Source organism: Hibiscus syriacus, unplaced genomic scaffold (genome assembly GCF_006381635.1).
Source record: "Hibiscus syriacus cultivar Baekdansim isolate YM2019G1 unplaced genomic scaffold, ASM638163v2 tig00009023_pilon, whole genome shotgun sequence".
In the NCBI taxonomy this organism is placed as follows: domain Eukaryota; kingdom Viridiplantae; phylum Streptophyta; class Magnoliopsida; order Malvales; family Malvaceae; genus Hibiscus; species Hibiscus syriacus.
Genome location: NW_024062184.1, coordinates 1,120,162 through 1,192,250, shown reverse-complemented (window position 1 = coordinate 1,192,250; position 72,089 = coordinate 1,120,162). Strand labels below are relative to the sequence as shown.

The window sequence follows — 72,089 nt, the reverse complement described above, 5'->3', positions numbered from 1 at the left end:
GAAAATAAACAAGTTTCTTATATCGAAAATAAATAAAAAGGAAAAGAATTACTTGGCTAGAGAAGAGAGGAGATGAATATATAAGAAGAGAAGCGATCAAGATAGGGACGACGAATTTTTATTAAGGATAGACAGATCAGAAGCAATTAAAAATGGGATTTCCTTTGAAAAGGTAGTGTATATCAGAAGTTTCTTCCATTGACAGATAATGAATTTTTCAATAGAAATATTTTTTAATATATATCTGTGTAATCTCCTTATTTTGGAATAAATTACCTAAATTTAGGCGCCGTTCAAGGGACTAGGATTTCTTCTCTTAAGTGACTTTTTAGCCATTTAATGGGATAAAATTTTAGTTTTTTATTTTTTGAAAATATTTTTATTTTTTAACTCTGGAATTAAATGGTGATTGATAAATATTATATATTAAATATACATACATTATTCCATAAAAAATAGATTATTATTTATGAACATATTTGTAGTAAATATAATTCTTTAGTGAAATTCATTTTTATATATATAGTTTTAGATTATAGTTTCGTAATATAAAAAAAAAAGAATAAAATAATATTTTTATTAAAAACAGTATAGGAGGGATGGAATCAACTTATTTTTCTTAAGAGGTTTAGGTTCAAACAATATTATTAATATGATATGTAAAAGTTTATTTAAGAAAGAAACATGCAAAATATTATTAAAAATGCTAAACAATATATATATTGGCATGGCACGAACTAACATATCTCAATGGTTAAAATAATCGGTGTTGTTTATAGAGGTCGTGGGTTCAAGCACTAGCAACTACAAGGATTTAAATTTAGCAGTTTAAGTTTTGATAAATTAAAAAGTTCAAGGTCTGATTTGAAATTTTTTGTCAAGGACCTATTATCAAAGATTGAAGGATTGAAGGGAAAAGTGGTCTTTTGACATGAAATGAATTTAAAATTCATTTTGAGGCTATATATCATGTGATGAAATGAAGAAAGAAAGAAATAAAGAAAAAGAATAGTCTAAAAACTCTTCTCTTCTTCCTTTCTACACCGTGAACCTACATGCTAAGGTAAGTGATTTAAAAGTTGGTTGTTTTTTTAATTTGAATTGGTTTTTAATCTTTGGGAGGTATAGAGGATTAAGAAAGCTTAAAGGTGACTAAAAACTATGAGATTGATGAGTTAATGATAATTTGGTAAAATGAGTTTCTAAGAGAGTTGATGAAATTTGGTTAGTATTTGGATTTTAAAGGTGTATTTGACTTGTCAAAGGTCTGAATAAGATGTTTGAAGTATTAGAATGGATTAGAAACAAGTTTGAAGAATGGGGTTTATTTTTAGTTTTAAGTATTCTATGAAGAATTTTAGATGTTAAAGAGGATTTAATTGATGTAAGTTTGTTGGAATAAGTGTAAATGAGTTTAAGGGCATGAATGGAGTTAGAATTATGAGATTTAGGTGAATTTTGGGGTAAATTCAAAGTAAAATAAGTGAATTCTAGGCAATGATATCGGTACTGGAAGAACAGTACCGATACAATATGAATTGGATGAACATCATCGATACTGAAGGGGTAGTATCGATACTTGGGGTATCGATACCAATTGTAGGGTATCGATACTATAATGGAAAAGAAAAATTCCAGAATGCAAATTGAGTATCAATACTGAGGTAGGTATCGGTACCATAGAAGGGAAGTATCGGTACTGGGTATAGAGTACCGATAATGTTCAGTATGAAATTGTGAATTAGGTGTTTTATTTAGTTATGTAAATGCTTATTGGTTAACAATTAATTGAGCTCCGATATTCATCGTGGTCATGTTAACATGTAGATTAGATTGAAAGTAAGTGTTGAACGAATTGACGTATAAAGATAGAGTGAAAGTGAAAAGGAGATGTTTAGGGCTTAAGTGAGGCAAAGGTGAGTGCTACTTATTTATTTTATATACGATTGGCGGACGCCTTGCAATGAGCCAACCTTAAATGTTTTTGAACAAAATGAATTGTATTATGTTTTGATTTTAGCTAAATTGTATTTATAAAGCAATGTTTTGATTTCATTGCTATGAGTATATATATATTCTATGTGAAATATTATGAGTATATGTTCTATGTGAATAAATGCTAAGTTGAGTAATGCTATATGAAATGCTATGAGTAATTGTTTTATGTGAATAAATATAAATTTGGGTAATGCTATGGGAAATATTATGAGTATATGTTTTATGAGAAATAATAATTTGAATAATACTATGTGAAATAATTAAATGGTTAAAGCCCAAAATATGTGTTATGAGAATTAGAGGTATAATTGGCATGCCAAGAGTGAGGGTTCTACGCGGTCCTTTAGGAAAATTCTATGTGGTCATTCAGGAAAATTCTACGCGGTCATTTGGAAAAATTCTACGCTGTCCTTCGAGACAAATCTATATGGCACTTCGGTGCATATTCTATGCGGTAGTTTTGACTGTAATTATAGTGCACAACCTCAAAGTACTCACATACCTTGAGTTCTCAGTGATATACGTTGGGCTATTTAAACAAATTAATATGGATTGAATTGCGCATAATAGAGTATGTAATCTTTATGAAATATATATTGTTTTCTGTATTCAATGTTTCTTTTTCCAAAATGTTTAATCCAGTGTTTTATGATTTCATTTTACTCATTTATGCCCCACTAAGTCAAAGACTTAGCGTGTGAGTGTTTTCACATGTAGGTTCAGAGGAGTCAACAGAGTAAGCAAGGGCAGGACATCATATCTTTGAAGAATATCATATCAGAATGATTTGAATAGTATGTGATTTTGTTATTTGAAATTTTGTTGACATGTACTATAAATGTGTAAATAACAAATGCTCTGATATGTCTTGTAACTATGTTTTATTAAAGTTATGTACAAATATTCAGTATTTGATGCATTGTCAAATTTTAGTCAAATTTGCAAAGAGTCAAAGTGTTAAAAAGTCAATGTGACACCTCATATTCGTATCCGGGTCGGGTACATGTCGGGGTGTTACATTGGGTGTTCATTGGTAAATGGTTGAGAATATTTAGAATAGATATTTCTTTGTAATCACCTTTAGCTTAATCAATATATATATATATATATATATATATTGGTGTGAAAATCATGGGAAGTTTGAAATCTCTGAACATAATGAATAGTTAAGTGGTCGTTTTATAACTTTTAATAGTAGATGGACACAACAAAGCAACACCCTATAGTTAGGGGACCATTTTGTAACTTTTAATAGTCAATGACTCAACAATGTAGTATTCTGTAGTCATGGAGCCATTTGTGTACTTTATCATTTTTTATTTGATAAAAATTATAATGTAAAAAGGTAAATACTTTAAATTTCACAAGCTTTTTACTATTTTTATATAGTTGCTATAATATTTTAAAAAACATATATATAATGTAACAAGATACTCAAGCAATAAGTTTAAAATGTTGATTAGTGACACTTCAATTAAATTTTTGAAATCTATTTAAAAAATTAAAATTAAATTTTTAATGTATTTTAAGAAATTCATGTAATTGTTGTATGTGTTTTAAAAATTAAATTTTAAATTGCTTTATAGATCCGATAGGATCTATAATTAAATTTAAATTAATATATATTAAAAAGAAAATGGAACAATTTCTACTTAGGGAAGGAGAAAGGATAATTTTTATTCCTAATATGTATTGAACCCACAACCTATGAGAGAGATAATGTGTCAACTGACAAATTTGTAATATGCTCTAGAGATTGTTAACAATATATATTAAACTTAAAATAACTAAGTAAACATCAATTAGAGAGTCGAAGATAAATACAATCATGAAAAAGATGTATTATAGGATACTACAATAAATTTATCAATTTATTATAATTTTTATATGACAATGCATATAATGTCATAAAATATAGTACAAATGTTACGTGTTTTTGTTTTTGTCACATTTAGTGATTTTGTGATTGATGGTATATTTTTATGATAATTTAAAAAAAATCATTGATTTTTAATATTAATGTTTTGAGTTAAAATTTGCCTTTAAAAATTGATGACAAACATATCAATGACATTTAGATAAAATAGTGATATTACAAAATTGTTTTCAATGAAATTGAAGTATTAGTGATAATTTATTATCTGTTGCAAATATTGAAAAATAGTGTTGTAGTATTATAATCTAAAATTTCCATTTCAATATTAAAGTTAAAAAAATTGTGAAATTAAAATAAAACATGTAATCGGATGGAACTGAATAAATAGAAGAAGTGTAACACCCTTAACCCATACAGGTCTCAGTATACGAGTCAAAGATGTCACATCAACTTAAAAATATTCACTGAATTGAAATTGCCTAAAAATTTGTTCCATTTTGAAACATTTCTATTTTAACTTTAAAATATATTTTATGAAAATCTCAACTTTTAAAAATTTCTTTGTCGTAGGAAAATAAGTCCAATTATTAATCAGTAATTGTACTAAACCATGTATTTTCGTGAAATCTTTTAAAAACATAATACTATAATATATTCTTTTCATGCATAAATAATGATAAAACTAAACTAAGTAAAATAAACTAAAATAGTTCTAGTTTACTATTACAGACTCTTTAAAATAAATACGATAAATAAAAACTACTGACATAATTATACATGACACTACAAAGTCAAAAGTAACATCATAGATGTCTTACTGATACTGATGATATGCATGTCTTTCCAAAAAGATGCTCTGGTGGCTCCTTACTATTCGTACTTATCCTTATTCGAACCTACGCATGAAAAACATCATGCGCTAAGTATAACTTAGTGAGGCAGTAATAATCTAAGGTGAGAAGAATTTGAAAACATCATAAACATAAATAAAATAATTTGAATTAAAACATTAAACTTGCAAACCAACTTATCCAAGTTGATTTCTTCACTGAGACCTGAAATTTCTTTTAAGTATGAACTCATGAATATTCTGATAAATAATATCTGATAAAATAAGCATATCATGCTTTCTGTCAACTAGAAATCATTCACAACTTGCATATTCATTTTCATATCCCAATGCATATTTATGAGAACATAAGATATGTGAGTAAGGTGCGCCTTATGCACAACACGGTGCAAATCGTAACTGATACTGAGATATGATGCACTTCAATGCCATCATAACCTGAATAAGCACCAACTGTGTTGGACATTAGTACACGAATGTACCAAAGCTGATATGATAACATTGATACACGAATGTATCAAAGCTGATAATGGATAAGTAGTCAACTAATGGCATGCCAAGTGTACCAACAATTCTCAATATAACACACAATGGGCTAATGTATCATAATAAATCCATCATAAAATTATCATGCTTGGCCAGTTCATACCCTAAATCATTCATAAAACTGATAAATAATATTATAAAAATATTATTTATAAACTTTATAAATCATACTATAAATTGAAATAAGGTTGACTTATCGCAAGTCATCCTCGATCAAAATAATTAAATAAATAACTGCACTCACCTTTGCCTCACTACATTATCCTTTACGTGATATTTCGAATCACGTGCTTTTTCTTTTCCTTTCGAATCGTCCCGATTGCTAGATTTATCGCGGTCTGACAATACCAAATAATAATACAAAGTGTTCGAACTACATATTAGTATCATACTAATATAAGCTGATTTTAACATTCGGAAATTTATAAAATAAAATTCAGAATTAAAATGATATCACACTAAATCATATCTCCACTATAATTTTTAACTTCTCAAAATACTCATACCAATCTATGAATATTTATTTTCATCCTTAACCCTTTGTCTATGGCTAATTTACTTAAATAAACCACAAGTTGTGAATTCTTTTTAAAATTCACCTTAACCTTTCCATTTAGTTCATAATGATCCTTCACCATTAAGATCATTGCACATTAATTATAAAAATTCCAGCACTTTAATAAAATACTCAAATCAATACCTCAACATTTCAAACATTTATAATATCAACTCAAACTTTCCTAACTTTCAATTTTCAACCACCAAACTTAATAAATTTGTAATTCAACCCCAACTCAATATTTAATTCAAAATTCAACATACTAATAAATTTTCTAGCATTCAATAATTTACTCAAACAATACTTCTACATTTAAGAACTTTCAAACAAGTCCCCCAAGGTTTTGGGACCTTTCAAATTCCACCCTAAGGTTTTGGGACCTTTCAAATTCCACCTCAAGATTGACCAAATTTGCAATTTGGTTTTCAAACAACTTTCCAACCAAAATTCCAGCATTATAAATATCAAAATCAACATTAAATCCTTAAAGTATTTCAATCTTACAATAATATCCCACAATTCCAAAAACTTGTAAACTAACCCTTTTTCACTTTTAAGGTTCCAATTTGATCCAAATCAATCTCCAAACAACATAGAATACTTCTAAGATAATTTCTAATCCATTGGAAAATTTTCAAAATTTTCCCCCAAATTTATTCCCTATGGTCGAATACCTCTGAATCATTTAGGGGAAATTTTTGTTCATTTTCAAGCATGAATTCAACCTCCTATGATTAAATTCATGCATTTCCAAATCATCACAACATCAAATTGAATCAAAATCTCATCATTCCCACAAACCCTAACATGGCCAAATCTAATTTACACATGTAAAATTAATTCTAACTATTGTATATGCTTTAAAAATAATCACTAACATTAAAAACATAAAATCTTTCAACAACTCTTTAAGATCACCAAACTCTTTAAAACCCTAATCATCAAATCTTATCACACAATCATCTTCACCATGAAATTTTGGTACCAAGTGATAAAGAATTTCATGTAGATTAATTCTCCATCTAATAGCTAAACTCAAAAATCAAGTAAATAACTTCAAAAATGAAAATAAAATTCCTTACCTTGAAGAACCTCAAGTTTCAGCCTTGGAGAGAACTTGCTGCTGAAAAATATTCAACATTCTTGATTATTCTAATGATAATTAACTTAATACATGTGTCGAGACGTTTCTCTGCCCAACGACGGAGAGTGTAAATAGTACACCCTAAGTGTAACTAGTCTCGAAAAAGTGAGTGTTCATCTTCCTTGAATCAGATAAAACACTAAATTGTAAAGTCGCCACCAATCTTTAATATGGTGAGATTGGTCACCAAAATGTTATATCATTCTAATAAAATTCATGAGAATAATATTAAAATAATACAACAAAGGGTTTGATTACTAGAAAAATGAGTTCGGGAGTCGGTTACGTATGAGGAAGGATTAGCACCCCCATAACGCCCAAAATTGGTACTAGTGTTTATTAATTAATGTCTTTGCAATAAATTTATAAATTTGTTTTTAATTTAAATTTAAATTATACAAATAAAAATACTACTTAATATATTATTTATTATAAGTATAAAATATCCTATTATAATATTGAATATTATAATCACATAAATTAAATTATAAATTATGTAGGTTAATAATCCTAAAATATAAATACTAATAGTGTAGTTAATCCTATAATAATAAATAGTGATTAAAATATAAAATACTAAAATTAATTACATAATTCAAAATATTACTAAAACTATGTACTAATAATGTAATTTACCCTAAATTATTAATAAGCCAATATATAAATTACTAAAATAATAGGGACTAAACATGTTATTTTACCCTAAGTGTAACATCCCAAACTACGGGTTAATGACTAAATTGTAAAAATTTCAGAATATGGTGATTAAAGTAGAATAGTTGAATAGTTTAATGATTTATGTGGAGATATTTCCTTAAAGTTATTAGTAAATATTAAAGGAGTTAAAGGGCAAATAAGTAATTGAACAAGGAAAATAATTAAATAATAATTAATGGGTATTATAATACCCATGTGGAGAATGATTGAAGAGATAAGCTTCAAAGCAATTCTCTTCTTCATCTTCTTCTCTTCTCCACGTGAAAACTCAAAGCAAAGGTGAGTTCTCTAATTTCTTGATTGTTTGTTGATTTTAAGCATGAGTTTTGATCCTTAGAGGATAACTAAGCTTAAGGAAAGCTTAAGTTATCTTAAAATCAAAAGATGAAGAAGTTATAAGAGATTTAAGAAAACGAGTTTTTATATGAAATCATGGAATAGAGTTGATAAGTTGAATTTGACTTGTCATCTATGAGAATAAGAAGATAGAAGTGTTAGAATTGTATTTAGAACATATTGAAATTTGAGTATGATTCTTGAATTACATATGAAGGATAGGATTTTGAAGTTATAGATGATTTTCATGGATATAAGTTGGTTTAAGTAATGGTAGTTGAGTTTAATGACATGATAGGGGTTTAAAATAGAAGAATTAAGTGAAGAATTGATGATTTTCGGGGTTAAAATACAATTTCTGGGTAGAGGGAACCGATACCCTATGAAGGGCATTGATTCCCCCTCTTGGACGAAAATTCCAGTATGTACAAGGGGAACAGTTTCCCCCTTGGGGGGGTATCGATTCCCCGGGAACAAATTCCCCCTGGGGTGGTATCGATTCCCCCTAAATGAAAAAATAGAATTTGATTCATTAAACCGGTTTAAGTTATTAACATCAAGTTTAAAGTTTAGGCTTCTGATAGTTGTTTTGAAATGATATATTTATGTAGATATTGAGCCTAAACAAGTTTCAGAATAATCAAAGGATTATAATAGAATCAAAGCAAGGCTAAGGTGAGTGCAATTTTAATTGTACTTATGTTATTGAACGAACATTGGCTTGCGATGAGCCAGTATTGGAGTTATTATGGTAAGAAGTGACTCCTAAAATGTTATTTGATTTATGATTCTGATATGTGCATGGATACATGAAATGGATATAGGTTATTATATATGTTACATGATTATATGCATGTGTGATATATACTATGAGACATGCCCAATGTGAAATGAAATAAGCTAAGTGACTATATGAAATATGTGATTATAAGATCAATGATTACACGTACATGTGGTATGTGACAGAAAGGAAATGATATGAATAAGTGATGTGAACTGTTATAAATTATAATGCCCATGTTATGTGATATGAGAGCTAGGGTATAGTTGGCATGCCAAGGGTCGAGGGTTTACTTATGTTCTTTGGGACATATGGAATGTTTACCTATGTTCTTCGGGACATATGGACTGTTTACCTATGTTCTTCGGGACATATGGACTGATTACATAGGTTCTTCGGAATCTATGGACTGGTCCTTCGGGACATTTATATGAGCTGTTGTGACAGCATAGTGGTGCACAACCTCAATGTACTCACATACCTTAAGTTCTCAAAAGTATACATGGGCTAATACACGGTCTTTACAGAAAGTAAATAAATAAATTGATTTGGTACTATGTATGTTTTGTTGTGAAGTAGTATATGTGTTCCATGGTATGTAGAGAAATGTTCGTTATATATACTTATACGATAAAAAGGTATTAAAAGCACTTGCATTATCATATGTTATCATGTATACTGAATTATATGCGACACGATTTGTTGAGTTAATCGATCGACGGAATCGACCAAGAGGGGGGTGAATTGGCAATTAAAAATTTCGTGGAAGCTTTTGCAGAAAATTGAAAGTAATTGCACAGTGATTTACAGTGGTTCGACTTTCTCAAACAAAGTCTACGTCCACTACCTTAGCTATCCACACTAAGGATTTTCCAACAAATTCACTAATTTGTTCTTTCTTTTGAGGCCAAAGAGATAACCTTACAAAATCCCTCAAGAGTATACCCCAACTCTTGAGAACACTCTTTTTCCCAAAGAGAAGATTACAAATTTGCAAACTTACAAGAAAACCTCACAAGGTAAGATGTTTGCACAATTCTAGAACAAAGAAAAGAACACTTAAAGATAAATACAATTGAGTACAAAAGTGTTCTTGAAAGTAAATGAATATTGGATGAAAAATAGGCTTGAAATGCTCAAACTTGAGGTTTGATGCTTTCTCTTTGATTCTTTATGATTTCTTGTTGATCAAGGGCTTCAGAACTTGTTTAAATACACCTTGAATCACTTCTGAACGTTGGGGATGATTAGTGAAGATCATATAGCCGTTTAAGTGTGAAAGCAATTAAATTTTCTAGGTGGAGCGTCTCATGCATCGATACATGATCAAGGATGCATCGGTGCATTTGTGTAAAATTAAAATATTTTGACCGTTGGGACACTTAGTGCATCGGTGCACTAAGGATGCATCGATGCATAAAATGCATTCGATGTTTGAAAAATAGCCTGGTGCATCGATGCATGGCTTGTGCATCGATGCATCAAATGCATTCGATGTTTTGAAAATATTCAGAGTGCATCGATGCATGGAGAGTGCATCGATGCATGGAGAGTGCATCGGTGCATGGAATGCATTCGATGTTCAATTAATTCATCGATGCATCGATGCATGGACTGATGCATCGATGCATGCCTTTGAATAATTAATTTAAGGCTTGTTTTTGGTTCAAAATACTTTGTGAAAATTGTTTCAAAAATAGTTTAAGTACAAATCAAAATTTTACACATTTAGTAAGGATTAAAATTGATCTTGAAAAACTTGGAGTAATAATTTGATATTCGGTTAATTGAATCGAATATAAATTTGTAAAATCATTTGTAAAATCTTAAAATTCATTTAACTTAATTTGTTATATCGAAATATCAAAAATATTTTCAACAATCTCCCCCTTTTTGATATAACAAAACATTTAAGTAATTTTAAGATTTGTTTAAGAAATTATTTTTGAAATTGATTTTGAAAAACTTACTCCCCCTTACTATTGCACATCAAAACTTACTCCCCTTACTATAGCACATCTTAAATTTTCTCCCCTTTTTGTTAAATCAAAAAAGACTCTATAAAACGTTAGCCAATGATTTATTAATATAAGCTGCTAAGATCACAATCAAAAGAGAGATAGCCATTAGTTTTCATAAACATATTCATAATAAAATGTGAAATTGCATAATTTGGTCATAAATTTCTAATGATGCAAATTAATAAACAGAAAGCGTTAAAATGTCAAAACCAAATATATATAATAAGTTCAGCATCCTCAAACAAACATCCAACAACTAATCAAGTTCAAAGTACCAAACAAAGCACAAAATCAAATCAATCCAAGTTTTAAAAACAAGAAAACATGACAAGCAAGTCTACTCCATCGGAGGATCGGGAGGAGGAGGATAATGAGCTCGAACTTCAAGAGTCAGAGCATCCATACGATCACGCATCTCCATCTGAAACTCAGAATCGTAGACTCAAGGGAGGCAAAACGTAGATCAAACGACTCTAGAAAAGATCGGAAATAAGGTGGTGTTTGATCATCTTGCCGAGCTGGTACTTCCTCGTCAATATCTCTCATAAGCCTTTGAAGCTCTGGATCATCATCAGCGTCAGGAGCTGGAGGAGGAGGAGGAGCACGAGAAGAACTAGGAGCAGCTCGTGAAGAACTAGCTCCGGGGTTTGCTTACCGGGTCGAAAAGACCATAGTCCGATGTTCTCATCCAATTTCTAATCCGATTTCTTTAAGGATGTGATATTGATTGGGTTTTGGAGCGGGTAGGATTGTCAAGGGAGACATCTAGGCCGAGTTTGATAAACGGGTCGAAAAGACCATAGTCCGATTCTCATCCAATTTCTAATCCGATTTCTTTAAGGATGTGATATTGATTGGGTTTTGGAGCGGGATAGGATTGTCAAGGGAGACATCTAGGCCGAGTTTGATAAACAAATTGCTAGTAGACACCATAGGTAGGGTTTCTACATGCTTTGAGGGAATGATGTTTATGATATCGACAAGCGCGCTAAAGACAATATGTGGAAAATTGATTTTATTTTTGTTCTTTATACATTGCATCCACCATAAGTCTGTAGTACGTAGTGTGGAGTACCGACCTGCGGATGGTCTAAACCACCAAGAGATCATTAAGTGAGAAATCGATCATGGTGAGACCTAAAGGTACTGACACTAGCATTAGGGAGATATGGATATTCCATCTTCATTCTCATTAAATAAACCCTCGTCATCTAAACCAAAATAAGATGCGATAGATTCAGAAGTAATAGTGATATATTGTCCTAAAAGATAGGATCTAATCGCTATAGTATCGCACTGAGTTGTGTTCTGAATACAAACCGCATTGGAATAAAAGATGCGGACAAGTTGGTGAAAGATGATAGGTTGAAAAGAAAAGAGTTTATCAAACTTCCATCGGTGAAGAATTGAGAGGTATTAAAATTCAAGTTTTATCATAGCTGTAGAGAAGGAATACGCTCTTCCCTAATACGATAGGATTGGAAGGAGTTCATGTACCTAGAGTACAATTCATCCCTACGGTTTCAGGCATGTTAAAACAAGTACTAATGAGGGATGAAGGAATATGGATGGATTTGAGGTCTAGGAGCGGGAGGACAGTTTTGGTGAGACCGACTTGAGGATGACTAGGGCGTTTAGGATTAGACATGGTTAGGGAAATCGAAAAGAAATATCACCTGCAATTTAAAAACACATGTATGCACAAAAATCAATCCCAAAACTGAAATGAGTCCTCAATAATTCAAGGTTCTCTAACATAATCCTAATGGGCAAAGTTTTGAAAACTATTTTAAAATAATATCATAATATGTATAGTTTTCATGAAAACAACACAATTAAATCCAAACTATCACTTAATTTTTTTTTTAAATTCGAAATTTTAATTTTTGAAAAATTATGTGTTTTTGATTAAATTCGTTGTAGAAACTAGTTTATAATAATCATATAACCAATGCCCGATAATTATTTCAAACTAGAACTAATCTAAATGAGTCCTAAGTTCAAAAATTAATAAAATAGAGTTTTTGAAAAATTACCTTGAAAAATTCGAATTGAGGGGAATGTGGAGATGTTTTGAGCGATTTAATGATTGTAGCAGGTTTGTAGGATAAAAATCTTGAAGAATCCGATGTTTTCCCGAAGATTTTGAGCAAAAATAGAGATTTTGGGGAGAGAGGGGTCGAATGGCCATATGTTTTAGTGTTTAGGGTTTGAGAAAAATAAAGAAGATGAGGATTTTAAACCTAAAACCTGACGGATGCATCGGTGCATGGTCTTATGCATCGATGCATATTCAAGGGGATGCATCGATGCATTGTTAAATGCATCGGTGCATAAAGCACAAAAATGTCAAAAATTCGTTTTAAACACTTAAAATGCTAAATAATTTGGCTCTAATGGTATTGACAACTCATATATCACAAATTAATTATGTTCAATCAATCAAATTAATCTTCAAACTTTATTTGAACATAAAATTAATTTTAACAGAGAATCACTAACTCCCCCTAACTAATAGCAAGAATGCAATCAAAAATTTATTATAAGCATTTTTCAATATTATTTAAAAGTGCTAAAATTTTAAACACTAGTGAAGATAGGTCAGTTAAACCTAATTCTCTCCTAAGTGTCCAAAATCTTTCTTTTTAGGGTTTTGTAAAAATATCCGCTAATTGGTGCAAAGTATCAACAAATCTAGAACTACATCTTCATAGTGACATGGTCCCTAATGAAGTGATGTCTTATTTCAATATGCTTAGTTCTAGGTGTTGGATGGGATTTTTAGTGAGACAAATAGCACTATTGTTACACTTGATAGGAATGGTACCTACTTCAATTCCATAATCAAAAAGTTGTTGTTTCATCCATAAAACTTGTGCACAACAACTACCGGCTGAAATGTATTCTGCTTCAGTGGTAGATAATGCAACACAATTTTGTTTCTTTGAAAACCAAGAAATCATCATATTTCCAAGGAATTGGCAAGTACCGGAGGTGCTTTTCCTATCTAATTTGCATCCTCCATAATCCGCATCAGAGAAGGCATGCAAGCTAAAACTAGAGTCTCTAGGATACCAAAGACCTATAGTAGGAGAGTCCTTAAGGTATCTAAAGATCCTCTTAACGGCTAGTAAATGTGATTCTTTAGGACATGATTGAAACCTATCACACAAGCAAACACTAAACATAATATCCGGTATACTTGCGGTTAGATAAAGCAATGAGCCAATCATGGATCTATATAATTTAACATCCACACATTTACCTCCTTCATCTAAGTCAAGCTTGTAGAAGAGCTCATTGGAGTGGCATAAGGCTTCCCATTTTCCAATCCAAATTTCTTGAGCATATCTTTGACATACTTAGCTTAATTAATGAAGATGCCATCTTTCCTTTGCTTGATTTGGAGTCCCAAGAAATATGAGAGCTCCCCCATCATGCTCATCTCGAACTCATTTTGCATTAGCTTAGAAAATTCTTGGCAAAGAACATCATTAGTAGAACCAAATATTATATCATCAAAATAAATTTGAACTACTAATAAATCTTTACCTTTTCTCTTTAAAATAATGTAGTGTCAACCTTTCCTTTTGAAAAACCTTTTTCAATTAAAAAAATTTGACAATCTTTCATACCAAGCTAGGAGCTTGTTTTAAACCATAAAGAGCTTTTGTCAATTTTAAAACATGATCCGAAAAATTTGAATCTTCAAAACCTGGAGGTTGTTCCACGTACACTTCTTCCTTTATAAAACCATTTAAAAATGCACTTTTAACATCCATTTGATATAATTTAAATTCATTGAAACATGCAAATGCTAATAACATTCTAATTGCTTCCATCCTAGTTACGGGAGCGTATGTTTCATCGTCTATGCCTTCTTCTTGAGTATAGCCTTGAGCAACAAGTCTAGCCTTGTTCCTCACTATATTACCACTTTCATCAAGTTTATTTCTAAAAACCCATCTAGTACCTACAGTAGATTTATTACTAGGCCTTTCAACTAATGTCCATACTTTACTTCTCTCAAATTGATTTAATTCTTCTTGCATAGCCATAATCCAATGTTCATCTTTTAATGCTTCTTTGATGTTCTTAGGCTCTATGCATGAAATAAATGCAACATAATTACAGATATTCTAAGAGAAGATCGAGTAGTTACCCCTTTTGATGGATCACCTATAATTTCAACATCCTTGACATAGTTGTACTCTCTTGGAAAAGATACTTTCCTTTCTTCATGATTCTCCAACATCATGTCTAACGTCATTTGTTTGTACAATACTACATCATCATTACACAAGAATCCTTCCTCGGAAGGAGATTATCATCGAAAACAACATGTATAGACTCTTCTACAACTAAAGTTCTTTTATTAAATACACGATAAGCTTTAGAATTTAAGGAATAACCCAGAAAAATTCCTTCATCACTTTTAGCATCAAATTTGCCAAGGTTTCTTTACCATTATTTAAACAAAACATTTACATCCAAAAGGATGAAAATAGTAATGTTAGGCTTTTTATTTTTGAGAATTTCATATGGAGTTTTCTTTAAAATTGGCCTAATCATACTCGATTTAAACATAACAAGCGATATTTGTGGCTTCCGCCCAAAATATTTTGGCAAATTATTTTCACAAAGCATGGTTCTAGCCATTTCTTCTAAAGTTCGATTTTTCCTCTCAACAACTCCATTTTGTTGAGGGGTTCTAGGTGCTGAAAATTAGGGCTAATACCATTAGATTACAAAACTCAATAAATCCAAGATTTTCAAATTCAGTTCCATGATCACCTAACACTAGTTATAAAGTAACCTTTTTCATTTTGGATTATTTTTGAAAATGTGATGAAATGTTCTAATGCTTCATCTTTAGTACTTAAGAATAGAACCCAATATATCTAGAATAGTCATCTACCAAGACAATGCATATTGTTCCACCCAAGCTAGTAGTTCTAGTTGGCCCAAAAAGATCTAAATGGATCAATTGTAATACTCTACTAGTTGATACATCATTATAGATTTAAAAGAACTCGTTTTTGTTTTCCTTTAGCACAAGCATCACAGATTTTATCATTATCAAATTTAAGCTTAGGCAACCCTCTTACTAAGTCTCTTGAATTAACCGTTGCAACACTCATACTAGCATGACCTAGTTCTCCTATGCCATAACCAACTATCAGCTCATCCTTAGCACTAGGCATAAATTAGTCATATCAATATTATCTAAATGCACCATGTAAATGTTTCCTATTCTATGACCAACAAGCATAATCCGATTAGATGCAATGTCAATGACTTTACAACCATTAATTTCAAATAAGACATTGAATCCTTTATCACACAATTGACTAATACTCAAAAGATTATGCTTTTCCCATTCACGTACAAAACATTTTAATTTGTATGGAAGAGGTATTACCTATAGTACCAATACCTTCAATATGACCTTTTGAATTATCTCCAAAAGTCACTTCTCCTCCATTTTTGGCGTTAAGCTCTATGAACCGGCTTTTGTCCCCGGTCATGTGTCTCGAGCATCCACTATCAAGGTACCATGAGTTTGAATTTATTTCCCGTTCCTTGTAGCAATGCTCCTTTCCCTACAAACATAGATTAATTTTGATTTTTGGTACCCAAATTCTTTGGGTCCATATTCATTAGTTTCCAAAATCCTAGTCCCCTTAGGTATCCATTGTGTAGGATATCTTTATCTTTAGTAGTAATGAGTTCTTTAGGAACCCACATGCTTCTAATGATTTTCCATTTGAGGTTCTTTGGGGACCTCTATGATTGTAGTTTTTAAAAACTTTTTTTAACAAAGTTGGATTTTGAATTTTCTCCTTTTTTCAAAATGCTTTGTACCAACTTTATCAAAAGAAGTTTTAAGATCATCAATTTCTTTTGATGATCATCATTGACCTTTGAAAGTAAATTTTGCAAATCTAAATTTTTCTTTTCAAATTCTTCTAGTTTGATTTGCAAATCTTTGATTTTACTTTCAAGATCATTGTTGGTTTTGGATATGAGTTTGTTTCATTTTTCAATTTTGAAACATCATTTTTATATTTTAAAAACAGTTTCTCATAATCGAAGCCAACCCATTGTATTCCTCAAATAACTCTCATAAGATAAATCATCAAAATCGGATGAGTTAGAGGTTACCTTAGAATCTTCCCCGAATGCCATCAAGCATAAGTTTGCTACTCTTGTTCCTCTTCATCGGAACTTTCTTCATCGCTCCATGTAGCCACATGAGCCTTGTGCTTATTCTTTGATTGACCATTTTTCTTCAATTTGGGCAATCATATTTGACATGCCCCGCTTTTTACATTTATAGCAAATGATTGGGTCCTTCTCTTTTGGTTCATTTTTTAGGCCTTCGTTTCGTTTAAATTTTCTTCCTCGTAAGGTCTCATCATTTTTTCTGAACCGTTTTGCAAATAGCCATTCATCATCATCATTATTAGAATCACTCTCATCTTTGTGGATTTGAGAGCAACTCCAATGTTTTTCTTCTTCTCCTTCTCCTTTGGTGTCTCTTCAACTTTATCAAGGTCCACCTCATCTTCAAGCATCATCTCATGAGTGAGGATGAACGATAAGTTCTTCAAGAGTTAAGGACGATAGGTCCTTAGACTCGATGATTACCGTCTTCTTTGATTGCCATGATTTTGGGAGGGAGTAGACTAACTTCCTCACAAGCTTTTCATTTGAGATGATCTCTCCATACGATTTAAGACCATTGACAATCGTTGAAAATCTATCCATCATAGCTTTGATGTCTTCATTTGGTTTCATCCTGAAATTTTCATAGCTATGCGTTAGAATACTAATTTTTGATTTCTTTACTTCATCTGTACCTTCATGTGGACTTGAAGCTTATCCCCTATTTCTTTGGTGGTTGTACACGATGAAACTCTTCCGTATTCATCTGGTCCAAGAGCACAGAAAATAATATGGATGGCTTTGGAGTTGAGCTGGAACATTCTTGTGTCTCCTTCACTCCACAACCTTGGATGAGTGAGAGGCTTGATGTATCCTTCTTCTACGGCATTCCATGCTCCCATTTCACTTGCTTGAATGAAGTACATCATTCTATTCTTCTAATAGGCATAATTAGCCCCATTGAAGAAAGGAGGCTTGTTGACGGGCATCGAATCGAGACCGGAGTCGAAGTTTGAAGCGGAGGCCATTGATGACTTTGATAATCGATATAACTCTTCCCGAATCGACTCAAGAGGCGATTAAACCTTTAAATGAGTTAGGCTCTGATACCAATTGTTGAGTTAATCGATCGACGGAATCGGCCAATAGGGGGGTGAATTGGCAATTAAAAATTTCGTGGAAGCTTTTGCAGAAAATTGAAAGTAATTGCACAGTGATTTACAGTGGTTCGACTTTCTCAAACAAAGTCTACGTCCACTACCTTAGCTATCCACACTAAGGATTTTCCAACAAATTCGACTTTCTCAAACAAAGTCTACGTCCCTACCTAGCTATCCACACTAAGGATTTTCCAACAAATTCCTAATTTGTTCTTTCTTTGAGGCCAAAGAGATAACCTTACAAAATCTCTCAAGAGTATACCCCAACTCTTGAGAACACTTTTTTCCCAAAGAGAAGATTACAAATTTGCAACTTACAAGAAAACCTCACAAGGTAAGATGTTTACACAATTCTAGAACAAAAGAACACTCAAAGATAAATACAATTGAGTACAAAAGTGTTCTTGAAAGCAAATGAATATTGAATGAAAAATAGGCTTGAAATGCTCAAACTTGAGGTTTGATGCTTTCTCTTTGATTCTCTATGATTTCTTGTTGATCAAGGGCTTCAGAACTTGTTTAAATACACCTTGAATCACTTCTGAACGTTGGGGATGATTAGTGAAGATCATATAGTCGTTTAAGTGTGAAAGCAATTAATTTTTCTAGGTGGAGCGTCTCATGCATCGATGCATGATCAAGGATGCATCGGTGCACTAATGATGCATCGATGCATAAAATGCATTCGATGTTTGAAAAATAGCCTGGTGCATCGATGCATGGCTTGTGCATCGATGCATCAAATGCATTCGATGTTTTGAAAATATTCAGAGTGCATCGATGCATGGAGAGTGCATCGGTGCATGGAATGCATTCGATGTTCAATTAATTCATAGATGCATCGATGCATGGACTGATGCATCGGTGCATGCCTTTGAATAATTGATTTAAGGCTTGTTTTTGGTTCAAAATACTTTGTGAAAATTGTTTCAAAAATAGTTTAAGTACAAATCACAATTTTACACATTTAGTAAGGATTAAAATTGATCTTGAAAAACTTGGAGTAATAATTTGATATTCGGTTAATTGAATCGAATATAAATTTGTAAAATCATTTGTAAAATCTTAAAATTCATTTAACTTAATTTGTTATATCGAAATATCAAAAATATTTTCAACACGATTGAATTCATAGATTGAATGTTTATATTTATGAGAAATGCATTATTATTATGTTTTTGCTTCACTAAGTCATGTATTATTATGTGATAACTAGGTTGGCATGTAAATAAAGTAGGTAAATTAAGTATTTATGCTCTGATCGAGTTTTGTAATATTTTAAACGTATTTATATAAGTATAAATGCGAAGAAATGAACGGTTAATTTTTTACGAGTGTTATGTACAATTTACGAAAATCATTGTAGCAGGTTACTGTAGTACTGTTCATACCGCATTTCACTGTTCATAAACACGTTTTTATCTCAAAATTTTATACCAAACACAATTGAATAATATATGATTGTAGTTTCTTAATATAAATTCAAATGTTCAGTTATTTTACAAGAATAAAGGTTTTGAAAATGTCAAAGTGACATCTCAGACACGTATCCAGGTCAGGTACGGGTTGGAGTGTTACACTAAGACATATATATATATATACATATATGGATTAAAATATAAATATATAAAATACAAAAACCAAATTAAAATATGTAAAACCTGATTTTGATGACCAAATGTGAAGAATACAAAGCTTGAAGGACAACATGTGTAATTTAGCCGTTTACAAAATAACACAAACAGTCCCTCCCCAAAACGACGCCGTTCGGGTAGGGTATTTAAACCCAAAACCGACCCCAAAAGGGCCAAAACCTCATTCATTTTCTCTTTTTCTTCTCTCACTTAGAGAGAGAAGCTCTCAACTCTCTCTAGGATTCCTTCACCGAGGGGATCCGACCACCGTCAGCCACCGTGCTCTGGCATAGATCGCAACCGCCGGCCACCACTTATGGTGGCCGAAAAATTCCAAACCCACCAAAATAAAGCTCTTTGTCCCCTGAGCCTAGATCATACGTTCTTTCTTTCTAAAGACCACACAAAATCTCTAGATCTAACTGTTTACCTTCGACCTTTCATCTTCTCTGGTGGCGCGTGAAGTCGCGTGAATGCTCCGATGACCTCAGGTAAGCCTTCTCTTATCTCTTTTCTTTTATGGTTTTTTGCTTGTTGTGGATCGTTGTGGTAGTATCTCTCTCTGTCTCTTTATTGTTGTCTTTTCCGTGTTGCTCTCTGTTTGATGGGTTGCTTGCTCTCGTTATTTTTTTATTCGATTTTTCGTTGCCATTTTTTTGTCGTGTCTCCCCTCTTGCTGTTGTTTTTGTTATTGCTTACAGGGTCACTTTTATAGGCCTCAGAATGTAATTTCAATAATGATGAAATTTGGTGAGTCAGTGGACCTACGGTTGTAACTCATAGACCAATGAGGTGTGCGGCTGTTGTACATCTTCTGTATCCTTCGGGAGAGCTCTGGAGAGGCGGTGGCAGCGTGGTTTCCTTCGGTTGGAGAAGATGGAGGCGGAAGCCGGAATAGGCCCTAGGGGTAATGAAACCCTAGGGCTTCTGCTGGATGATTGTGGGCCGTTGGATCTCTCTAAATTCGACGGTGATGGTTGCTAGCGGAGCTGGAGAAAATGAGTAGAAACCCTAGGGTTTTCGGGTCCTGGGCTTCTCGGGTTGAACGGGTTCTGGGCCTGCTTGGGTTGAACTGGTTCTGGGCTTCTCGGGTTGAACTGGTTTTGGGCCTGCTCGGGTCTGGACCTTCGGGTATTCATTTGTAACTGGGTCCGGTCTGTTTTATTGGGCTTGTAATATAACAATATTAATATATAATAATAATAGTATAACATATAATTATATATAATAATAATAATATAATAATATCAACTCGAATGAAAATGATTGTCGATAACATGATTTAAATATAATAAAATTGAATTTTTTTATTCAATTTAATAGGAAATTTCATTTTTACCATTAATGAAACTTAAAAATTATCAATTTCCATTGTCATATTTTCCATTAAAATATTAATTGGTCAAAGATGAATCAACTTGGCTTTGAATTTTGAATTTGGCCATGCAATTTTCAAAAATTGCATTTTAGTCACTAAAATTCCACTATTTAGGTCAAATCTGAAAAATTGCACTTTTTTGAGCCAAATTTCTCTAATCTAAAATATGAAAATAATATTTCCAACTATTTTCTAACATCATTCAAATTTTCGTAAAATTCCAATTTGATCCGATTATCCGATTTCAATATCGAACTTTACTGCTTTATAGTTTTAACACAAATCACGTACCGAAAATATGATTTCAACTAAAATATATATTTTAATCCAATCTTTTCATTTACAGGTTAAAATATATAACTTTTAAAAATTACAATTTGATCCATAAACTTTTCAGAGTTTATACCTTAGCCACTAAACTTTCAAAACTTACATTTTAGTCACTAGATAAAATTTGGGGTATTACAAGAAGAGTTTTGTTGAGGCTTGTATGAATAGTTTCCTTAAGATAGATTCGTCATCTCCTCGGTGCTTTGAGTAATGTTGGACGCCGGTTTCCCAGGATACAACAACAAACGTTCACAACAGTAAGCACAACCATAATGAACAATCGAACACAATCTTTGTCTTTATCTATCACCGAAAAATTGACTTTGGAAGAATCAGAGAATTGAAAGGAAAGTATTTGAAAGAAAATAGGAAAGGTTGTGTGTTGAGATGTGTCACAACTTAGCCTTTATATAGGGAGAGGAATTTGTATTTAAATGTTAATACCTTTAAATGAAATGACTTAACCATTTGATTAAAAATTATAACCTTTTGATGAAAAGGTTAACATGAAAAGAATTGACTTTTTGGGTGAAATGAATTAACTACTTTTGATGAAAAGACTTAACTATTTTTCATGAATAGAGATGTTGAATAATCATGATTGAATAAATCAATTCATTCATTTTTTTCCAACAATCCCTCACATGAATGAATTTGATTGTTTAAAACATTGACTCAATGTGCTGATAGATTATACGTTTGATATTTGCATAGGATAGATAGGCGTCCACTTTTGACCTTCCCTTGTGAAAATATGTTTACCTTATTGGTTGTCCAGTAGACGTGATGTCCTTGAATTGTCCTGCCATTTGTGTAAGCGATAACATACTCAAAAAATATCTCACTGAAAAGAGTTTGATTTCATGGTTATGTCAATATAGCCTTGGACATATCCTAATTCTGCGAGAGCTTAGAGAACTATGCCCCAATAGTTTCTTCCAAGTGACTCCACTTCACTCTCACTAGGTAACTTATGTTGTTCGGTTCAACGAAACACATATTGGTTATTAAAAGCATTGTTTAACCTCATCCACATTTTAGTCAATATTTTTATCATAGGAATGATCTTGGGGATAAAACCCCCCACAATGACCTCACCAAGTCTATGCAAGTAGGTTGTCCCATTGAACCTAGATCTTGGGATCTCTAGTCAACTAGGTTGGGTTTTCCTTCACATAGAACCTTAACAATTCATGGGCTTTAGTCACATTCCTCTTGATGTTTTATCAACTTGATCTCGATTCAACCCTTTGGTTAGTGGATCTGCAATGTTATCTTTTGATCTTACAAAATCAATAGAGATAACTCCAGTTGAGATCAGTTGTCTAATGGTATTGCGTCGACATCACATGTGTCTCGACTTACCATTATACATTACATTTTGTGTTATACCAATTGTTTTTTTGTTATCACAATATATACATATTTTGGGTACATGCTTTAGCCATTTAGGAATATCCTCCAAAAAATTTTGTAACCATTATACCTCTTTTTTAGTTTTGTCCAAGGCTACAAACTCAAATTACATCTTGGATCTGGTTATAATTGTTTGTCTTGAGGATTTCCATGACACAACTCCTCCTCCAAATATGAAAATATAACCACTTGTGCCTTTGGTATCTTGAATATCAGACATCCAACTGGCATAAGAGAATCCTTCTAACATAACAAGATCTCTAGAATAATGCAATCCATAGTTTCGAGTATATCTGAGATATCTCAATACCCTCACAATTGCTTTCCTGTTTCTCCCCTGGATTGCTTGTAAATCTGCTTAAACTGCTTACAGTTAAAGCAATATCAGGTCTAGTGCAACTCATAAGGTACATTAAACTGCCTATGATCCTTGCATATTCCACTTGATTAACACTTTCACTTTTATTTTTAGATAGATGATGACTTGTATCTATCAAAGTTTTGGCTACACCAGAATCATCCTTGCCAAAATTTTCAAGAATCTTGTCTGCATAGTGTAACTGAGTCAATATGAGACCTTCATATGACTTTTTGATTTGGATGTCCTAAATCATGTCAGCAAGTCCCATGTATTTCATGTCAAAGTTTGAATTTAACATATTTTTGATACGTTTTATCATTTCATTGTTACTTCCAACAATGAGTATGTCGTCAACATATAGGCATAGGATTACATATCCATCAACAGTGGTTTTGACATACACACATTTGTCACACTCGTTTATTTTAAATCCATTTGATATCATAACACTATCAAACTTTTCATGTCATTGCTTTGGTGCTTGCTTAAGTCCATATAATGACTTACCAACTTACATACTTTCTTTTCTTGTCCTGGAGCTACAAACCCTCAGGTTGTTCAATGTAAATTTCCTTATCAAGGTGTCTATTAAGGAAAGCAGTCTTAATATCCATTTGATGTACTTCTAAATTCCGTAAAGAGTCAATTACAAGTATCATTCTTATAAAAGTTATACTTGATAAGGGTGAATATGTATCAAAGTAATCAAGACCTTCCTTTTGTCGGTACCCTTTAATAACCAATCTGGAATTGTACTTATCAATTGTTCCATCTGCTTTCATTTTTCGTTTGAAAATCCATTTAGAATTTAATGGTTTAATTCCATTAGGAAGATCCACTAATTCCCACGTATGATTTTGCATGATGGAATCAATTTCACTCTTGATAGAATCTATCGAAAAAAATACTTTTAGATGAACGTATAACTTAGCTATAAGTTACAAGTTCAGTCTTTAGCATATAAGTTAGAAATTCTGATCCAAAGGATTTTTATACTCGTGCCCTTTTACTTCTTCTTGGCTCTATCTCAACTTCAACCTCTTGTTGGAAGTCTTGACTATTTTCATTAATAGTTTCTAAAGTTCGTTTCCTTGAACTTGAGTCAACTTCTCTAATTTTACAAGGAAATGTATTTTCAAAGAATGAGGCTTTTTAGATTCTAATATCGTATTCTTGTGAATTTATGGATACTTTGATTCATGCACAAGAAATCATTATGCATTGATTTGGTGAGCATAGCCAATGAAAATACAATCCACTGTTTTAGGATCTATTTTCATTTACTTTGATAAAGGAGCCTTTACCTTTGTAAGACACCCCACACTTTCAAGTAATTGTAAGAGGGTTTCTTGCATATACACAACTCATATGGTGTCTTATCTTTTTTTCTTGTGGGGCACCTTATTTAAAAGGTAATTTACTGATAAGACAACTTCCCCCACACGTTCTGTGATAACCCAAAACTTCTTAGCATAGCGTTCATCATTTCCTTTAATGTTTGATTTTTCTGCTCTGCTATTTCATTTGATTGAGGAGAGTATGATGGTGTTACTTCATGAATAATACCATGTTGTGCACAATATTGACCAAATGGTTCAGCATATTCACCACCACGATCACTTCTCACCCTCTTAATCTTTTTGTTAAGTTGGGTTTCAATTTCCTACTTATAGAGATTAAATTTTTCTATAGCTTCATCTTTGCTTTTAAGCAAATATAAATAACAATATTTTGTGCTATCATCAATGAATGTAATAAAATATTTATTAAATCCTCTAGTTTGAACAAATTTTAAGTCATAAACATCATTGTGTATTAGATCAAGAGGTTTTGTATTTCATTCAACATGTTTAAATGAAGGCCTTGTTAGTTTAGCTTCAACACATGTTTCACAGTTATGATTATAATTAATGCGAAATGGGGGAATGTGTTCTAAGTTAATTAATCTACGTAAAGTATCATAATTAACATGTTCGAGTCTACCATGCCATAAATTTAATGACTCAATCATATAAACAAAAGAAGAAGAATCATTCTTATTTATATTTTTTGCTTTTACAGAGATATCATTAAGTTTCCACACATTGTTCAATACATATCCCCTTCCCACAAATATTTCCCCTTTTGATAAAACTAACTTCTGGGATTCAAACATCATCCTAAAGCCATGTATACTTAGAATGGTCCCAGAGACAAGGTTCTTTCATATGTCAGGCACATACAACGCATTTTAAAGTTTCAACTCTTTGCCAGAAGTCATCTTTAAAATTATAGTGCATTTCTCCTTGATCTTGGAAGTTGCAGCATTGCCCATATAGAGTTTTTCTCATTTCTCACAAGAAACCAACTCAACAAAGGAGTCATTGTCACAATAAATATGGTGTGTGCCACCAGTATCAATCCACCATTCTCTTGGATTTGAATCAACCAAGTTAACTTCAGAGACCACGACACTTAGGTCAAGTTCAGATACTTCCTTGTAAATTTCTGTCACAACATTAGTCTCTTTTGTTCTGGACCTTTTTGGAAGCCTACATTCGGATGACATGTGTCCCATCTTATTGCAATTAAAGCATTTCCATTGGATTTTTTCTTCTTAGAAACACCACCTTTTGGTCCTAGTTTAGACTCAATTTGAGCTTGTTTTCTTTTCTTGAAGTCCTTTTTGACTTCCACCATATTTTCCTTGGCAATGTTATGACTGACTGTTTTATATAGCCTTTTAGTCGCACATCGATTGTCTTCTTCAATCCGAAGTCTCATAATCAGGTCTTTCCTTTTCATTTCTTTTCTCTTATGCTTAAGATAATTCTTAAAATCATTCCAAGCTGGCAGGAGTTTTTCAATAATGATCGCCACCTGAAAGGATTCACTTATAATCATCCCTTCTTCGAGAATACCATGAATGATCACTTGGAATTCTTGCACCTAATTCAAAATAATTTTAGAATCAACCATTACAAAGTTTAAGAATTTGACAACTAAGAATTTCTTAGCACCAGCATCTTCAATTTTGTATTTATAGTCCAATGATTCCTATAGTTCCTTAGTCATTTTCTTTACATTGTATACTTCATAAAGTGCATCAGATAAACCATTCAAGATGTAGTTACGATATAGGAAATCAGAGTGCTTCCATGCTTCGGTAATGTTGAATGTGGTTGCAGCATCCACTTCATCCTCTCTAATAGTATGAGGATCATCCTTAAAAATTTGGTCAAATTCAATGTCGTTAAATAAAACAACATTTTCTGTTGCCATGTTTTGAAATTCTCTCCATTGAATTTCCCAGGTTTTTCATTATGACTCATGGCATAGGTAACGTTTGGCTCGCAGCCTGAGTCTATGTAGCGACAATCACATTAGACTGTGAATTGGATAAAGTATCAGATATTTTTCTATAATCGAAATCAAAATTGAAATAATAAATATATATGAAATGAAATATATATTAACCTAAATATGTTATCACGATCATCTGTTTGAGTTTAGATTAAACTACAATATAAGAAGTTTATCTTAAAATTGTTGCAAATATTGAAAAATAGTGTTGTAGTATTATAATCTAAAAATTTCGTTTCAATAATAGAGTTAAAAATATTGTGAAATTGAAATAGAACCTAGAATCAGATGGAACTGAATAAATAGAAGAAGAGTTTTGTTGAGGCATCTATGAACAGTTTCCTTAAGACATATTCGTCATCTCCTCGGTGCTTTGAGTAACTTTGGACGTCGATCTCCCAGGATACAACAAAAAACGTTCACAACAGTAAGTACAACCGTAGTGAACAATCGAACACAATCTTTGTCTTTATCTATCACCGGAAAATGACTTTGTAATAATCAGAGAATTGAAAAGAAAGTATTTGAAAGAAAATAGGAAAAGTTGTGTGTTGAGATGTGTCACAACTTAGCCTTTATATAGGGAGAGGAATTTGTATTGAAAGGTTATGACCTTTAAATGAAATGACTTAACCATTTGATTAAAAATTATAACCTTTTGATGAAAAGGTTAACATGAAAATACTTGACTTATTGGGTGAAATGAATTAACTATTTTTCAAGAAAAGACTTAACTATTTTTCATTGAATAGAGATGTTGAATAGTCATGATTGAATAAATCAATTCATTATTATTTTTCCAACATTGTCATGATGATTTGATTTGAATTAGTGATGTTGTAAATTTGTCATTAATAAGTTTTATTCATGATAATTTGATTTGTAATATTTTATAAGACATAAGAGATTACATTTTATTTGTGCCACAAAAATAAGTTTAATATGACAAAAGCAATTATTTTTCACAATCTATTATCTTTTGCAGGGCGGATGCACTAAGTCCCCTAGGGGGCCATGTGAATCCCTGTTATTTTGAAAAAATTAGTCTAATACGTTAAGGGGAGGAGAAAAAAATAAGGAAGCTTGCGTATCCAAAATTTTGGAAAAGAAATGTATTACTATAATTTGGACCCCTATTTTTAAATTTCTATATCCGCCACTGATTTTTTGTATGATTATTAAAAAAACATCATAGATTTTATCATTTAATATTTGACGCTAAAAATTAACATAAAAATTGTGAGAAATAATTAGTGATATCTTAGATGCGTCACTAATTTAAATTTTAGTAGTGATGATTTTCAAATGTTTTTTTTTATTTTTTTTAAACTTATGTATTCTATATATAAAAGACATTTTTCGGTTAATACATATATTTATATGAATATGTATATTTAAGACTTTTTCTATCGTTAAAAAAAAATCTTTAGTGGATCATGTCAAAGTCGAGTGTTAATCAGATAATTTATACGCCCTAAAAATCAGGATTAAAAGAATTTGATGGGTTTAAATTTTATTTTAAATATATCAATTCTTAAATTTAGATTAAATTGGATAATTTGTAAAGTTTTTATGGTTAATTCATATTCTTTTAGAATTCCAAGCCATTAATGTGAACTATAGATTGCTCAATGACTGAACCTCTAATTTTACCCTTTTGACTTATATTTTAGAAAAAGAAATTTTTTAATATATGTATATGTATATTTAAAAATTACCGTTAAAAATAATCTTTAATTGACCATATTAAAGTCGAGTGTTAATAAGATAAACATATATGTCACATTCAAAAATTGGGGTTAAAAGGATTTGTTGGATTTAAATTTGATTTTTAATATACTGATTCTGAAATTTCGATTAAATTGGAAAATGCGTAAAGTTTCTGCGGTTAATTCATAAATTTTAGAAGTTTTGAGTCATTAATGTGAACTCTAGACTAGTCCAGGACTGGACCTATAATTTTACTCTTTTAACTTATATTTAAAAATGTTTGCAATTTGTGCTTGGCACAACTTGAAATCACGACTTGTGGAAATTAATCGGCCGCCCAATCATTAAGAAAACTGAATTATTTATTTAAAACACTATTAGTTAACAACCATAATATATATTTATATACATAGAGGGTTATAATTTCTACAAAGTTTTATCCTTTACTATAATTTTTAAAAAGTTTTTTCCCTATTATAATTTCCAAAAAGTTTATATCTTTATTATAATTTTAAGATTTTTTAATAAAGAAATTATGATGGTATTTTTCGTCATTAATACAATAAAATTACTATATTATGAGTGATGATACGATAATTAATGTCGAAATTTCATATTATTTAATGATGCAATTAATTGTTATTAAATACAATTATAAGGGGACATTATATATTAATGTCATTATATATTTAACAATATGTAACCAAAACATGTATATCATCACTTTTGACATTTAGTGACATACTTAACATAATGTTCACTATGACACTTATTTTTACGTCAAAAATATAAATAACGATGTAAATATATTTTTTAATAATAATATGTTAGATGACACAAATAAAAAAATATTATAGTGCAAAAAAAAACATCCACCAAATAAGAAATTTTATTAATACAAAATGAAATAAAAAACCTCATATATATATAATATATATAAAAACATTACCACCATTGGAACATCGACATAAAACAATTCTTATTTGCAGAGACAAAGGAAAAATGTGGCAAATTATAACAAGTCATGCAAAACAATGCACCAAAGGCTCTTTGATCGTTTACTTTAATTGAAATCAATTTTTTTATTTATCTCATTAATTCAAAATGGGCTCTTTTTTAAGTTATAAATATAATTAGGAATAATATATCTAAATAATTAAAAATAAAAATAAAAAAATACATAAATGAATTTTTTTTAAACTCATTTTTACTATTGATATATCAAAACATTAAAAATATATATTAACATTTTTTGTCAAATCTAAAACAGAATTAAACCTCTGAGATTCGATAGAAATAAATTACAATTTAATAATTAATAAAAATCATATAGAGTTAATAATTTCCCTAGACCAATAACACAAAAAAAACACTAATTAAGGAATAGATAAAATCAGAGGAAAGATGTGGCAGCATGGAAATATAAATAGGGAAAATTACAAATTTGGTAACTTAACTCTATTCTTCTCTTATTTTACTCACTGTACTTTAAATCTTTTCAATTTATTTACTGAACTTAATACATTGGATTTTTTTGGTCACTCAGATGTTTCCTCACTAACGACGTTATAAATGGGCTTCTATATAGATGCAAAAGGATGTCAATTTGGATCTAATTTTGTTTTTTTAAAACATAATCGTTTGATCGATGTTAACCATTTAACAACGGCGTGACAAAAAAACCCCAGTATATTAAGTTCAGTGAGAAAATTGAAAACTTTTAAAGTTCTGTGAAAATAGGGGAGATAATAAAATTTAGTAATGAAATTTGTAATTTATCCATAAATATTTAGTTTAAATAACTATGTCCCTTTTCCTGTCAATAATAAATCCTTAAATATCTCAAACTCAAATCCTCTCCCGTCCATTTTTAACCACACCCCCCTTTTTCAAGGTCTCTTTCTTTTCTGTTGCCCCTTCCTCAATATATATACCCAAGTAGCAATCCCTTAGATTTTGCCTTGTTCTAGAAATAAATTCGGATTAGGGTTTTCAAACCAATAAAAAAGAAGAAAGAAGTTTACATTTTGGCGTATAGAGCATATTTAGGGTTTACAGAAAGAAAGAGAGAGGTATGGGACGTGTTAAGCTGGAGATTAAGAGAATAGAAAACAACACCAATCGTCAGGTCACCTTTTCCAAGCGTAGGAATGGGTTGATTAAAAAGGCTTATGAACTTTCCATCCTTTGTGATATTGACATTGCTCTTATCATGTTCTCTCCTTCTGGTCGGATTAGCCATTTTTCTGGCAGAAGAAGGTTTCATTCATTCCCCATGCATTTCCATTTTTTATTTCTTCATTAACCCTTTTATCATTTCCTTATGTATTTAAAAATTATATTTTTATATTCATATTCAAATATGAATCTTTGATGAGTCAAGTTACGAGTTTTTTCAATTATATGATTTCAGATGTGTCTCTTTGAAAATGTTTTTTTATTTAATATAAACACAGTAAACATTAATTATGTGTTTATGTATTTAAAAATTATATTTTTATATTCATATTCAAATATGAATCTTTGATGAGTCAAGTTACGAGTTTTTTCAATTATATGATTTCAGATGTGTCTCTTTGAAAATGTTTTTTTATTTAATATAAACACAGTAAACATTAATTATGTGTAGAAAACAATCCAAGTCTACGAAAAGCTGCGTGCATGCATGCATGAAAGAATCATGCATGATATAGCTTTTGTTTTCACCAACTTTTAACTGTTAAAGGAACTTCTGTTACTTTAACTCGAAGATACTTATAGACTTTAAGTAAATGTTTGATATGTGTTTAATCTTTTTCTATGAAAAAAACAGGATCGAGGATGTCTTTATGCGTTACATTAATCTCCCCGATCGAGAAAGAGAACAGTAATTCTCTTCACCATTTTATAGTGTTCAATGTTATTTTCAACCTAATATATACTTCATTTCACATGTTGATTTGGTAATATCTCTATTAATTTATCCGCTGCAGTGCTCTGATTTTCCCTGAACAAATCAGGCATCCGTATGTCCTTATAAACCCTTTTTTCTGTATTGTTTTAATTTCTCCTTAAGACTTGAAATTCATATTCTAAAGCTAATGTTCTTTATTCATGTTTTTTTATTATTGCAGTGATATCCAAAATAAAGAGGTAAGGAAAATGAGTCATTGATAGGATAATGATATTTTCCATGAAAATGAAATTATATGGAATCTGAGTTCATGAAATTCTGTATTTTTGCAGTATTTGCTTAGGATTCTCCAGCAGCTAAGAAGTGAAAATGATATTGCTCTTCAACTTGCCAAGTTTGTCTTCCTTTTTCTCTCTATATTTTGGTATAATTTTCAATTTTTTCCATTTTAAAATATATTTAAATATATTAGCTAATGGGGAAATGGTTTTTTCCCCCATGTATTTTTACCCAAAGCAGTCCAACAGCTTTTAACTCTGATTTTAAGGTATCATAAACATTCTGTATTTTCTTCTACGTTATTTATTTTTATTTTTATATTTGTATTTGTTATTAATGTCTTTCTCACAGGAAATCCAGCAAGAAATTGTAAGATTACAACAACAACTTCAAATGGCCGAGGAACAACTAAGGTAAATATATTAGGATAAAGTATACAAATGGTCCTCGACTATATGATACTGTTTTATTGAGTCATTTGGCTATTAAAAGTTTCAAAATGGTCCCTCGACTATAGGGAGTTGCTTTGTTGAGTCCCTCGACTATTAAAAGTTACAAAATGGTTACCTGACTATTCATTATGTTCCAAACTCATCTTTTTCCGTTAAAAAATTAGCGGTTGTGTGAGTTGGATGTTAACGTGCTGATTGAGATATGATAGTTGTTTAAGATTATGAGATCAGATTTATCATATCTTAGTCAGAAGGTTAATGTCCAACTCAGACTTCTATCACTTTTTTAACGGAAAATGATGAGTCTGAAACATAATGAATAGTAGTGATCTTTTGTAGCTTTTAATAGTCGATGGACTCAATAAAGCAACTCCCTATAGTGGGGGACTATTTCATAACTTTTAATAGTCGAGGACTCAATAAAGCAACTCCCTATAATGGAGGACCCTTTATAACTTTTAATAGTGATGGGACTCAATAAAGCAACACCCTATAGTCGGGGGACCATTTGTGTATTTTAGCCAATATATTAAGATTTGCGAATAAAATTAAAATGGAACAATTTTTTCAAGTTTGGGCTAATTAACTTATTGATTCTTTAAATACAGGGCGTATGAACCTGATCCTTTTAGGTTCACATCCATGGCGGAGCTTGAATCTTGTGAGAAACATCTTGTGGAAACATTAGCAAATGTTGTGCAACGAAAGGTCGGAATTGTTGTTGTTATAACATAATTTCCATTTTTCTTTTTACATGAAATTTCCATACCTTTGGTTCACAGGAATACATATTGAGCAACCACTTTATCTTCATATGATCCATCTCCTATACAGGTAGTTTTGGTAACTTAACATGGAAGCATTGATTTGCAATATTTTAGCCCCCAGCTAATTTTGTTATTGTCAATGGAAAAAAAAAGGTAGGAATTTTTTTATCTTTCATGTTGGATTTTTCTTAGCAGCAAGGATTACCATCCTCTTTCGAGAACGAGGTCGTCAATTGGCAGCTCCCTGATAATGGCCAAAACCAATCCCAGATCTTCGATGCTTCGGCATCTTTAAATTCTCTCAGGGATCTTTCATCGGCTGTGTACGATCCATTGTTGCAAGGAAGCATGTCAAATGTGGATCCACACAACATGGGAGGAGATCAATGCCACGTCTCGAACCCGAATGCCGAAAATTTCCCACCGTGGCCTCAGTCTTTTGCTTCTGCACGGATTCAGTCCAATTCTATGCCACCAAACTTATATTCCCATGTTCAGGTTCAGTATTCATTATTTTACGAATTCGGTCATTCACAATAATCTTGATTACATCTGAAAACCGACGATCGATAAAGTTCGTAACCGTAATTTGTTAGCAGCATGGAATGGTGGGGCATCAGGAGCTGGCAGAAATGGTAGCAAATGAACAGCAAATGGAAATTCCAGGGAACTATAATTCACATGGTCAGATGGCAGATAACGAAGGATCAAACTATGAGAACAGAGTTCAAGAACAACACAATGGGCAATGACCATGCATGCATGCCCTTCTCACACTGCTATATAACAACTTCAATTTCCTGTTGTAATATTCCGAAACCCTAGGCCATGCTTCCTTGGGATACAAGCATGCATCCTAGTAAATGTACCATGGGAAACACCATTTTTTCTTTCTTTTTTGGCATCTACTTTTCATATTACGAGATCTAGATGCATAATTGAAAAAAAATTATCCATTAATGATTTATATAGAATCACTATTTGAAAAAAATACTAAAAATATCTATAAAAATCAAATTAATTGAATTTTGTATTTTTATATTAATATGAGGTAAATATAAGACATTATCTATTTAAAGATGACTCTCAACCATTTGACATTGAACGCTCACATCCTTGGCATTCATGATGCTCAAACTTAGAATCTCAGAAAATAACAACAATTCTTTTACTACTGATGTCACTCGATAAATTTTGTGATTTAAACTGACATAATTGAATCAACCTAAAATCAGTTGGCTTTGAAATTCAAAAATCATTAATAAACAAACAGATATTGCAATTGAAAAAATAACTATATTATTTAAAATTGAGTTAAATTAATCCAGGACATTATTTTTGTTAGTTTTTTTCCTATTTAAACCACGGACCTCCTCCATATAATGAAGAGTGATATTATGGAAGGGCACACAGGAGGATAACTTGATCAGCAAGGTGACTCTACGTAGGGTACCATCAACAATCAGATCAACAACAACCACACAAGAAAACACGTGTTTAAAAGTTGTCAAGAACGTTAAAGGATTTTATATGTTTCTGACACAGGTGTTTAGGAGTATTGATGTCGGTGGTAAGCTTTAAAATGTATATATTTATAAATCGCTAACTGAATAAAAAATAGGTTTGATTCATTTTATTATTTTTGTTATAATACAAGATAAGTATAATATGTTGTAAAACATGAGTCAAAATTAATTATTAGTCCAGTGTTAAGAACTCACTCAAATATCTCATGAGATCCAAGTTTAATTCCCTACATCTCATGAGACCCAAGTTTAATTCCCTCCATTTATTATTTTTTCAATTTGTTTTCTCTGTCATATAGTCAAATTATTAAATTGAATTAACATTATAACTAAATTGATAGCATTTATAGATATTGAGGATCAAATATGTAATTATATCAATTTTATTAACTGTCATGTCAGCATTTCTATTAAATGTTAACAACAAGTGGCTTGATTGAATGTATGTAAATAATTAGATGACTTGATCAACAAAATTTAAAAAATGAGAGTTAAAATGAAAAAAGACAATAATTAGGTGTAAGTGGTATAATCTGTAAAAAATATTATAGAAAATAATTTAATTAATATTTTATTTTAAATAATTTACATTTAGATTTTTAACTAATTTATAATTATATGTTGAGTATTTTACAATTTTAAATTTTTATAAATTAAATTAATGGTGCTCGTCGAGTATTGTATAATTTTATATTATTAATTAAATTAGTTAAAATTTTATATTATTTGTAGATAAATTTAAATCTGAAACTATAAATTCAAATTTATAAAAAAAATATTGATATCCAACTTAATATTATCCTTAAATATAAAAATTCAATTATTCATTTTATTTTACATATTAAACCAAAATTTATATTACATATATAAAAAATATCTAACATAATTATTATCTTATTTAAAGTAAATTTTATATTAATTTTGTTATGTATAAGTTAAATTTTATAGTTTAATTCGATCAATATATATACATGTGTGTTTTTATACTATAAATCTTTGATTTTAATTTAAAGTTATATAAAAATAATATAATTATGTTACAGTAACTTGAAATAATTAGATTAAAAAATATAACTTAAATATATAAATTATTCATAATATATAAATTAATAATAATTTTTAACTTGATAAATTTAACAACTATCATTAATAAGAATCAAAAATTAAATATTTTAAAAATAAAAAATATAAAAATCAAATTAAATATTAAAACTAAAATTTCAATTTAGACTTCATATATAGCAACTAATAAAAGAATTTAGCTCTTTCAGGGGAAAAAAAGAATTTAGGGTATTTAAACTACTATTTTTGTTCTATTATGGTATTTAATTTTTTTTTTCAAAATCATACATAACATTTAGTTTATATTTCATTTTAGTACATTACCATAAAAAATTTAACAGTGATGTTGACATGTCACTATAAGATAATACTGCATCATATTGAAAATAAAAAAATGTCACATCAGTTTTTTAAATTTTTTAACTACGAATACTAAATTAAAACTTAAACTAAACATTAAACATGATTTTTTAAAATATAGTTGAATAAATCAACTCTAAAAATAAAAATAAGAGATTAATACTAAACATGTAGTTACCCAAAATTTAACATGATAATGGAATAGGGCATCAGTCCCACACTTCTTCCTCTGGCATCCGTTTCAAAGTGACCCCATGTGACCACCGACAACAGCCAGCTGCAATCAATCACGACCCGTGTTCTATCCTCTACGGTCACTATCTCCACATTCTCTTCCACTCCACCAATAATAGATCGCCACATCACCACTCCAACCTCATCTTTTCACAATACCACCCTTAATCCCCATCAAAATTATCAGATCACCAACAACTCCTTGACGTGGCATCCAAAACCAGCAACTTACACATCTAGTCAAAACTCACACGAACGTACTCCCTCAGCATAGCGTAATAATTTTTTTTTTCAATTTCCCACTTTTATATAAGGGTAAAGTATAGTAATGGTCACTGAACTTTTCTGATGCTTGCATTTAGCTCCTCAAACTTTTAAAACTTACGATACAATCCTCTAACATTTAGTTTGTTTGTAATATGGTCCCCGACGTAACCGACTGTTTGACGTTCGTTACACAGCCATTAGAAGATGATGATTTGGCAGTGAGATCACCTTTTACAACTATGAAAATTAGGATAAATTATATAATTGGTCACTAAATTTGTCAGGCGCTTGCATTTAGGTCCATCAACTTTTAAAACTTACAACACATTCCTCAATTTAATTCTAAACCTCAAATTCCTTTTCAATCTCGAATTTTCTTTTTCGCTTCTCTCTTCTAATTTCCTTAACAACTTTTTAGTCGATGATGCATGGGAAATTATAATCTAACTTTGAATTCTATGGAGGTGTTGACTTGAATAAGGGTCAATTGAGAGAATATTCGACCAAGGGGCTATCGATACCATAAACTATTCAAGGCGTAATGTTAGATACATATCATCTCAGGTGGAGCATTGATGTTTGATTAAATGTTTGTGAGAAAAAATAGGGTTAGAAATGCAGAGTTGACAAATACTACTAAGATGAACTAAGTATCATTGTCGAAAGTCACCAACAAAGCTGAAATTATTTTGTATAAATGACATATAATAATTTCTTCGTTTAATCCTTGTGTTAAAGATTTTCCAACGGATGATCAAATATAATGAAATCCCAAACATCACCTTCACCTCTTTGTCTCTTTCGCTCGCATGCACTCTCGTTTGATTTTTGTTCTTCAGTTTTCAGCCATGTAAAATTGTAAATCCAAGCAGTGCTCTGTCTTTCAGCTTTTTATTTACAAAGAAAAAATAAAGGAAGAATTGCTGAAACACAACACTGATTACATTTATTTCTTAGTCTCTCTCTTCACTTGCAAGAAGGTGTTTATTTTCTCTTTTGGGCTCTCCGGAAGTAAGCTTTTCCTCTTTCACTTGTATTATGATGGACTGAATATCTTTCATAAGGTGTACTAAAAGTTTTGATTAAGAAGAAATAAATAAAATTAGATGGTTTTGGTTCAAAACTAACATTGAATATTAATATCCTTGACATGCAGTCAAATAGTAAATTAATGTTCAAATTCCAAACACTTCAATTACATTTTGAACCCTAAATTCCAAAATACTTAAATATATAAACCCTAAATTGAAGTATTTTAGAATTTAAGGTTCAGAATGTAATTGAATTATTTTGGAATTTGGGATTTAGAATTAAATTGAGGATTGTGTTGTAAGTTTTAAAAGTTGAGAGACCTAAATACAACGCCTGAAAAGTTCAGTGACCATTTATATAATTACCCTAATTTTCATAGCTGCAAGTGGTGATCATATTGCTACGTCATCTTCTTCTAACGGCAGTGTAATGGCGTCAAATGGACGGTTACGTCGGGACCATATTGCAAAGAACTAAATGTTGGATGACTATATTGCAAGTTTAAAAAGTTTTGAGATCTAAATGCAATATTAAACAAAGTTCAGTGACTATTACTATACTTTATACTTTCTTTAATTTCCTTTATATCACACTCATTTGATCATCATTTCGCTGCCTCTACAGTCTTTTTATTTGTGCATTTCTTCAATACATTTTTCAAGAAAAACCCAGCAAGAAAATGGCCAAAGTTTTGTTGTTCGTTGCACTATGTGTGCTTCCAGCTTTGGTCAGTGCTACTCGCATGGTGAAGGACCCATTGATGTTCAAGGGCATGTGTACTGTGACCGTTGCCGTGCTGGTTTTGAAACCCCAAGAGTCAATTCGTACCTGGTACCTTTTCATTTCTCTTCTACTTTTGTGTGTTTATGTTGGATCTGGTGGCTTAGCTTCTGAGCTGATAGAAGTGTGTAGTAGTTTCAGGTTTTGAAGTTACTTTGAGTTGAAGAGAACCTAAGGGTACGTGGAACTGGTGGTCAATTTTAGTCTTTTTTTTCCTTTTCACTACTGAAAATCACAAAGTACGAATCTTGCAAATCAATAGGCTGTTCAAAGGTGTACATTTTAATGAAAAGCTGAGAATTTTATGTTTTTTAAGATGATGGGTTTGCTCCCAAAAATGTAGTTCTTGGATATGGAAGAGGATGTGGCTGTTGGTGTTGTTAAGAACTGAGTTTCCCCATTATTTTTGCATAAAAAAATTGTCCTTTGCTTCATGTTAGTGTTTTGGTTCTGAATATTGATTTTCTGGTATCATATGCTTTTGCAGATGCCAAGGTTAAGGTGGTATGCTACGACAGGAAGACCAACCAAGTTGTCTACGAGAGGGAGGGATACACCGATAAAGCCGGAAAATACGAGATCCCTGTTCATGAGGATCACTTGGATCAGATCTGTGATGCAGTTCTAGTGAAGAGCTCCCAGCTTGACTGTGCCACAGTGACCCCAGGTCGTGAACGTGCCACCGTGATCTTGACCAACGACAATGGCATTGCATCCACCACTCGCTATGCCAATGCCATGGGCTTCATGGCTGATGAGCCTGAAGCTGGCTGTGCTGAGATCATGAAGATGTACCAGGAAGATGAGGAAGATGTTTAGAGTGTGGTTTGGGGTTTTTATTTGCCTATGAAATATGTTGTCTGCTATTGTTATGTGTATTTCTTGGTTTACTTCTACATTTAGAGGGGGCTTAAAATAGCTTATTCCTTTGAATGTTATGGTTTCTGTCTGAGAAGTATTTTTTTGAGTAATTGCTGTTCTTTTCACCTGATGAATCTACCAAGACAATACAAAACGAAACTTCTACTCATAACTTGTAAGTAAAGATGGATTTAAAAGTTCTGTTTATTGGATACGGTAGATATGATCTGTATCATAGAACAACTTGAATCTCTGATTCTCTGTCTCCAATGCTCAACAAATAAGACCCTTCTTGTATTGCCATCAAACCATCTTCATTGGCTGAGCTAAGATGCTCACATGGCCTCAACTCAAATTCAATATCGGCACTTTCACCTGCATTCAGATTAACACTCTGGAATGCTACTAATTGTTTCACTGGCCTCCCATTACTTGCTTTTTCCGGCCTCACAAATAGCAATAGGGGATGCTTTCCCGCCATGATGCCATCGTTTTGAACTCTAAGCGTGACAGGGTACTTCATCTTGTCACAAACTTCTGTTCCCATCTCTGAAACTAGCATGTATCTGAGAGGATTTGAGTTCTCAACTATCTGAGAACTTGACTGATTGTTTAAATAGACCTTGTTTTGTGTCATAGGGAGAAACTGGTAAATATAGTTTGAGTAGCTCAGACCATAACCAAATTCAAAAACCTTGGGTCCTTGGTAGAATCTATAGGTGCGACCGGGATAGCTGGAAGATGGTTCGGGACGCATTCTCATGTCTGTCATTGGTATTTTAACGTAATTTTGCGGATACCAAGTAACTGGTAACCTCCCTCCTGCATATAAACAGGAAGCTTGCAACTTAAGTATGCCTTTTGTTTAGACTACAACACAAGACAGATAAACGATAACTCACCAGGGTTGTGATCACCAAATATAATTTCTGCAAGTGCACGACCTCCGACTTCACCTGGATAACCGGCCCATAGAATGCCTCCGATGCGTTTATCGTTTTTGGCAAACGATATGTCAATCGGACCTCCTGATAGAAGCACCAAAATGACTGGAATCTTAGCAACTCTTGCAATGGTGGATATCAGGTTTTGTTGCTTTGGTGGAAGAACCAAGTCAACACGATCGTGATCTTCTCTCTCTTGGGTTTGATCCAATCCCATTACTAACACCACATGATCTGTTCCCTTTGCCATATTCACTGCTTGAGCAGTGAAAGCAGAAGAACAGTTGACTGCATCACAACCTTGGTGATACCTGATGTCTTTAACATAGTTTTTCAATCCTTGCAATGGCGTAATGGGTTTGCAAGGAGGGCCTGCATAGTTTCCAATGAGAGTTTTTGCAGAATCAGCATTAGGGCCTATTACTGAAAGGGAAGTAGTTTTGGTTTTCGAAAGTGGAAGGAGCTTGTCAGTGTTTTTCAGAAGAACAATGCCATTCCGAGCAGCTTCAAGGGCAAGATTCCGATGCTCGTGAGAACAAACCTGATCCGAATGTATGTTACCGAAAGGCTGTCTTACTGGATTACCGTTGAAAAACCCGAGCCTCATTCTGACAGAGAAAAGGTTATGAAGGGCTCTATCTATTTCAGATACAGGCAATTTTCTCTTTTCAACAGCTGATTTGGTGTATTTCTTCAAATAGGTACCACAGTTGACATCCATTCCTGTGAAATTCCACAATCAAAAGTTAATAACGATGATATTGGCATCCGTCAACATAAAAAATGATAATTGAGGCGAAGAAAAGTTCAAAATACCGGCTTTAAGAACATCTGCTACAGCATCCTCTGGCAGTTTAGCATATCCTTGATCTTCATGAATGATGGAGACAGCATCACAGTCAGAGGTGATGTACCTGATTATATTTTAACCAAGATAATCATAAAAATAATCTTTCTGGAAATGTTATGGCTGAAACGGAAAGAGCCTAATCATATTACCCATTGAAACCCCACTGGCCTCGGGCTGTTTTCGACAACAGATCATAATCAGCACAGTTGGGGACTCCATTAACACGATTGTAAGCGCACATTATCCCACTGGCATTCCCTTGTTGAATGCAACTCTTGAATGGTGGCTGATATGTATCTGCTAAATCCTGTAAACTAACCTGAAATCCAAAGAAATGGCCAAATGGGGTCTTTCAAATAATCAAAAAGCAATCAAATAAACAAACAAAGTTTGAAACTTACTTTTGCATTGAATACATATCTTGTCATTCCTCTCCAGTTATCTAAATCATAAGCTGTAAAATGCTTACAACAAGCAGAAGCTTGAAGATGTTCACCAAGTTTCCCACCTTCAAAAGAATCCCCTTGTAATCCTCTCACAAATGACACTGCATATTTCCCAGTAACCATAGGATCCTCACCAGGTGTTTCTTGCCCTCTCCCCCACCTCGGGTCCCTATATATATTGATATTTGGTGCCCAAAATGTCATCCCTTTTGCTTGTCCAACGTTGTAAATTGCTCTGGCTTCTATTCCAACCGCCTAAAGACAATCATCAAAAGATGAAAAATGGTTCTCGTGGACCTTTAGTCGAACATAGAACATGCAGTACTTTAAAGGACTTGCCTGGCCAATGCGATACCAGAGGTGAGCATCGAAGGTTGCAGCGGTGAGAATGACTTGAGGGAAACTAGTGGCTGATCGAATTGTTCCGTTGAAACGAATGCCTTGCGTGACCCTCAAAGAATAGGCTACTCCATGTAAAGCTTCGGACCACCATTGATAGTCCGGAATGCCGAGTCTTGGAATAGCCGGAGCTGAGTTAACGAGTTGGGATATTTTTTCATCTAATGTGAGCCTGGAAACCAGATCTTGAACGCGTTGGGTGATGGGGAGTGTGGTTCTGCAGAAAGGGTAGGAATTGGTTCGTGGGTCGGATGAGTCGCAGGAGAAGGGAGGTTGAGTCGACTCGGATGCGATGAGTAGCAATGAAGTGACGTGAATGAGATGAAGTAGAGACGGAGTTCGGAGCTTCATGTCGGTGACTGAATCGTGTGAGCACTGAGCAGAACGGGCATGAGTGAAAAGATAAGGAAAGTGTTCTGTGGGAGCTTTGGTGCATGCATTGTCTTATTAATTATAGGACCACTGTCACAGTGAATGGTCTGGACTCAACCTTGCTTGCTTACTCTGCTAAAAGATAATATTGCAACTCGTCTGTTTGAGACCGGTTTTGTCCGGGATTTTTAGTGTTTTTATTTTTATTATTATAATTATTAAATATTAGATATTTATTTTATTTTATTTTTTTAGGTCATTATAAAGATTCAATTTGGGTTTAAGTCCAAACCATGTTACAAGACCCAAAATACAGCAAGTCTAGCAGGCCACGCCTATAAACCTAACCATCATCAATTGACTTTATGTGACGTGTCAACAACCGAGCCCATGAGCCAACTGTTCAACTCGTGCAATCGTCTGGGATTGTACCTGCAACAAAAAATAACAAAAATGGATTTTCTCTCAGCCATGTATAGAGGCCAGCAAGGCATGCAGTTATGGACGGTTTTTGGGATATTTTTAATTATCAAGAAAACCGTGGGGGATTAGTCATCAGCAGTTAACCAGAAAAGAGGGGAGCACGAAAAAACCTCCTCTATCTGTTTTTGACAGGGAGAGATTCATTAAATGGGGAAAACAATTGTAACAGGGGGATAGAAACAGTGTAATAGGTTCTTTTCTCCTCATATTCGAGAAAGGACAGAGAAAACAACTTTTTTTCTTATTTCTTTTACAAAGAAGAGCAAACAAGGAGGAGAAAAACAGTGAGTGCACGGAGGGACTTCTGCTACGGTATTCGAAAAGAAAAGCCATTTTGGATTTTCATTCAGGAACCACTAAAAAAACCATTGTAGCAGAAAAAGAGAACATATCAAAAAAATTTGTAAATGTCTTTCGACAACCAATTTCAAAGGAATAAAGGAAAGCATTTTTTTTATTTCACTCTGGCAGTAGAAGTAAATATCACTCATTCACATAGGCAATAGCAATTTCTTGAGGTATATTCATTCTAAGTTCATTTTTGATTTACAGTGTAGTGTGTGTGTTCTATTTTGAAATAAGCATAATAAAAGAAGGGAGTTTTGAAGTAAAAACAGAAATGAATAGTTGGTTTTATACCTTATTTCGGTTAGATTTCACCGAAGAGGAATGATCCCAAGCCTTCGTCGGGAGTGGAAACTTATGTTAGACACGAGTAGTGAAAGGGTCGAGGCGTTTAGGGACCGGGGTTAGTATTTGTAAATCAGATAAGTCCGAGGAAAAAAACAAGAAATGAAATAGAAAGAGAGATAAGGACACGCTTACCTAAGAGATGAGTCTTGTCTTAGTTCGTCGGAGATAGAAGTAAATAAAGGGTCGAAGGTCATTCCCGGTGTTTAAGGGTCGATTTAGCAAGCTTTAGCCTCGAGTTTATGGTCTAGAGGGGAAACCGAGGTGTGGAGGTTGGTTTAGGATTAGTTTTCTCCAGCCATTGTTGAGCGGTGGCCGATGATAGTGTTAGATTTGCGAGGAACCACGTTTCAGAGAAAGAGAGAAGGCTATGAGTGATCATCGGTGAAAGGCGACCAAGCGTCAGCCAGAGGGCCTTTTTGAGTGGGCTGTGTTGTTAATAGTGGCAATTAGAGCTCTGGTTTGGCAAAAGTTTCAGTGATGGAGGCTAGGGTAAGGGGTTTCAAACTGATAAAAGAAAGGGAAAATGATGAGAAAGTTGACTATGGGAGAGTGATATTAGATTTAGGTTTTTTAGTTCAAATTTAAAGAGGTTAATTAAACCCTAAAAAAGGGTAGCATTTTGGATATTTTGGTTAACCTGTGTTTTGTGAGTAGGATAATGACAGGTGAGGTTCATCAGTTTTAAACTTGCTACGTTTTAGTCCTCAAATTGAGTCTTTTATGTTTTTAATTTGGTCTTTGTATTTTATGCACTTTTAATGTTAGTCCTAAATGTTAATTTATTTAATTACTGTAATTTAGACATTAGAACTCTAAATTTTTGCATGTTACTTTTTAGTCTCGAGTATGGTTAGGGTTTATTTTGACGTTAGTCCTTTATAATGGTATTTTGTTTTGTTTCAGTTTCATTATTATTTATAGTATAATACTTGTTTTCGTATATTTGTTATTATTTAGATAATTGCATAATATTTTCAGTTAATTCATGTATGATACCCTCACATGCATAACTTGACTTAAAAATACATAATCAGATTAAGGGTAATACCCTTTTAATTTAAGACTGTTTTAAGGGGCTTGTCTTAACTTATTAGAAAGCCACTCTTGATGATTTTAAATTAAACGTGTATCCCATTAATAACACCAAAAAAATTCTTCACTTAAAATTTGGGAACGAAATAAAAAGAAATGTTCGGTTATTTAAATTTTTCGAGAAAAGATTGTTAGAACTTATCTAAGATCTAGTCTCAATATTTTTAAATAACTGCATATTCTTTATCTTTATAAAAGGCTTGGTAATTTTTATTTAATCTATTGTGGTGCTTTTGAATATTATAATTCAGTATGAAATTTGCATCTTTGTTGTGTTATGGGATTATAAATCAAATGAAAGTCGAATTTGTAAATTTCATTGCAAAGACATTAATTAATCGATTAGGTACCGATTTAAGGCGTTGTAGAGGTGCTAATCCTTCCCCACACGTAATCGACTCCAGAACTCATTTTCTTGTAACGCAGACCTAGACTTGTCATTTTAATTAAAATTAATTTTTATTTAAAATGGCAAAACATTTATGGGTGCCTAATCACACCCTAATCAAATATTAGTGGCGACTCCTCGTATCGTATGTTTTTTTATCGTAAAGAGAATCCCAAATTTTTTCGAAACAAGAGGTTTTTAAATCACATTACTTTTTAATTAAAAATTAATCAAATTAAGAGGTAAATTAAAAATGGTGTGGTTTTCAAAATCTCACATTAAGAAAAAAAATCGTTTCGACAGCTTGGCGACTATGTTCCCTCGAAATTGAACTCGATCCTAAAAGCCTGTGATGGGCCAAGATTGAGGGTTCGACAGCTCAAGGGGGCACCGAAAAGGATAATTCGATAACCTTTTACTTTAGAGCTGAACCCATCATATAGTGAACCTAAAACCTAGGTAAAATCTAACCCGAACCTTAAGAATCCCGTGAGGAGGGTACACAAGAAAAAGCTTTTTGAGTCATTTAATTTCTCTTTTTGAATAAATGTATGCGAACTAGAGATCATGCAGTTAGGTTTATTTTTCAAACCAGCATGCGAATTAGATATCATGCGGTTAGGATTTTTTGTGAATGATAAAGCATGTGAGTAGATATCATGTTGGGTAGGATCTACTAAAGCATGATTGAGTAGCCAACATGTGAGGGTAGATATTATTTAATGATTACGGTACTTATTATCTTGTTATTTATCTTATGTGTACTAACCCCTTTTGGTTTTATGTCTATTTTATTTTGGATTTATTGCATTTGCATCTTTATGTCATCCAAAGGTGTTAATTCATAAGTGATTAACTAATAATAATGTTGGTCATAATGAGATAAGAAATTCTTAACCATGTAGTCAAAATCAGGAGATCTAAAGATGTTCAAACGATCCATGAAGAATGACATCCAATGAATGGAGAAATCTGAAGTTGATTAAAGACTTTCTTTAAAGGCGCAAAGATAGAGATGCTCCCTTATGAGATAGATACAGTCATACCAAAGACGAGAAGACCTTTCATAAAGACATGAAGAACACTTCGTATTTGAAGTAAAAATGGAGATCTCAAGATTCAATTTAAGGACATCCAACATCATCAAAGGTTATAAAATACGTTGACAACTTTGAGTTCAATGTTAGATTCCATGAAGAGTACGACTCAAGGAAATGAAGAAATGAAGAATCACAATTGTATTTTGACTACATGGTGTAATGAAATCTTATTGTCTAAATGAAGGTTGTTCCATGGTGGTCACTTTTGGAATTAACACCTTTTGCATTTGCATTTGGCATCCACATTTATATTCGCACTACTTTAATTTAAGCATTTTTACATGCATCAATCATGAAAACATGAGGACAGAAGCTCTGAAAGCAAATTGAAGTTACCGGGGTGTGTTTCTGGAAAGATAGAAAGCAATGAATGAGATATTAGCACGTGTTAGTAAGATCGAAAGAATCCAAGAATAACTTGTAAATACTCAACAAGAAATGAATGATAAAGCGAGGAAGTTCCAAGATGAATCCAGAGAACAGATATACAAGTTGATGAGCATGATGGTTACAATGATATATGAGGAGAAATCGTTAGAGAACCCTTTTATCCAAGAAAAAAATGAAGATTTCGAGTAAACATCATAATGTTAATTGTGCAACCAATACGATGATAGCAAATGATCAAGAACCTGTTGGGGAGTTTGGTAATCCAAGTCAATTCCAAGGATTGAGTACGACTCCAGAAAATGTGACAGAGATCATGCTAGGAAAAGAGAAAGCTAATGAGGTGAAATGTAACGCCCAGAGCCCCTACAGTTGTAAAAGAAAAGAAGCAGTTATTCGCTTGAGCCGACCAAAGAAAGTCCCATGATCGAAAAATACTTTGAAAGTGTTCCAAACTTATATCTCGAATTTATATCCCCATTTGATTAAAGGTCAATACCTCATACCGAGGCCAGTGAAAGTACAACCAAGCCCTTATGCCCACAGTTATGATCAAGATAGTGTTTGTGATTTCCACTTGGGGGCATCGGGGTATTCTACAAGGAATTGTAGGTTGTTGTTAAATGATATAGAGATGCTTATGAAAAATGGGGTGTGGACACAAGAATTGGTGGAACAGTGGATGACGAACTCGATTGGGGCATCAAAGCATAGTATGTAGCATCTATTTGGGTCAAATGTCGCTACATTAGATGAATAATAGGGCATCCTAATTAGAAAAAGATCATTTCATTCCATCATGAAACTTTATTCCATTTGTAACATCGTATTTGAATTTGTTTTTCATTCTTTCCTCGGTTTTTTTGTAAGGATATTTAAATGAATTTATGCTACTTTAAAGATGGTGAGCATTGAATTAAATTTGCAGACTTGAAATTCTTTGAATATCAACTGAATTAAAAACTCTTTAAATGATCGGAATTATAAGTCTTTGACAAAGTGACATGATTAAAAACTGATAAAACAAGGACTCTGGACCTTACCCCTAGAAGATATGTTCAAAAACCATACCCTTCTCTTGCAGGGACCAATATAGCCTTCTCCTCTCATAAGAGAATGAACAAGAGGCTTGGTATTCAGGTATACGTAAGAGCGGACATCATAGGGCATCTTTTGTGCATGATATTACAAAACTGAATAGATCACACTTTTGTTGGTGACGTTAAATGATGATTATGATTTTTACAGATGGAATAGTTGAGTATGTGAATCTAGTTTAGGTTAATTGCTTGGAAATTTAACTCTAAGGATGAGATTTTCTTGACTTTCAACAATACCTAGACTATAACAGGTTCTTCTTGACAAGTTTAAGAAATTGGATCTGTATACCTAGATTATAATATTATATGTATACAATAAAGCTTGAGTTGTCCCTTTAGAGCAATTGGTTAAACGCCATGGCTTTATGGATAAGATTCAGCTAGCCTGATAAAGGTGATTATAATATATATACAATAAAGCTTGAGTTGTCCCTCTAAAATAATTGGTTAAACGCCCCAGCTTTATGGATAAGATTCAACTAACCTGATAAAGACAAATTACAATAAAGCTAATTTCAACTAGCCAAACCATGACAAATTTTATAAATAAGGAGTTTCAGTAAAGATGGACTAAGGGAGTTAAGGAACACCTGTTATAGGCAATTTCACACGAGCACTCAGGAATTTTATTTTTAGATTGATATTTCTGTACTGACTTTGTTAGAGGAGTCTACGAAGCATGAATAAATGGAAGATTTTAGAGAACCGAAATAGAAGTGTTCTAGAAAGTCTAGTAACTGATTATGTTAGTTGTGCCATTTTGTATGCATCTGATTAAAATACCAAGCCAAGACATAAGGGTATGTTGCGATGTTCACAACAACCAAGAAAAAAATGACATTTGGTGGCCGAAACCTTAGAAAGTAGGAAGCCAACTTGAAGCCAACCCCTCAATTTTGACACTTGTCAAAGAGTTATAACTCTAAAAACATTAAAGAGATATTGATTCTCTTGATATTTTGTGAACTCATGTTTATAATTTGATTCAATTGTAAGTCTGAATTAAGGGGCAATGTTTTTTAAAATTCTTTCATTCTTTGATACCTAAAATAAGAGAAACGGGAAAAACATTTTCAAACAGAACATCCTCAAATGTGAAAGGTCCTTGAAGCTGGTGAGGATAATTCTACCTCTATTAAAGAAAGAATAAACGATGTCAGAATAATGAAGCATTCCACAATGTTGAAAGAAAATAGTCCAAGAGATTAGAAGGACTGAAGAAAGGAGCTTGTAACACTCCTTTGTGACATTGTCAGCAACCTATCAAGAAAATGATCACCTTATGTGAAAGGGGCACATATCCCAGTGCATATAAAAATGCAAGAGTGCAACCAATCAAGAATAAGATGATTTTCTTAATCCGAAAAGGACCTATATCCCAGCTCATAACAAAATGCAAGACATTTTGTTAGAATAATTGATCACTTCTTAAGTATCCGTGGCATCATGAAGAGAAGCCCTCAAGCTATTTCACAATACTATTATTTAGTGACACTAGAATGTGAGCATTCAAGGTTAAGAGATTTTGGCACGAAGAGAGCCATGAGTACCCACATTGGGGTATTACCAAAACCATACCTTGCGAGGATCATAAGATCCAAATCAGACAGTCATTGAGAATGAATCTTATAACTTGAAATATTGGGGCATTTTGAAGGACTATTTCAGCTAGAAGTAATGTGAGGCAGCTTTAAAAGCCCATGTTATCCTATGGAAATTTCATTGAATTGAACAAATAGTTCCAAAGGGATAGAAATGTATGAAGAATGAAAATGGTGAAACAGTGACAGTGGAGTTTATCATATATGATCATTTTGTACATCATACAGTTGTATTACTCTGGTGATTTCACATGCATTAATGTTGGCGAGTCGAAACATCCCACTTTAATTTTCATTGAGTTTTAGTATCCTTGTAATACCATACAAAAGCTCTGAACACTATGCAAAGAGCTTCTCTTGTTGAAAGATATGGGAAGAAGCCACAGGAAAATGAATGTGTTGTCAAATGTTTTACGAGCCTGTAAATATGGTGTTGAATCAATTTTGCGATCATGTGGTGTTTTCATTACCCAAGATGAAGGTTTTCTTCCACCCAAGGTTAAAAATGAGAAATGATGAAGATTTCTTTCCATGGAAGTGGTGATGGAATTTTAACAGCAAAAAACTAGTTGGATCAACTAAGGTTGAATGATGGGTTGTTATTAAACCTCTCGACATGATATGGTATAAACAAGCCTTATTTGATATTTGATTAGATGTGGTGACATGAAAAATTAGGGTAGATATTCTTGGTGTTGTGTTTCTAGAGTCAAATCAAAATAGGCGCAGCTCTCCCTTTGATCTTTGCGGAGTTTGGCATAGACATATACATAGTCTTCAAAACGGGGCAACAAGGTCGTATTTCCTATCATAGCAAGAACTCGAGAGAGAAAACATTTTCTCCGAAATGAAGATAGAAAGTAAAGACCACAAGATGATCGAGCAGATCTTAAGAAGAATGCAAGCTTGAAATCATGAGTCGCTATATTGATATCTGAGTAAACCATGGGAAGAAGTGATCAAGTGGAAGAAGACAAAGTCCCCCACTTTGGAGTCAAATGAAGATTGAATCCACATTTATGAATTCATAAGAACATCATTTGCATAAAAGAAAATGCATTACATTTAATTGCATTTGCATTTAAACACATAGTCTTGACAGATCTTCAAGTGAAAAGGGAAGATTCATGATGTCAAAAGCCCAACAAGTTTAAAGGAAGATTTCAAACATCAAACACAAGAAATCATGTTTAAAGAGGCATACCCTGAAGAACAGAGAGGTCTAATCCACATAAGAAGCATTTCTTTGAAGTGAGGACCATCAGATGTAGGGAAAAAGAAAATATTCTCGTGTATAGAGAAGCGGATCAATCAATTAAAAGGACTTGCACACATGAGATTGGGGAAAGTCAATCTTAAGCCTTCACGGAAGAGCAGTGAAGCAAATCAATTTTAAGCCTTCACAGAAGAGTAGTAAAGAAAATCAATCTTAAGTCTTCATGACAGAGTAGTGAAGCAAGCCATCAGTAAGGCTTCCGAGTAAGATGATAAGTCATCCGGACCGTCTTAAGCCTTCACGAAAGAGTAGTAATGCAAATTAATCTTAAGCCTTCACGGAAGAGTAGTGAAGCAAATCAATTTCGAGTCCTATACTCTCTGAAAGAATAGGGCGCAAATACATTTGTTGAAGATTGTTCGAGTCCTATACTCCCTGAAAGAATAGGGAGTAAAGACATTTGCTGAAGATTGCTCGAGTCCTATACTCCTTGAAAGAATAGGGAGCAAACACGTTTGCTAAAGATTGTTTGAGTCCTATACTCTCTGAAAGAATAGGGAGTGGACACGTTTGTTGAAGATTGTTTCGAGTCCTATACTCCATGAAAGAATAGGGAGCCGGACGCATTTGCTGAATATTGTTTGAGTCCTATACTCCCTGAAAAAATAGGAAGCGGACCAATTTGCTGAAGATTGTTCGAGTCCTATATTCCCTGAAAGAATAGGGAGCAGACACGTTTTTCGAAGATTTTTCAAGTCTCACTTATCCTGAAGTTGCAGTGGAACAGATTTCCCATGGAAAATTTGGTTGCCTTGGGACGAAAACTGGTGTGTTTACTCTTTGTCCTACTTTTATGGTATAACAGTGGACAAAGAGGGGTAGTTGTTGACACCCGTTTTATCTGGGATTTTTTAGTGTTTTTATTTTTATTATTATAATTATTAAATATTATATATTAATTTTATTTTAATTTTTTAGGTTATTACAAAGACTCAATTTGGGTTTAAGTCCAAACCATATTACAAGACCCAAAGTACAGCAAGCCTAGCAGGCCACACCAGTAAACCAAACAATCATCAGTCGGCTATGTGTGACATATCAACAACCGAGCCCATAAGCCCGATGTTCAACCCGTGCCCATAAGCCCGATGTTCAACCCGTGCAACCGTTTGGGATTGTACCTGAAACAGAATATAAAAAAATAGATTTTCTCTTAGCCACGTATAGAGGCTAACAAGGCATGCAATTCTGGACAGTTTTTTTGGATTTTTTAGTTATCAAGAAAATCGTATGGGGATTAGTCATTAGAAGTTAACTAGAAAAGAAGGAGCACGAAAAAATCTCCTCTATCGGTTTTTGACAGGGAAAGATTCTGTATAGTTAATCGATCGACGGAATCGGCCAAGAGGGGGGTGAATTGGTAATTTAAAATTTGGTGGAAGCTTTTTGCAGAAAATTGAAAGAAGTTGCACAACGATTTAGAGTGGTTCGACTTTCTCAACCAAAGTCTACGTCCACTACCTTAGATATTCACACTAAGGATTTTCCAACAAATTCATTAATTTATTCTTTCTTTTGAGGACAAAGAGTAACCAACCCTACAACTCCCTCAAGAATTACGCCCCAATTCTTGAGCACACTCTTTTTCAAAGATAAATACATAAATTTGAAAACTTACAAGGAAAACCTCACAAGGCAATATGTTTGCACAATTCTAGAACAAGATAAGAACACTCAAAGATGATTACAAATGAGCACAAATTGTGTTCTTGAAGGAAAAATGAATATTGAAAGGAAAATTGGCTTGATTTGCACAAACTTGATGTTTGATGCTTTCTCTCTTGTTTTTCTATGATTTCTTCTTTCTTGTTATTGATCAATGGCTTCATAACTTGTTTAAATACTCCTTCAAATGATTTTGAACGTTGGGGATGGTTAATGGAGTCAATATAGTCGTTTAAGTGTGAAAACAATTAATAAAATTAGTTGGGAGCGTCAGTGCATCGATGCATACACTAGGTGCATCGGTGCATCAAGTGTAAAATTCAAATATTTTGACTGTTGGACCCTTAGTGCATCGGTGCACTAAGAGTGCATCGATGCATGAAATGCATTCGATGTTTCAAAATAGGAAGAGTGCATCGATGCATAGTTGGTGCATCGATGCATCAAATGCATTCAATGTTTTCATAAAACTCTGAGTGCATCGATGCATAGTATGTGCATCGGTGCATGAAATGCATTCGATGTTCAATTTATTCCATGGTGCATCGATGCATGGATTGGTGCATCGGTGCATCACTCTGAAAAATTGATTTTAGGCTTGATTTTGGTTCAAAATACTTTATGAAAATTGTTTTTAAAATATATTAAGTATAAAACACAATTTTACACGTTTAGTAAGGTTTGAAATTGATCTTGAAGACTTGGAGTAATAATTTGATATTCGAGTAATTAAATCGAATATACTTAGAAAATCATTTGTAAAATCTTAAAATTCATTTATACTTAATTTGTTATATCAAAACATCAAAATGTTTTCAACAATCTCCCCCTTACTTTAACACTTCCCCCCTTTAAAACATTTTAACACTTAACACTTCTCCCCCTTTTTGTTAAATCAGAAAGACTTAAAAATCGATTTAAACAAGGTTTTGAAAAACATAGCCAATTGATTAAATATATATATATATAGCTTAAGTTGCTAAGATCAAAGATCAAAAGAGAGATTAGCCATTAGTTTCATAATCAATATTCATAATTAAATGTGAAATGGCATAATTGGTCATAATGAACTAATATGATGCAAAAATTAAGAAACATTAAGCTCAAAATAATAAAGTTAAAATCAAACCAAATACATAAAATAAGTTCAATCAGCCAAGCATCCAAATCATAACTCCTAACAAATTCAAACATTTAAGGATCCAAAATAAACAATCCAGAAACATCAAAATCAATCCAAGTTTTAGAAAACCAAGAAAGCATAACAAGGAAACAAATCTACTCCATCGGAGGATCGGAAGGAGGAGGATAATGAGCTCGAACTTCAAAAGTGAGAGCGTCCATTCGTTCACGCATCTCCCGCTGAAATTCAATAATCTGAGACTCCATGGAGGCAAACCTCAGATCAAACGACTCTAAGAAAGATAAAAAATATGGTGGTTTTTTTTATCTTCTTGACGTTCTGGATCCGGTGCAGGCTCATCGTCTGGTACATGATCGTCGATATCTTGCATAAGTTGTTGAAACTCGGGATCATCGTCAGTAGCCGGTGCCGAAGGAGGATGAGCACGAGAAGAGCTAGGAGCAGCTCGTGAAGAACTAGCTCCCGGGGTTTGTTTACCGGGTCGAAAAACCCAAAGACTGGTTTCCTCGTCTTGTTTCTAATCCGCTTTCTTCAATGAGGTGAGATTGATTTGATTTTAGAGAGGGATAGGATTGTCGAGAGAGACATTTAGACCGAGTTTGATAAAAAGGTTACTAAGAAGACATCCATAAATCAATGTTTCGACATGTTTTTAAGGAACAATGTTTATGATGTCCACTAGTTGACTAAATATAATGTGGGGCAGATTTATTTTGATCTTATTATTAATACAGTGCATCCACCATAAATCCCTAGTACGAAGAGTGGAGTACCTACCTCCGGATAGTCTAAACCACCAAGAGATCATCAAATGAAGAAAACGATCGTGATGAGAACTTAGAGTACTAACACTAGCGTTTGGAACATAGGGATAATCCACAGTTTCATTCTCATTAAATAAAACTTTTTTCTTCTAACCCAAAATGGAAAGCTATAGTCTCGAGGTCAATATTAATATATTGTCCTAAAACGTAGGATCTGATTGCTATAGTTCCACACTGAGTCTGGTTTTGAATGCATACCGCATTAGAGTAGAAAATACGGACTAATTGATGATATACGATAGGTTTGAGGTGAAACATTTTATCAAACTTCCATGTTTTAAGAATCAGAAGGTATTCGAAGTCAATATCTATCATGGCTTGAAGAGAAAGAATACGCTCTTCCCAGATTCTATAAGATTGGAAAGAATTTATATACCTATGGTACAAGTCGTCTCTACGACGTTCAGGCATATTAAAACAGGATCCTATAAGAGATGTAGGTAGAGGAGGAATGAGATTAGGAGGTTAGTTTGAACGAGAACGACTCGATGAAGTTATAGGGCGTTTGGGATTAGACATGGTTTAGGAATCGAAAAAAGGAATATAACCTGCAAATTGAAACACATATATGCAATTTAATCAATCCCAAAACTCAATTGAGTCCTCAATAATTCAAAGTTCTCTAAATCAAATCCTAATGGGCAAGGTTTTGAAAACTATTTGAAAATAATTTTTGAAAAAATCATAATATGTATATGAAAACAACATAATTAAATCAAAAAACATCAAATTTAAAAATTAAATTCAGATTTTTGAATAATATTTTTTATTTCGAAAGTTCAAAAATTTATTGAAAATTTGTTAGTTTTTTTGAAGAAATTAGTTGTAAAATCTAGTTTGTAATCATCAAACAATCAATGCCCGATATAATGTTCATCCTAAAACTAATTAAAACTAGTCCTAAGATCAAGATTCAATAAAATATGAGTTTTTAGAAAAATACCTTGAAAATTTCGGATTTTGTGAGAATGAGAAGTTGTGTTGCACGATTTGATGATAAGAGCAGGATAAGGAGTTGAAAAGCTCGAAGATTTCGATAAAAAAACCAAGGATTTGGAGCAATTTTGATAGTAAGGAGGGAGAGAGAGTTTCAAGAGTGTTTTGAGAAAATGAGGAAGAAATAGGGTTTTTTATCCAAAAACCCGATGGATGCATCGATGCACATTCAAAGGGATGCATCGATGCATGAAGCACAAAAATGACAAAAATCCATTTTAAACACTCAAAAATGCTAAATTAATTAGCTCTAGTGGTATTGGAAATTCATATATTGAAAATTAATCATGTTCAATCAATCAAATTAATCCTTAAACAACATTTGAACATAAAATTAATTTTTGCCAAAGAATATAAACTCCCCCTAAATAATAGCAATAAATGTAATCAAAAATTACTATTATAAGCATTTTTCATTTATTCTTAAAAATGTTAAAATTATTTTAAACACTAAGTGATGATAGGTCAGTTAAACCTAATTCTCTCTTAAGTGTCCAAAATCTTTCTTTGTCTAAAGGTTTTGTAAAGATATCCGCTAATTGTGCAAAGTATCAACAAATTCTAGAACTACATCTTCCTTAGCGACATGGTCTCTAATGAAGTGATGTCTAATTTCAATATGCTTAGTTCTGGAGTGTTGGATTTTAGTGAGACAAATAGCACTAGTATTGTCACACTTGATAGGAATGGTACCTACTTCAATTCCATAATCAAAAAGTTGTTGTTTCATCCATAAAACTTGTGCACAACAACTACCAGCTGAAATGTATTCCGCTTAAGTGGTAGATATGCAACATAATTTTGTTTCTTTGAAAACCAAGAAATCAACATTAGAGAAGGCATGCAAGCTAAAGCTAGAGTCTCTATGATACCAAAGTCCTAAACTATGAGTGTCCATAAGGTATCTAAAGATCCTCTTAACAGCTAGTAAATGTGATTCCTTAGGGCATGGTTGAAATCTAGCACATAAGCAAACACTAAACATAATGTACGGTCTACTTGCAGTTAGATAAAGCAAAGAACCAATCATTGACCTATATAATTTAACATCCACACATTTACCTCCTTCATCTATGTCAAGCTTTGTTGATGAGCTCATTGGAGTGTCATGCGGTTTCCCATTTTCCAGTCCAAACTTCTCGAGTATGTCTTTGACGTACTTAGCTTGATTGATGAAGATAACATCTTTTCTTTGCTTGATTTGGAGTCCCAAGAAAAATGAGAGCTCCCCCATCATGCTCATCTCGAATTCACTTTGCATTAGCATTGAAAATTCTTGGCAAAGAACATCATTAGCAGAATCAAATATTATATCATCAACATAAATTTGAACTGCTAATAATTCTTTACCTTTATGCTTTAAAAACAATGTAGTGTTAACCTTCTCTTTTGAAAAACCTTTTTCAATTAAAAAGTTTGACAATCTTTCATACCAAGCTCTAGGAGCTTGTTTTAAACCATAAAGCGTTTTTGTCAATTTAAGAACATGATTTGGAAATTTTAAATCTTCAAAACCTAGAGGTTGTTCCACATACACTTCTTCCTTTATAAAACCATTTAAAAATGCACTTTTAACATCCATTTGGTATAATTTAAATTCATGAAAACATGCAAATGCTAATAACATTCTAATTTCTTCCATCCTAGCTACGGAAGCGTATGTTTCATCATAGTCTATGCCCTCTTCTTGAGTATACCCTTGAGCAACAAGTCTAGCCTTGTTTCTCACTATATTACCACTTTCATCAAGCTTATTCCTACCTACAGTAGATTTATTACTAGGCCTTTCAACTAATGTTTATACTTTACTTCTCTCAAATTGATTTAACTCTTCTTGCATAGCCATAATCCAATGTTCATCATTTAATACTTCTTTAATATTCTTAGGCTCTATGCATGAGATAAATGCAACATAATTACAAATATTTCTAAGAGAAGATCGAGTTGTTACCCCTTTGGATGGATCACCTATACTCTCACCATCCTTGACATAGTTGTATTCCCTTGGGAAATATACTTCCCTTTCTTCAATTGTTGGATTCTCGAGAGGATCTTGAGTTTCCTCATCTTTCGTTTCTTCCTTTGATGATGGTTCTCCAACGTCATGTCCAACGTCATTTGTATTTATAACACCTACATCATCATTCAAACAAGAATCCTTCCTCGGAAGGAGATTATCATCGAAAACAACATATATAGACTCTTCTACAACCAAAGTTCTTTTATTAAATACTCGATAAGCTTTAGAATTTAAGGAATATCCCAGAAAAATTCCTTCATCACTTTTAGCATCAAATTTGCCAAGATTGTCTTTACCGTTGTTTAAAACAAAACATTTACATCCAAAAGGATGAAAATAGCTAATGTTAGGCTTTTTATTTTTTTTAAAAGTTCATATGGAGTTTTCTTTAAAATAGACCTACTCATTACTCGATTAATAACATAATAAGCGGTATTTGTGGCCTCCACCAAAAAATATTTTGGCAAATTGTTTTCACAAAGCATGGCTCTAGCCATTTCTTCTAAAGTTCGATTTTTCCCCTCAACAACTCTATTTTGTTGAGGGGTTCTAGGTGCTGAAAAATTATGGCTAATGTCATTTGAATTACAAAATTTAGTAAATCCAAGATTTTCAAATTCAGTTCCATGATCACTCCTAACACTAGTTATAGAGTAACCTTTTTCGTTTTGGATTACTTTTGAAAACGTGATAAATTTTTCTAATGCTTCATCTTTAGTAATTAATAATAGAACCCAAGTTTATCTAGAATAGTCATCTACCAAGACAAATGCATATTGTTTTCCACCCAAGCTAGTAGTTCTAGATGGCCCAAAAAGATCTAAATAGATCAATTGTAAAACTTTACTAGTGGACACGTCATTAATGGATTCAAAATAAATTCGCTTTTGTTTTCCTTTAGCACAAGCATCATAGATTTTATCATTATCAAATTTTAGTTTAGGCAACCCTCAAACAAAATCACCTTGAATTAGTCGTTGCAAAATACTCATACTGGCATGTCCTAGTCTCCTATGCCATAACCAACTATCATGCTCATCCTTAGCAACTAGGCATAAATTAGTCATATCAATAGAGTCTAAATGTACTATGTAAATGTTTCCTATTATATGACCAATAAGCATAATCAAAATAGATGCAATATCAATCAATTTTGCAAACACTTAATTTAAAAATAAGACAGTGTATCTTTTGTCAAATTCATCTAATCGAATTATGCTTTAATCCATTCACATACAAAACATTGTGCAATGTTGATTATCGAGATTAAGAGCACATGCATAAATTTTTTGAAAATGTTATGCATTAAATCTTTATAATATTTTAAAAATCTATGCATAATCATTAAAAAATTTAAGGTCAAAATTTTGCAAAACCAAAGTTCTTGAAAAAATCGATATCAATTGTTAAAGAGATATCAATTATATTTTAAAAACAATTTTGACCAAAAATTAATATGATGAACTAGATTTTATAAAACATTACCAAAAATTACTATGTTCATCATATAATATCTTTCAGCATACATGAGATAACACAATCATTTAGAACATTTAAAACCTCATGCATGCATAAACTAAATGAGCAACCAAATAAAATAAATACATTAAGTTTAGAGGTTACCCAATCCTTTTTCATGTGTGGCTAGAGCATATTGAATATCATCATCTTCATCACCATTGCTCCCACACACCTACAAGAGACATTTAAGTAGATTTTGGTATCCAAATTGCTTTGGATCCGTGAAAGTTAGTTTCAATGCCCCTTGTTCCTTTTGGAACACATACTTGTTTAATTTTAAATCTTTTTTTCTTTCTTTAAAGGAGAAGTATGTTCCTTATGACCATGATAATGACAATGTGAACATATTGTCATTATTGAACTAGATGAATTGTTTAAAATGATCTCTTTTTCTTTTGTTAAGCATTCAAGCTTAACTTTCAAATCAAAACTTTCTTTTTCAATACTTTCAAATTTCATTTTTGAAAGCTCTAAATCCTTCTTCAAGAGTTTATTTTGATTTTCAAAATCCATTTTCGTTTCTAGAAGAAGTTCGTTTAATTTGAAAATTCCTTTTTCAAAGTTTTCAGATTTTAGTTTTGAAAGCTCTAACTCCTTTTTCAACAAGTCCGTTTTAGCTTTCAAAAGAAGATCATTTTTAGCTATAAATTTAGAAATCAAATTCTTATATTTGGAGTTCATGGTCTCAAACTTCGAAAATACATCATAAGCATCTTGTAACTCATTAAAAGATTTTGAATTTAATTTATTTGAGTTAGAAGATACCTTTGGCTCTGTGAGAGCTAATAGAGAATCACTTTTATTGGTTCTTCTTCTTCCTTGTCTTTATAGATCTCCTCAAGCTTATCCCACATTACCTTGGCACTTGAACAAGAAGAAACTCCTTTATATACATTATGATCAATTGCACAGCATAACATGTGCATAGCCTTTGTGTTTTGTTGAGCTTTCTTCCGTTCTTGATCACTCCACTTTTTTGCCTTCTTCGTAGGAGATGAATACCCTTTCTCGATTATCATCCAAGCTTCCATATCAAATGTTTGGATAAATATCATCATAAACCTCTTCCAACAATGATAATTTGTTCTGTTAAAGTGTCGAGGCACGTCAATTGGTCTGGATTCTTCCATGGAGAATGAACCTGAAGTGGACACCATCTTTATCGATTTAACTCTTCCCAGATCTACTCAAGAGGCGTTTAAACCTTCAAATGAGTCAAGTTCTGATACCAATTATTGAGTTAATCGATCGACGGAATCGGCCAAGAGGGGGGTGAATTGGTAATTTAAAATTTGGTGGAAACTTTTTGCAGAAAATTGAAAGAAGTTGTACAACGATTTAGAGATGTTCGACTTTCTCAACCAAAGTCTACATCCACTACCTTAGCTATCCACGCTAAGGATTTTCCAACAAATTCACTAATTTGTTATTTCTTTTAAGGACAAAAAGTAACCTTACAACTCCCTCAAGAATTATACCCCAATTCTTGAGCACACTCTTTTTCAAAGAGAAATACACAAATTTGCAAACTTACAAGGAAAACCTCACAAGGCAATATGTTTGCACAATTCTAGAACAAGATAAGAACACTCAAAGATGATTACAAATGAGCAAAAATTGTGTTCTTGAAAGGAAAATTGGCTTGATTTGCACAAACTTGATGTTTGATGCTTTCTCTCTTGTTTTTCTAGGATTTCTTCTTTCTTGTTATTGATCAATGGCTTCAGAACTTGTTTAAATACTCCTTCAAATGATTCTAAATGTTGGGGATGGTTAGTGCATTCAATATAGTCGTTTAAGTGTGAAAACTATTAAAAAAATCAGTTGGGAGCGTCAGTACATCGATGCATACACTAGGTGCATCGGTGCATCAAGTGCAAAATTCAACTATTTTGACCGTTGGACCCTTAGTGCATCGATGCACTAAGAGTGCATCGATGCATGAAATACATTCGATGTTTCAAAATAGCCAGAGTGCATCGATGCATGGCTGGTGCATCGATGCATCAAATGCATTCGATGTTTTCATAAAACTCTGAGTGCATCGATGCATAGTATATGCATCGGTGCATGAAATGCATTCGATGTTCAATTTATTCCGTGCATCGATGCATGGATTGGTGCATCGGTGTATCACTCTGAAAAATTGATTTTAGGCTTGATTTTGGTTCAAAATACTTTGTGAAAATTGTTTCAAAAATATATTAAGTATAAAACACAATTTTACACGTTTAGTAAGGGTTGAAATTGATCTTGAAGACTTGGAGTAATAATTTTATATTCAAGTAATTAAATCGAATATACTTAGAAAATCATTTGTAAAATCTTAAAATTCATTTATACTTAATTTTTTATATCGAAACATTAAAATGTTTTTAACAAATTCATTAAACGGGGAAAGCAATTGTAATAGGGGGATAAAAATAGTGTAATAGGTTCTTTTCCCCTCATATTCGATAAAAGACAGTGAAAACAAAAGGGTCTTTTTCTTATTTCTTTTACAAATAAGAGAAAGCAAGCAGGAGAAAACAGTGAGTACACGGAGGGTCTTTTGCTACGGGATTCGAAAAGAAAAGCTATTTTAAATTTTCATTCAGGAACCACTAAAAAACCATTATAGCGGAAAAAAAGAATTAATCAAAAAATTTTGAAAAGGTCTTTTGATCACCATTTTCGAAGGAATAAAGGAAAGAATTTTTTATTTCACTCTACCAGTGGAAGTAAATATCACTCATTCACAAAGGCAATAGCAGTTTCTTGAGGTATATTCATTCTAAGTTCGTTTTTTATTTATAGTGTAGTGTGTGTGTGTGTTCTATTTTGAAATAAGCATAATAAAAGAAGGGAGTTGTGAAGTAAAAACAGAAATGAATAGTTAGTTTTATACCTTATTTCGGTTATATTTCGCCGGAGAGGAATGACCCCAAGCCTTCGTCTAGAGTGGAAACTTATGTTAGACACAAGCACTGAAAGGGTCGAGGCGTTTAGGGATCAAGTTTAGTATTAGTAAATCAAATAAGTTCAATGAAAAAATAAGAAATGAAATAGAAAGAGATATAGGGACACGTTTACCTTAGAGAGGAGTCTTGTCTTAGTTCCCTAAAGATAGAAGTAAACGAAGGGTCGAATGTTATTCTCAGTGTTTAAGGGTCGATTTAGCAAGCTTTAGCCTCTGGTTTATGGTCTAAAGGGGATATAGAGGTGTGGAGGTTGGTTTAAGATTAGTTTTCTCAGGCCATCGTTGAGCGGTGGCCAGTGGCAGTGTTAGATTTGCGAGGAACCACGTTCCAGAGAAAAAATGAAGGATATGAGTGGCCATCGGTGAGTGGCGGCCAAGTGTCGGTCAGAGGGCCTTTTTGAGTGGGTTGAGTCGTGAATGGCGGCAATTAAAGCTCTGGTTTGGGCAAAAGTTTCGGTGATGGAGGCTAGGGTAAAGGGTTTTGAACTGATAAGAGAATGGGAAAAGGATGAGAAAGTCGACCATGGGAGAGTGATATTATATTTAGGTATTTTTAGTTTAAATTTGAATGGATTAATTAAACCCTAAAAACGGTAGTATTTTGGATGTTTTAGTCAACCTGTGTTTTTTTAGTGGGATAATGACAGGTGGGGTTCATCAGGTTTAGACTTGCTAAGTTTTAGTCCTCAAATTGACTCTTTTATGTTTTTAATTTGGTCTTTGTATTTTGTGCACTTTTAATATTAGTCCTAAATGTTAATTTATTTAATTGTTGTAACTTAGACATTAGAACTCTAATTTTTTGCATATTACTTTTTAGTTCTGAGTATGTTTAGGGTTTATTTTGATGTTAGTCCTTTATAATGGTGCATCGATGCATGAAATGCATTCGTTGTTTCAAAATACCCAGAGTGCATCGATACATGGATGGAGCATCGATGTATCAAATGCATTTGATGTTTTCATAAAACTCTGAGTGCATCGATGCATAGTATGTGCATCGGTGCATGAAATGCATTCGATGTTCAATTTATTCCATGGTGCATCGATGCATGGATTGGTTAATCAGTGCATCACTCTGAAAAATTGATTTTAGGCTTGATTTTGGTTCAAAATACTTTGTGAAAATTGTTTCAAAAATATATTAAGTATAAAACACAATTTTACACGTTTAGTAAGGTTTGAAATTGATCTTGAAGACTTGGAGTAATAATTTTATATTTGAGTAATTAAATCGAATATACTTAGAAAATCATTTGTAAAATCTTAAAATTCATTTATACTTAATTTTTTATATCAAAACATCAAAATGTTTTCAACATATTCATTAAACGGGGAAAGCAATTGTAACAGGGGGATAAAAACAGTGTAATAGATTCTTTTCCCCTCATATTCGAGAAAGGACAGTGAAAACAAAAGGGTCTTTTTCTTATTTCTTTTACAAATAAGAGCAAGCAAGGAGGAGAAAACAGTGAGTACACGAAGGGTCTTCTGCTACGGGATTCGAAAAGAAAAGCTATTTTAAATTTTCATTCAGAAACCACTAAAAAAACCATTATAGCAGAAAAAAAGAATAGATCAAAAATATTTGAAAAGGTCTTTTGACCACCATTTTTGAATGAATAAAGGAAAGCATTTTTTATTTCACTCTGCCAGTGGAAGTAAATATCACTCATTCACAAAGGCAATAACAATTTCTTGAGTTATATTCATTCTAAGTTCATTTTTGATTTATAGTGTAGTGTGTGTGTTCTATTTTGAAATAAGCATAATAAAAGAGGAAGTTTTGAAGTAAAAACAGAAATGAATAGTTAGTTTTATACCATATTTCGGTTAGATTTTACCGGTGAGGAATGACCCCAAGCCTTCGTCTGGAGTGGAAACTTATGTTAGACACAAGCACTGAAAGTGTCAAGGTGTTTAGGGATCGAGTTTAGTATTAGTAAATCAAATAAGTCCGAGGAAAAAATAAGAAATGAAATAGAAAGAGAGATAGGGACACGTGTACCTTATAGAGGAGTCTTGTCTTAGTTCCCTGGAGATAGAAGTAAACGAACGGTCGAAGGTTATTCTCGGTGTTTAAGGGTTGATTTAGCAAGCTTTAGCCTCTGGTTTATGGTCTAAAGGGGATACAGAGGTGTGGAGGTTGGTTTAGGATTAGTTTTCTCAGGCCATCTTTGAGCGGTGGCCGGTGGCAGTGTTAGATTTGCGAGAAACCACGTTCCAGAGAAAGAGAGAAGATTAAGAGTTGCCATCGCTGAGTGGCAGCCAAGCATCGATCAGAGGGCCTTTTTGAGTGGGTTGCATCGTGAATGGCGACAATTAGAGCTCTGGTTTGGGCGAAAGTTTCGGTGATGGAGGCTAAGGTAAGGGGTTTTGAACTGATAAGAGAATGGGAAAAGGATGAGAAAATCGGCCATAGGAGAGTGATATTAGATTTAGGTTTTTTAGTTTAAATTTGAATGGATTAATTAAACCCTAAAAATGGTAGTATTTTGGATGTTTTAGTCAACCTGTGTTTTTTGAGTGGGATAATGACAGGTGAGGTTCATCAGTTTTAGACTTGCTACGTTTTAGTCCTCAAATTGAGTCTTTTATGTTTTTAATTTGGTCTTTGTATTTTATGCACTTTTAATGTTAGTCCTAAATGTTAATTTATTTAATTGTTGTAATTTAGACATTAGAACTCTAATTTTTTGCATGTTACTTTTTAGTCCTGAGTATGTTTAGGGTTTATTTTGATGTTAGTCCTTTATAATGGTATTTTGTTTTGTTTCAGTTTCATTATTATTTATAGTATAATACTTGTTTTCGTATATTTGTTATTATTTAGATAATTGCATAATATTTTCAGTTAATTCATGTATGATACCCTCACATGCATAACTTGACTTATAAATATATAATTGGATTAAGGGTAATACCCTTTTAATTTAAGATTGTTTTAAGGGGCTTGTCTTAACTTATTAGAGAGTCGCTCTTGATGATTTTAAATTAAACGTGTATCCCATCAGTAACACCAAAAAAAATGATTCTTCACTTAAAATTTGGGAACGAAAGAAAAAGAAATGTTTGGTTATTTAAATTTTTCGAGAAAAGATTGTTAGAACTTATCTAAGATCTAGTCTCGATATTTTTAAATAATCGAATATTCTTTATCTTTCTAAAAAGGCTTGATAATTTTAATTTAATCTATTTTGGTGCATTTGAATACTATAATGAAATTCTAATATTTCTTTATTTCGATTGAAGTAAAAATTGACTCCCTCGAGTTATGAGGTATTTGTTTCTTCTCGATAGAAAATAATTTAATATTATTATATTTTATTGTAGAATTCATATTTTTGGTTGTTTTAGGGGATCATAAATCAAATTAAAGATGAATTGGTAAATTTCATTGCAAAGACATTAATTAATCGACTAGGTGCTGATTTAGGGTGTTGTGGGGTGCTAATCCTTCCCTACACGTAAACGACTATCGAGCTCATTTTTTGATAACGCATACCTTAACTTTTCATTTTAATTAAAATTAATTTTTTATTTAAAATGGCAAAACGTTTTTGGGTGCTCAATCACACCCTAATCAAAGATTTGTGGCGACTCCTCGAACCGTATGTTTTTTTATTGTAAAGAGAATCCCAAATTTTTTCGAAACGATATATTTTTAAATCACATTACTTTTTAATTAAAAATTAATCAAATTAAGAGGTAAATTAAAAATGGTGTGACTTTCAAAATCTCACATTAAGAAAAAAATTGTTTCGACATTGTCTTCTCTGTCAAATATTACAATTGAACTCGATCGAGCCTACTCTTTTTATTTTACTTTTAGGGTAACCAACAGCAATAGTCACTGAATTTTTAAGTGTTTGCATTTTAGTTATTAAAGTTTAAAAAATATAGTATAGTCATTGAATTTTTAATTCATTTTCCGTATAGTCACTATCGTAACCTGCCGTTCGAAGAAGTTGACATGACACCACATTCTGATCTGTCAGTGCTGCATTTTACTCTTGCTGAAGTTCGTCGACTCCTTTGCGTTCATCCTCACATTCGCATTTAAGCAATCCGACGATTCGCAAATGGCGTGGCACAAATTCTAGCCAAGTTTGTTTCTTTTACTACTTCATCTTTGACGTTAATCATGGTTATCTTACTTATATATTCGATGTTGTAGTGAAGGATGCCATTTTTAATTAAATATATTGCAGTTTTAATAGGGGATGGCAGCAAAGTGATGAACATTTCTTGAAGCCGAAGAATCAAGTCTAGAGATCTAGACTCAATTAAGAATGAGATAGAAAATGGATTAAGGTTTTGACGTAATTTAGGTTCTTGAAGATGAAGTTGCTGTAAAACATACAAGAAGATGATAATTAAAAGATAATAAATAACATATAATGGATATGTAAAACAACTATGAAAAGATAGATAAACGATGAAAGAACTTGAATGGAAAATTATCCCTGCTATGTACTAGCTTTGACGATAAGATGGATATGGTGATGTAGTTGACATGGAATGATGATGATAAGGATGAAGGATAAATGTCCTATGAACCCTCCTAATCGTAATTAATTAGGCAAACTCGATAATCGACTCTAACCAGCATTTCTAATCGCAATGAAAAGGTAAATCGAAGCGTGAAGATCTCCTTCACGAAGGACTTGAAAGAATTTAATGATAAAGAATACTTCGAAGGCACAAGGCAATCAACACTTGCAAAAACGAATTCTCGTTATATTACATTATATAAAATATGTCTTTACAATGGTGGGAGGAGCCTCCTTTATAAAGGGTGAGGAGTTTTTGTTGTAACATGACTAATGAATAAAGATAATGTTTCGATTCTATCCTAATTTTTAATAAAATAATAATAAATTAAGAATAATGTTTTAACTCGATCTTAATTTCTAATAAAATAATAAATCTAATTCTAAAAGATAATACACCAGCCTATATTAAATTATATTACAAATAATCAATAAAAATATTGAAAATTTGTAATATTTACAAAATCTCGTATAAGAATTTCTACATGTGTTGTCTTTGCTAAAATGAACATATCTTGAGCTCCCGACATCGGATTGATGCGATTCAAGAATCATTGGAAAGCTAAGAGACAACCAGTCGTATCTCCAGAATATCTGTTGACCAAATAATAGTTGGATCCCATTCAAAAAGTCATCGCAAGTCTGCTGTTGTTTTGAGTTTTTTTTTTCAAGGCTTGGACGTGTGAATCAATTGGAAGATTTAGTTCATCTTCCTTTGATGTGAGTCTTGTGGTGCATATATCAAGTTCCTTTTTTAAAAAAAAAAAAGTGGAATCATTGCTAATATGGGGTTAAAACTTTAAAAATTCCAACAATTTCTTTTTTTCTTTTTGTTTTAGAAGAAATTGTAAATTCTTTAACTAGTTTGACCCTGCTTTAAGTCCACGTTTATGAGATGTGATGGTTGGTTTGTTAAGGAAAATGAGAGCAGTGAAAAGAGGAAGAACGTTTGAGCTAATCATTTAGGTGTTTTGCTATGTGGTTTTGTTGTAATTGGTTTGGTTAGTTTAAGTTAGTTGTAATTTAAGGTTTAGAGTTTAAAGTTAGTTGCATTTTAAGGTCTAGCTCCGATAAGGTGTAATTTGGAGTAAGTTGAAATTTAGAGTTTAATGTTTAATTGGGCAAGATGTAATTTGAAGTTTAGGATTGGATTTGGTAACTTATAATTTTGGGTGTAGGTAAACTAAAAATGATTAATTTTAATATTAATTTTAATATTTGTTTAATGTTTAATTTGGTAACTCATAACTTTGGGTGTAGGTAAACTAAAAATTATTAATTTTAATATTAATTATCAATTTGTCTTTATGTTTTGTGTAATTCATTATTTGTGAATGTTAATTTTAATGCGTTATTAGTTATGTAAAAATGTAATTGAAATGAGAAAAATATAATGAAGATTAAAATATAAAATTAATTCTATTGATTAAACATCATAAAAAAGAAAATTGTAGAATTTACAAACAAAATAAAATAGGGTTAAATATACAAATGGTCCATCAATTATAAGATATTGTTTTGTTGAGTCCCTTGACTATAAAAAATTATAATCGATCCCTTAACTGTTGGGAATTACTTTGTTGAGTCTCTCAACTTTTAAAAATTACAAAATGATCACCTGATTATTCATTATATTTCAAACTCAGAAACTACAAATCGATGATCAATAAGTTTGAAGTTCTTAGTAAGATTGATTTTTTTCTCATACCCCTACATACACAATGCTCGAACAAATAAGATTGGGTTTAAGTAATCATAGGGCCTTGCTTTGTATGGATTGGATTAATGAAAAAAATATGCATCAAGTTATACTTTTTTTTAATAGTCTAAGGTGATTATAAGGTAGTATATATTCATAACTTTTTTAAACTATTGACAACGCATGCTCACTCTGTAGACGTAGCTACTCAAACACAAAACCTCTAGAGAGAGTAACCTTTCTTTTTAACATTGAGATCACTTGATGGGTTTTGGGTTATACTTGAATGCTCTCTGAATCCCTAACTAATATTTTGTTTGGTTCATTTCTTTGTTCACCGTTCAGTTCATCGGCGGTATGTTGGTTCCATGAGGTCATCGGTAGGTCAGTTATCGTTGTATCGATGATATTTTAACATGGAATTGATTTTTATCCATCCCTCATATTAACGGATATATCAAAGGATCTCTCATCTTCATTTTCTAATGAAATTGTACTGCATCAGTTCTCTCTTTTTTCGTTAGCACAATCTGCATGGAATGTAACATTGCAATCTGAGCAGTGGTAAGTGCATTTCTCTTGTTGACATTATAATTGCATATTATGCAATCTAAAATGGATGCTGATGAATTTTATCTTCAATACTGATGATACATATTAAACGTGAATAATAAACTTACAAAGTGAACAACTATAAATGAGTCCTACATCCCATATTTCAAGATAATTCGTTCCTTATTGAATTATAAAATAATGACAGAGTTAACTCATCAAATGAATTCCGTAGTTAAAAAAATAGTGGTGAATCCAGAAAAATTTTATAGAGTGGGCTAATATGAGCATAATAAAAGTTTTATCTAAAATAATTCATATATTTTTTTAATTTAAAATATTATGAAGATATATGTATAGATTAAATCTAGAAAAAATTATTAATTGAACCAATATAATTTCCTTCGCATAATTTATACATATTTTTAATTTAGGATAAATTAACTATTTGGTCACCCACCTATTAATTTATGTTTTGGTCACTCAACTATTATTTTTTTAAAATCATACACAACCTTACATTTTGGTTCTATTTTGATCACCTACAGTTAAAAATTAGCAATGATGTTAACATGACATTTTTTAATTTTTTTTCAATATTAATGTGGCATTATCTTATGATGTCACATAAACAGTGCCACTGATTTTGTAAAGATGACTGACCAAAATAGAACTAAAACGTAATATTAAGTGTATGATTTAAAATAAATAATAGTTAAATGACTAAAATAGAAACTAAATAATAAGTAATTGACTAAACAAGTAATTTACCCTTTTGAGCATGTGGTGGGCCATACGAAAGAAAGTGTTGTTTTTCCTTAAAAAATTGAGTTCGAACAACTTCATCATCAAGGTGTTTGCGTTATCAATAATTAAAAAAATTCTTAAAAAATATTATCTTACAATCACCTAAAATTATTTAAAATAAAATACCCCAAAAAAAAAACCTATGTTTTATAGATGCACGAGGATTCAATACCAAAGAATTAAACAAAGAAGATTAAAAACGGAGAAGAATACTAAAACTGATTTGGGTTTTCAGCGAAGTTTGAAAAGGACGAGATTTGGCTGCACGAAGAGGCAAAGACGAAATGCGCACCTACCGCCTACCACTACTCTCGTAACTTGGAAAGAATTCAGCAAAAAGTTAGACACCCGTCACTGGCTTTCATGCACCATCCTCTAATTTTTATTTTTAAAATAACCATCTAGTTTGTTTTCATGTATTATTTTATTACTTGACGGTGGTTTGTTTATAGTATTATTTATTTGAAAATTAAATATATTTGATCGGTCGATTATGTTATTATTTTTATATTTTTTAAGTTACAAATTCTAGATTCATTAACAGAACTCCCATTCTTTTTTCTAGAGTCTCATCTTCTCTTTTTCTTTATGTAGGATTATATTAGATTTATAATTTTTTAAAAATATTATTTATTTGGATAAAATATAAAAATAGTCCCCAATTATAGGGTATTATTTTATTGAGTCCTCTAAATATAGAATATAACTATACGCAGGAATGAATTTATTTTTCTGCAGGATGATAAATTAAATGACTCAGTTTTCATTATTACACAAGCCTGGGCAAAACACTTCATGTCCACCTTTCTTGCTTTTCGCCTCCCCTGCAACGTGCAACCACTATTATCCAATGGAAGAAATCGAGCTTGGGTTGGGTTTGCATTAATACTGATGGATCAACTTCAAATGTTAAGCAACAAAGTGCTATCGGTGGTGTAATTCGTGATAGCGGTGGAACCTGGCTCCTTGGTTACCATACACAGGATCATGCTCGCCTTTGCAATCTGAATTATGGGCCATATTCACAGGTTTGTGTGTTGCTTGGGAACAAAGACATGAACGAGTAGTCTTACACTCGGATTGCAGAGAGGCTATCCGGTTGCTGGAAGATGATGATGTTGTCTCTAGACACAGTTCTCTATCACGAGCAATTGCAAACATAAGGTGCCGAAGTTGGGCGACGCATCTTCAGTGGATTCCCTGTGAAGAAAACATGGTAGCGGATGCTCTCGCTAAACTCGAACTTTCATGTTCTGCTAGTATTACAATTCTTGACATCCCCCGTCATCTGCAGTTGATCTCCTTGAAAGAGATTCCCGAGGACCTCCATACCTAAGATAAAACCTTAGCGTTTTGTTTCCAATTTCAATTATATATATATATATATATATATATATATATATATAACTATAAAAATGGTTAAGGAAACAAAAATGTAAAAAATGTTTGAAATATTAAAATTAATTATTAAAATCAGATAATAATCTTAAAATTAATACACATTTTTTTATGTTGTAGGTTTAATCTGAACACAAAATTATTCTAGTTTTTTTTTTTAATCTTCTTTTTATCCTTGTCAATATGATAAGAAAATAAAGTAGGAGGTGGCTTCGAGATTTGTACACATAAATATGATCATAAAAAAGATACCAATTTTGTTTAGTTTTTTTCTTTTTTGTGGCAATGCTATTTGTTAATCTGATTTATCTTGTTCTTTGAAAGATCAATATATAGAATCGCTCGTCCAGTTAAGTTGGTTGAGCGCAATGCTCTTAACCTTGTGGTTGTGGGATCGAGTCCCACGGTGGGCAATTCATAATTCTGACTGCAGGAGGTATTCCACGAATGTTGCTCTCAACCCGTTGGGGGCAGCTTACTACCTTACCTCCCCTCACCCCATTACATATTTAAATATACATGAAAAAATAATACCATATGTTAATGTGATAATTTGAACTTATATCACGTGCTTGGAAAAACTTATATAATAATTCACTCTTTAGTAAGATGTGAATAAAATAATTTTAAATTCGGATATGTTAGTTTAATATTTATGTCTCACCTATCACAGTTAGGTATGCAACGCAAGTCAATCAAGATTAGCCAAAGTAAAGCCTTGGAATCAGAAGGGCAATAAAAAAATATTTACGTCTCACGTGGTTCCGATTAGGTTAGGTGTTCTCCCTTGGCCTCATTTTGGTAACGCTTCCACTTGTTTTGTTCTATATAAATCAAGCATACTTAGCTATGTAAGTCGCATTTTCACTCAAAACAAAAAGAAGAAGAAAAAAACAAGAGCAGCGATGGTTAACTCCGGCATAGCATCTCGTTGGAGAGAATTGAGCGGCGAGAAGGGCTGGAATGGTCTTCTCCGCCCTTTGGATCTTGATCTCCGTCGCTATAGTATTCACTACGATGAAAGGGCTTCCTCTGTCGGAGATGCATACAACATCAACAACAAGGGCCAATGCCCCAAGGAAGAGTTTTTCGCAAAGGCCGGTCTTGAAAAAGGAAACGATTTCAAGTACAATGTCACGCATTACTTCCATGGGGGCTCCGTTTCTGTTCAGCCGGCATGGTTCGGATTTGTGGCGGTGGCTACGGATGAAGGAAAGGCTGTTCTGGGAAGGAGAGACATATTGATTGCTTGGATGGGAACCATATCCTACTCCGAGTGGTTTAATAATGTACAAGTTATCTAGAAATCTGCTTCGGAATTGTTCGGGGTTGGAACTGAGGCTGCACTCAGGGTTCCTTTCTCTTTATACAGGAACAAGGCCAGATTCTGCTTACAACAAGACGAGTGCCAGAGATCAGGTAATAATTTAAAACACATGTATATTCGTATATACGAATCGAGAAATTAAAGAATTTAATGTCATTTACATGTGCATGCAGGTTCGAGATGCATTGAGAGAACTGATGAACAAGTACCAAAACGAGGAAGTAAACATAACTGTTGTAGGGTTTAGCTTGGGTGGAGCATTGGCGACGCTAAATGCTATGGATATAGCTGCCAATGGCTATAATATCAAGCCGGTAAGCATCGGAAGCGGTGAAAAGAAGTCGATGCGCATGGTGACGGCGTTCGCCTACGGCTGTCCTCGTGTCGGAAACGATGGTTTGGAGAAAGAGTTTAAGAGACTCGTCGATCACCATCGTCTTCGTTTTCTTCGGATTACAAGGCCAATGACCCGGTTCATAAGTTGCCACTTTTACACTACACCCATCTGGGAAACGAGCTACAAATCGACACCAGCGAGTCAAACTATTTGAAGCCGAGGTTGCTTGGTCTTGTTGATCCGGTTTTTCCTCTGAGTTCAGATCGAAAAACTATCGATCAGGGAATGATAACCGGTGGAGCCACGGCTCGCTTTG

General features: G+C 32.6%; 2 protein-coding genes and 2 pseudogenes across 2 annotated transcripts; 3 read left to right on the top strand and 1 right to left on the bottom strand.

The window, feature by feature from the left end:
• Positions 1-30,345: 30,345 nt before the first annotated feature.
• Positions 30,346-33,640, top strand: LOC120203094 (agamous-like MADS-box protein AGL104). The gene is given in 12 exon segments (XM_039203448.1): positions 30,346-30,586; positions 31,140-31,193; positions 31,300-31,332; positions 31,441-31,459; positions 31,553-31,614; positions 31,740-31,767; positions 31,851-31,912; positions 32,560-32,659; positions 32,734-32,754; positions 32,756-32,785; positions 32,914-33,216; positions 33,318-33,640. Coding segments are annotated over 12 exon segments (1,050 nt in total). The 5' UTR covers positions 30,346-30,401; the 3' UTR covers positions 33,471-33,640.
• Positions 33,641-37,818: 4,178 nt separating this feature from the next.
• Positions 37,819-38,912, top strand: LOC120203096 (annotated as a pseudogene).
• Positions 38,895-41,926, bottom strand: LOC120203095 (probable beta-D-xylosidase 7). Its single transcript, XM_039203449.1, has 6 exons — positions 41,378-41,926; positions 41,036-41,335; positions 40,784-40,953; positions 40,601-40,698; positions 39,743-40,507; positions 38,895-39,662 (listed from the first exon to the last, which is right to left on the bottom strand). The coding sequence occupies exons 1-6, from the start codon at positions 41,828-41,830 to the stop codon at positions 39,073-39,075; spliced, it is 2,376 nt and encodes a 791-aa protein (XP_039059380.1). The 5' UTR covers positions 41,831-41,926; the 3' UTR covers positions 38,895-39,072.
• A 29,088-nt stretch (positions 41,927-71,014) lies between these two features.
• The window catches only part of LOC120203053, a 1,149-nt pseudogene continuing 74 nt past the window's right edge, over positions 71,015-72,089 (top strand).

What these genes read in the sequence shown, in the direction of transcription:
- LOC120203095 (XM_039203449.1), bottom strand. Translation starts at nt 41,830, where the DNA reads ATGAAGCTCCGAACTCCGTCTCTACTTCATCTCATTCACGTCACTTCA. An exon ending in TGTTCTATGTTCGACTAAAG is followed by an intron (nt 41,336 to 41,377) that starts GTCCACGAGAAC and finishes GATTGTCTTTAG; the next exon opens with GCGGTTGGAATAGAAGCCAG. An exon ending in GGCCAGTGGGGTTTCAATGG is followed by an intron (nt 40,699 to 40,783) that starts GTAATATGATTA and finishes AAATATAATCAG; the next exon opens with GTACATCACCTCTGACTGTG.